The following is a 72,089-nucleotide window of genomic DNA, read 5'->3' on the forward strand; positions in this document are numbered from 1 at the left end:
GGGTCTCTAAATAGTGGTTATTTAATCATTCTCCTATTTGTTAAAAATGTAATTTGTACTGTGGTAAATATTAAAATAAAAGCTTTTTCCAAATAAAACTAACACCCCTAACTCTGTGTCATGGTTTAAACCATTTGTTTTCCATGTGGCTACACTTGTTATCCTGGAACAGTCCCATATCTCAGGCCCTTTTCCAGGGTCCCAACTTTTCTTTCTACAAAAAAGGTCAGCAATTACGCGTCAATTAATTTCGGCAACAAGAGTATACCCAATGGCAATCGCTGTATGTCATGTAACAGATGTCTCTTTCCGTTCATCAAATAGCGTGGATGCTGGAATAATTTTGAAGTGGACGAACACATAAAGTGATTTGTTTGACAATAAGAGCAAAACATATTGACTGGTTTGGTTCATGCCAAAGTAAAAGTTAATTAAAAAAAACAGTTAAATGGCTTGGCTTTACTATTATGCCCATAAACATTTTTTATGCACACATAAAACTAGAGGCCCCCTGATGTCACTGTGTAATCTGCACTCTGGTCCTAACTACGATTGTGTGTGTGCGTGTATGTGTCTCAGGTGTGTGGGTGCAGATAGGTAGTGTTCAGTCATTGATTTTCAATTACTAAACAGGAAGTGGCTAGTTATTGATTCTCTGGGACGATGATGCCACTCCAGATGTACGGTACACAGTGTTTGCGTAACCATGAGGTTCTCTCTCCCTCTTTAACCCCCTCTTCTCCCTCTCTTCTTCTTAGTCCCCTCCCTTCTGTCTCACGTCAATGTGGCGGAAAAACCCTTTTGTTCCTCCTGCTCTTCCATTCCTCTTCCTCCTCACTCTCCTCCTCTCTCCCTCCATCCTTGGCCTGTTAGTCTAGTGAGCCATATGGAAGATTTTCCCTTGGTTGGTTGGTTTGTTCTCCTCTCCTGCTTTAATGTTCCTGTTATTGATTAACCACATGGCAAACATCTCACCCGCAGCCATCAGAGGACTGCTCAACTAGCCACTCGCACACAGACACACACACACACACACCAAGATGGGCATAGTCAGACCTGGGCCGTGAAATCCAGAGAGGGTGAGACATTTCACCAACCAGTCTGTTATTCTATAAATATAATGTCCTAAGAGTCCAGGTATAACTGTTGTTCTTGTGAATTGAGTTAGACCTAGAAGACTCATAGACTCTGTCATCTTTGAGACAACATGCCAGTTGTACTAAACCTTACAACATGTTTGAAGATGTCTGTTTTTGAATTTATGGAAGTAAATGCGCAGGAGACTGCACGTGTGTACATGCGCTGTTTGTTTGTGTGTGTTCTGTTACTTTTACAGACTTATTTGATATTCTGCTGGATGAAGTGAGTCAGAACGTTCAGTGTACACTCTTTATAAATAGCACTGCTTAGTAAAGTCAACCACAACAGGACATTAAAATACTGATAGAGGGAGGGAAATGAAGCTAGTCATAGTGAGAGATAGAGAGCCAAAAGAGGGGAGGGAGTGAAAGATGAGGAGAGGAAAGAAGGCCTGAAAGATGGTATATAGATGGAGGTCCTCAGCTGTTACAGCCAGTACATTTCCCTCCCTCCATATTTCATGTGTGAAAATGTTTACGTAGTGGAAGTAGGGGATGAAGAGGGAAAGAGAGAGAGAGGGGGAAGACAGAACTACGTTGAATTTCTGCCCGACCAAATGGGCATTTCATAAACAATTAAATATTGACGGGACTGTTCGGGTCGCAGTGTGGCATTCAAACGAGGCTCTGCCGGTGGTTTTGTTCGGCCGGACGGTACCTATTTATGAGGTAATGGGACCTGGGGAAAATGGTAGCGCCACAAGGATTAGGGCATATCGCATCCTCTCTGCTTTATAGTGGAGCTGGATCATCATGACACCCATGAAACAAAATGGCAAAAATACCAAGGCTGTAACGTAACAAAATGTGGATAAAGTCAAGGGGTCTGAATACTTATCGAATGCACTGTAGAAAGATATAGTTATTGAGCAACAGTTATTGAGCAACAGAGAATGCAATTAAAATCAAATGACATTTTATTGGTCACATACATGGTTAGCAGATGTTATTGTGAGAGTAGCGAAATGCTTCTAGTTCTGACAGTGCAGTAATATCTAACAAGTAATCTAACAATTCCACAACAACTACCTAATACACACAAATCTCAGTAAAGGAATGGAATAAGAATATATACACATATGAATATATGGATGAACGATGACCTAGCGGCATAGGCATGATGTGATGCTGAGGAACTTAAAACGTTTCACCTTCTCCACCCCCCTATCTACATCCCGTCGATGTGGATGGGGTGTGCTCCCTCTGCTGTTTCCTGAAGTCCACGATCATCTCCTTTGTTTTACTGACGTTGAGTGAGAGGTTGTTTTCCTGACACCACACTTCCAGAGCCCTCACCTCCTCCCTGTAGGCTGTTTCGCCATTGTTGGTAATCATGCCCACTACTGTTGTCGTCTGCAAACTTGATGGTTGAGTTAGAGGCGTGCATGGCCACGCAGTCATGGGTGAACAGGGAGTACAGGAGGGTGCTGAGTACGCACACGTGTGGGGCCCTAGTGTTGAGGATCAGTGAAGTGGAGATGTTGTTTCCTAACTTCACCACCTGGGGGCAGCACGTCAGGAAGTCCAGGACCCAATTGCACAGGGCGGGGTTGAGACCCAGGTCCTTAAGCTTAATGATAAGCTTGGCGGGTACTATGGTGTTGAATGCTGAGCTGTAGTCAATGAACAGCATTCTTACATTGGTATTCCTCTTGTCCAAATGGGATAGGGCAGTGTGAGTGTGATGGCGATTACAACGTCAGTGGACCTATTGGGGCCGTATGCAAATTGAAGTGGGTCTATAGTGGCAGGTAAGGTGGAGGTGATATGATCCTTGACAAGTCTCTCAAAGTACTTCATGATGACAGAAGTGAGTGCTATGGGCGATAGTCATTCAGTTCAGTTATCTTTGCCTTCTTGGGTACAGGAACAATGGTGGCCATCTTGAAGCATGTGGGGACAACAGACTGGGATAGGGAGAGATTGAATATGTCCGTAAACACACCAGCCAGCTGGTCTGCCCATGCTCTGAGGACGCAGCAAGGGATGCTGTCTGGGCCGGCAACCTTGCGAGGGTTAACACGTTTGAATGTTTTACTCACGTCGGCCACGGAGAAGTAGAAGGGGGCCCACAGTCCTAGGTAGCGGGCCACGTTGGTGGCACTGTATTATCCTTGTTATATCTCGGACGTTTGCAATACGTTGCATCAGACTGTCTTCGGTTCTGTCTGTCTGTTTGTTCACTGCCCAGTATGTCAGTCATTCAGAATCAATGGTCAGGATTTGACCTGGGCGTACCTCTCATACCTGCACTCTTTTACACTTCCAAAAATGTGCTACAATAAAACCTGTCCAACAATCCAGCCTTGAGTTTTATCACCCCACGTCTGCTACTCTCCTAGTCTCGGTCTCTCATACAGAGTTCATTGACACGTTGTTGTTTTTCTTTCCTTTAACCGTATGAGCAATCAGATGAGACTGATAACACCCTAACTTTGTAATGTACCGGCTGGCTGAGCAGAGGTTCAGGTTCATGGAGTTTTATATTAGTTATGAGGTTTTATGACCTATGATTTAGTGGCAACATGGTGAGCTGTTTTTACTGTGGTGTGTCTTTCCTTGTTGTTTGTGGAGATGGAGAGGGTTAGGGGAGTGAATTATTGTCTCAGGTGAACGGTTGGATCTGTTATGAATGTTTATTATGGGTTATTTTAAACTGATTAGGGATGTGTTGGACGGGGTCCTGTGAGTGAGCTGACTCATTTGTGCCCAATCAAGTCTGGTTCTCACCAACCAAAAAAAACTGCTGGGACTTTCTGCCAAGGGAGCAGGGGTTTGGATAGTTAGGAGCTGCATGTTGCATCAAGGTTAGAGTTTTGGGATTGTTAACTGATCCCAGATCTTTGTTTATGATTTTTCTTTACAATGTGCACACTCTCCCTTTTTTAAACGTCTTTACTCCCTGAACTTTACCCTTTGAACGCTTCCTTGCACCCCTCTGTAGTGAAACAGTGGTATCTTCCACAGAACCCTATGATACACCAAACTCCAGGAGCTTATGGGGAATTAGAGCGGGGTTGGAGTTATGTTGGCATAAATCACACACAGGAGTGTTTTGGAGGGGTAACATTGTTGGAAGGGGGGGGCTCTATTCATTAATTTATTGCCAGTCTGTTATATATCATGCTAAAGATAGCTGGGCCTGAGCAGAGTTTGTATTTTCTGTTATTCTATGTGATATTTTTGTTTGGGGCCTGTATTGTAACAGCTGCGATCCCTCACTGTTAAAATAACATCCCTGGGAACACGGCCCTCCTAACGTGCACATAGGGTTGGCAGTGGTATACTGCTGACTGCTGACTGCTGGACTCTATACTGTGTATGTGTACAGTGGCTTGCGAAAGTATTCACCCCCTTGGCATTTTTCCTATTTCCCATTTTATTGCCTTTACAACCTGAGTGAAGGAAAAGCAACCAATGAGTTCTCAGCATATGTGGGAACTCCTTCAAGACTTTTGGAAAAGTATTCCAGGTGACTACCTCATGAAGCTGGTTGAGAGAATGCCAAGAATATGAAAAGCTGTCATCAAGGCAAAGGTTGGCTACTTTGAAGAATCTAAAATAGAAAATGTATTTTGATTTGTTTAACACTTTTTTGGTTACTACATGATTATTTCATAGCTTTGATGTCTTCACTATTGTTCTACAATGTAGAAAATGGCAAAAATACAGAAAAATCCTTGAATGAGTAGGTGTGTCCACACGAGGATTGCATATTTTGGGGAATATTCAAAGGTGGAAACTTTCCGTGGGAATTAGGGTAGTATATGGGTATTAATGGAAATACAGTGCCTTGCGAAAGTATTCGGTCCCCTTGGACTTTGCGACCTTTTGCCACATTTCAGGCTTCAAACATAAAGATATAAAACTGTATTTTTTTGTGAAGAATCAACAACAAGTGGGACACAATCATGAAGTGGAACGACATTTATTGGATATTTCAAACTTTTTTAACAAATCAAAAACTGAAAAATTGGGCGTGCAAAATTATTCAGCCCCTTTACTTTCAGTGCAGCAAACTCTCTCCAGAAGTTCAGTGAGGATCTCTGAATGATCCAATGTTGACCTAAATGACTAATGATTATAAATACAATCCACCTGTGTGTAATCAAGTCTCCGTATAAATGCACCTGCACTGTGATAGTCTCAGGGGTCCGTTAAAAGCGCAGAGAGCATCATGAAGAACAAGGAACACACCAGGCAGGTCCGAGATACTGTTGTGAAGAAGTTTAAAGCCGGATTTGGATACAAAAAGATTTCCCAAGCTTTAAACATCCCAAGGAACACTGTGCAAGCGATAATATTGAAATGGAAGGAGTATCAGACCACTGCAAATCTACCAAGACCTGGCCGTCCCTCTAAACTTTCAGCTCATACAAGGAGAAGACTGATCAGAGATGCAGCCAAGAGGCCCATGATCACTCTGGATGAACTGCAGAGATCTACAGCTGAGGTGGGAGACTCTGTCCATAGGACAACAATCAGTCGTATATTGCACAAATCTGGCCTTTATGGAAGAGTGGCAAGAAGAAAGCCATTTCTTAAAGATATCCATAAAAAGTGTTGTTTAAAGTTTGCCACAAGCCACCTGGGAGACACACCAAACATGTGGAAGAAGGTGCTCTGGTCAGCTGAAACCAAAATTGAACTTTTTGGCAACAATGCAAAACGTTATGTTTGGCGTAAAAGCAACACAGCTGAACACACCATCCCCACTGTCAAACATGGTGGTGGCAGCATCATGGTTTGGGCCTGCTTTTCTTCAGCAGGGACAGGGAAGATGGTTAAAATTGATGGGAAGATGGATGGAGCCAAATACAGGACCATTCTGGAAGAAAACCTGATGGAGTCTGCAAAAGACCTGAGACTGGGACGGAGATTTGTCTTCCAACAAGACAATGATCCAAAACATAAAGCAAAATCTACAATGGAATGGTTCAAAAATAAACATATCCAGGTGTTAGAATGGCCAAGTCAAAGTCCAGACCTGAATCCAATCGAGAATCTGTGGAAAGAACTGAAAACTGCTGTTCACAAATGCTCTCCATCCAACCTCACTGAGCTCGAGCTGTTTTGCAAGGAGGAATGGGAAAAAAATTCAGTCTCTCGATGTGCAAAACTGATAGAGACATACCCCAAGCGACTTACAGCTGTAATCGCAGCAAAAGGTGGCGCTACAAAGTATTAACTTAAGGGGGCTGAATAATTTTGCACGCCCAATTTTTCAGTTTTTGATTTGTTAAAAAAGTTTGAAATATCCAATAAATGTCGTTCCACTTCATGATTGTGTCCCACTTGTTGTTGATTCTTCACAAAAAAATACAGTTTTATATCTTTATGTTTGAAGCCTGAAATGTGGCAAAAGGTCGCAAAGTTCAAGGGGGCCGAATACTTTCGCAAGGCACTGTATATGCAAATTAATATTAATACAATTTAATTGTGCAGTGGTTTGCAAAAGTATTCACCCCCCTTAGCATTTTTCCTATTTTGTTGCCTTACAACGTGGAATTCAAATGGATTCTTGGGGTGTTTGTATCATTTGATTTACACAACATGCCTATCACTTTGAAAATACTTTTTATTGTGAAACAAACGAGAAATAAGACAAAAAAACTCAAACCTTGAGCGTGCGTAACTATTCACCCCCCCCCCCCCCCCCCCAGACTCTGGGGCCTTTCAGAACAGAAGTATAGATAGTGAGATCATGTGACAGATCATGTGACACTTAAATTGCACACATGCAGACTTTATTTAACAAATTATGTGACATTTGAAGGTAATTGGTTGCACCAGATCTTATTAAGGGGCTTCATAGCAAAGGGAGTGAGTAAAAGTTTTTTTTTTTTTCATTTCACTTCACCAATTTGGACTATTTTGTGTATGTCCATTACATGAAATCCAAATAAAAATCCATTTAAATTACAGGTTGTAATGCAACAAAATAGGAAAAACAATTAAAAGCCGATAAATAAACATTTTGCTGGAAAAAATGATGATGCGAAGGAAATCCTTTTTTTCTTTGATGAAATACCAGTCAACGTAAATACCTTCATGCTTCTCGGTTTCTACATTAATCTACATAGTTTAGTGGAATTAACTTGGCCTGTCACACGCACACAGCATACAGAGCATATTTTGAGTGGGATTTCTCCTGCAGCTCCCAGCTGGTCTAAATGCAATTGCATGTTAAAAATCGTGTTGGTGCACAATTGAAAATAGCTACAATTTTTATTTCTCAACCGGTAATTGAAGCACACCCCCCATTCACCATTCAAGTGCAGGCAACAGGCTATCAGCGTGTCACCCACCACTTTACAATGTGAGCTGGAGGAAGTGTGCATTTTGAAAACATACTTAATTTTTTAACATGAATGTTTTACCTTGCTTCAAAGTAGCCTATAGCCAAAATCTGCCCATGGATGTGGAGTCAATTCTTTCATAAAGACTTCATTGGGGGGCGCGGGCGTTTCAAGTTTGGGGACGCTTACGATTTATCCTATGATTTCTACCGGTCTGGGTGCAAGTTATGATTTCCCCCTGCGCATTTTAGTGGAACCATTTCATTTCAATAACGTTTTTGTTTCTCAAAATCATTATCACGTGGTTAAATCATAAAAATGGGAATTCAAATGATCATCTTAAAGTTAAAAGTCAAGTAATGTGAGATCACCAGCCTCTGCCATATGGACACATTGATACACCATGATCCTTTGGCGGCTAAAGTAATAAACATATGGAACTCATAGCCTGTCTGCCAATGCAGCAGTAGGCATATGTCTTCCATTGCTCTTTCACACTGAGGATTGATAATTATCGAGGGGGAGGTTGTTGTAAAGGAACTTACTGTGAGGAACTACAGTTTCAAAATACAGTATAATCATTCGCAATGGATGAAAAAAAATAATTTTAAAAATCCTACTATTCCACACAGCAGGCCAGGTACTTACTTATATGTGTGCTCAGGAACAAGAGCTCCCTCAACATTATCAGGACAGAGAAACTAGACACATACTCTTTGCTCACATTGAGCACTCCAAACAAAAGACAATGGAAAACGTGTTTCTTGTTTCTTACAGGTTAGCAGGTTGTGAACTCTGCAAACAATGTTTCTACTCTGAGAATGACTGAGTGACTGTAATTAATACACGCATTAACAGACATTCATGTAACCAAATGACAGGGATTAACGGTACATTTACTACTGCAGACATATGTAATGGTGAATTGATTCAAAAATTAAATAATCAAAGGGCAAACAATTCACAAGAGTTGGTAGGATACAGCTGAGCTGTTCTGGAGAGAGATTCATTTTCTTGTCTCAATGTTTTAAATTTAGCTCAAGACACGTTATCTTCACACATATTTTAGATGCTTTTTACTGACAGCCGCAACTCAATAACCATCTAGGCTTATTTCCATGCACCTTGCCCAAATTGTGGGCTTCCCAAATAGGCATAGACCTACAAGCTTGTGATTTGTAAAAATCCATGGCTAACTTTTTAAAGAATCTAATGATCTTTGATTCCTCTGTGGCTAAGTCATGCTTTCTGGTGAAGTATTTTGAATGATTTTATTTATTTCATATCAACTTTCTTTCATTGTCCAAAAGCCAAAGGCACAATGCTAGTCATATTAGCAACCCATCCTAGTTGTTGCATCTTTAGATTCTCCCTCTTTCTAAGTTTCTAACATGTTCATCTCTTCCACAGGAACTGCTATCAGGTGTGCTATTTAGAATGGTGTTTTCTCGCAAATTGCCTTTATAGCAAATGTTTGAAAATGACCTTTTATTGGCTGCTTCATAATCTACATGTGATTTCTGTCATTCTGAGCACCGTGGGTGGACGCCCTAATGGGTTATGCACCCAATGCATATGGGTCCGGTAAATTTTTTAAATGGCCGGTAAATGTAGTTGTCCGGTGCCACATTTTCCTAATGGAAACCCTGGTGGGTGGGTGAGTGGGTGGGTGGGTGTGTGTGTGTTTAGATGTGCGTGTGTATGTGTGGGAGATGCAGAAAGAGCAAGCCTGTATGTGTGCATCTGTGAGAGCTAGAGCTGTGTGTGTGTGTGTGTGTGTGTGTGTGTGTGTGTGTGTGTGTGTGTGTGTGTGTGTGTGTGTGTGTGTGTGTGTGTGTGTGTGTGTGTGTGTGTGTGTGTGTGTGTGTGTGTGTGTGTGTGTGTGTGTGTGTGTGCCAGAATACACACACATCAGAGAGGAGAGATAGAAAGGGAGTGGGGAGATTGACGAGACGGGAGTGGGAGGAATTGGAGTAGAGTGTAACGGTTTTCATCCTCCTCTTTTGAGTAGGAGTAGGAAAGATTGGACCAATACGCAGCGTGGTAAGTGTTCATCATATTTTTTATCAAAACTGAACACTACACAAACTGAAAACGAAACAGTTATGTGTGGAAGACAGAAAACAATCACCCACAACCAAAATGGGGAAAACAGGCTACCTAAGTATGATTCTCAATCAGAGGCAACGATCGACAGCTGCCTCTGATTGAGAACCATACCAGGCCAAACACAGAAATACAACATAGAAAAAAGAACATAGGCTACCCACCCCAACCCACGCCCTGACCAACCTAACACAAAGACATAAAAAAGGAACTAAGTTCAGAACGTGACATAGAGGATTCGGTGTTTCCTCTTGGATTCTTTTTAGCAGCAGTAGCAAATGTAAAGGGGGGAAATTATGTTGACACCATCTGAAATATAACTGATGCGTGCCACTGCATTGTAGGGAGATGATGAGGAGCAAAGGATTGCTGTACGCTCGTGGCTCTCAATTGCGTCACTGCTCGCTCTGTTTGCTACAAATGTACATGAAACATGTCACTGACTTTAAAGGAATAGTGTGAGATTTTGTCAATTAAGCCCTTTTTCTACTACACAGAGTCAGATCAACTCATGGAGACAATTTGTATGTCTTTGCATGCAGTTTGAATGAAGTTAAAGGTAACTAGCGTTAGCGCAATGACTGGTCTTCTAGTCATTGTGCTTAAGCTAGTTAGCAACTTCCTTCAAACTGCATGCATACAAATAAAAATGGTATCCATGAGTTGATCTGACTATGGGTATGTAGAAAATGTATTTATTGCCAAGAACTTGCACTATCCATTTAAATACTTGTCTCAGCAGAAATATATCAAAAATATAATAAAGAAAAACAAAATACATTTTGGGAAGTGGTGGAAACTATTTAGCAGAGGTGGGCCTCCACTAGGGCTGTTACGGTGACCATATTACTTCCACACTGGCGGTCACGAGTCATGACCACAGTCAAAATCCATGTGACCATTTAGTATTTAGTACACAGTATCTAGGCTTCTTCAAGCTCTGATGCTGATGGCCATTAGTAGCCTACCAGACTTGCTAACTACCTGGGACTCAGCACTCTATTGTCCTTCTAATCACTCTGACATAATGCAAAGGTTTTCGAAAATCGAATCAAACACTTCATGAGACCCATGAGCGGATGTTGCGCAACATTTCTATAGGCTATGCAATTGCATGAGAAAACAGAGTTTTGTTGTGTTTACATCCCTGTTAGTGAGCATTTCTCCTTTGCCAAGATAGTCCATCCACCTGACAGGTGTGGCATATCAAGAAGCTGCTAAAAATGGCTTTATTTCTATAGGCTATGCAATTGAATGAGAAAACAGAGTTTTGATTGCCTCTATTAGAAAGAGGATCCCATCAGTTTTCTATAGGCTAGGCCTAGCCTAGTTTTCTATAGGCTAGGCCTATTTATCAACTTTCCTAATATTAAGCACATGCTTTACAACAGGAATATAGCCTACCTGGCTGGCATGAAAATGAACCCCAGGGAAAAGCATCCTCCATTCGCTATTTATGTGCCCCAGTTTCCGAGACCGGTGCATGATAATGGTCCCAGACATGTCTGTCTTCACTTGTAGCCTACTTCTTAGCTGAGATGCCTGTGAGAAGGAACCGATCACGTTACGGGCATTTGCTAATAAGAATTGAAATATCTGAGAGAGCCATGTGAGTGAGAGGTGTTTTGGAGCATGGCAGCTGGGAGAAGTGAATTATAATTATTTTCAGTCCATGGGCACAACGGCCACTTTGGCCGCAAAAGGCATGGATTTTTTAGGGGCCATTACGGCCATACAAGGGGGTATGCCGCTGAGAATATTATGCCTGGTGAGAATAATATCAAGTGCTTATCAAATTGTGAATGAGTCACTGATGTAGTGTGTGGAGCCTGCACAAGAAAAAAATCAGAGCTCATGTCTTTCAAGCTACTTTTTTCAAATCATCATTAGAGTCGCATCATGCAGCCTTAGAATGTATTAAAAATCAAAACATATAGTCCAACGTTTGTATCACAACTAAAGTTGCATAAATAACTTTAAATTAAGCATATAGGAGGACCTGTTTCTTTGTTAACAGCTCAACACAGAATAGCCGCTTGTGCGCACTTCCTTAGAAATCATTTGGAGAAAATATCCTTTCTATTTTATTCAGCTTTGTTCAGTTGTATTCTTCATACTATACTATTTTTTTTTTAAATTCCACGGAATTCTAAGCAAATCTTGTCTGCTAAATGAGCTAGTGGAAACCACAACCAAATGACAGCCATGTCAGGGCCTAACATAAGGACAACTCAGAGTATGCCATTCTGTTCTTCTGAAATAGACTATATTTTCTACATATCATTTTTTTGTTTTTACCTGTCTAAAATAAATGATGGACTTATTGTGATGGTGTAGGTTATATTAAATGGATGTATTAGACTTTTTAAAATGTAGATGTTCCAAAGGTCTGCATCAGTGGCTTGTAGGCTATGTGTGGAAGCCAGGAGATACTAATTGTATTTATGTTAATTCATGGTCAATTACCGTGAGACCGGCAGTTATTTGCTTGACAACATTTCATGCAAGGGGAAACCGGGATACCTAGTCAGTTGTACAACTGAATGCCTTCCGCTGAAATGTGTCATGACCGCTACAGCCCTAGCCACCGCTGCTAATTTAATATAGGGGAAACACTGGGATTTAAATTCTGACCTATACAATGTAAGTGGTTCCCAGCTTAACTCAGCTGTTGCTTATTGATTTTATGACTTTTGGAAAAATGCATTCATTATTTACACTGATCAAAAATGTAAATGCAACATGTAAAGTGTTGGTCCCATGTTTCATGAGCTAAAATAAACTCTCCCAGAAATGTTCTATATGCACAAAAAGCTTATTCCTCACAAAAATCTGGTGACCAAATGTTAGTGAGCATTTCTCCTTTGACAAGATAATCCATCCACCTGACAGGTGTGGCATATCAAGAAGCTGATTAAACAGCATGATCATTAAACAGGTGCACCTTGTGCTGGGGACAATAAAAGGACACTAAAATGTGCAGTTTTGTCACACAACACAATGCTACAGATGTATCACAGTTTGAGTGAGGGTGCAATTGGCATGCTGACTGCAGGAATGCCCACCAAAGCTGTTGCCAGATCATTTAATGTAAATGTTTCTATAAAAAAATAATTTGGCGCTACGTCCAATTGGCCTCGCAAACACAGACCACACCAGCCCAGGACCTCCACATCCGGCTTCTTCATCTGCGGGATCGTCTGAGACCAGCCACCCTGGCAGCTGATGAAACTGTGGGTTTGCACAACTGAAGAATTTCTGCACAAACTGTCATAAACCGTCTCAGGGAAGCTCATCTGTGTGCTCGTCGTTCTTACCAGGATCTTGACCTGACTGTAGTTCAGCATTGTAACTGACTTCTAGTGGGCAAATGCTCACCTTCAATGGAGAAATGTGCTCTTCACAGATTAATCCCAGTTTCAACTGTACCGAGCAGATGGCAAATGCTGTGTATGGCGTTGTGTGGGCGAGCGATTTGCTGATGTCAACATTGGGAACAGAGTGCCCCATGGTGGCAGTGGGGTTATGGTATTGAGAGGCAGAAGCTACGGACAACGAACACAATTGCATTTTATCGATGGCAATTTGAATGCACAGCGATACTGTGACGGGATCCTGAGACCCATTGTTGTGCCATTTATCCACCGCCGTCACCTCATGTTTCAGCATGATAATGCACGGCCCCATATCGCAAGGATCTGTACACAATTCCTGGAAGCTGAAAATGTCCCAGTTCTTCCATGACCTGCATATTCACCAGACATGTCACCCATTGAACATGTTTGGGATGCTCTGGATCAACGTGTACAACAGCGTGTTCCAGTTCCTACCAATATTCAACAACTTTGCACAGCCATTGAAGAGGAGTTTGACAACATTCCACAGGCGACAATCAACAGCCTGATCAACTCTATGCAAAGGAGATGTGTTGCGCTTCATGAGGTAAATAGTGGCCACACCACATACTGACTGGTTTTCTGATCCACGCCCCTACCTTTTTATTAAAGTTATCTTTGACCAACAGAGGAATATCTGTATTCCCAGTCATGTGAAATCCATAGAATAGGGCCTAATGAATTGATTTCAGTTCACTGATTTCCTTATAAGAACTGTAACTCGGTAAAATCTTTGAAATTGTTGCATGTTGTGTTTATATTTTTGTTCTGTGTAATAGTTATTTCAGTTCTCACTGGTAAGGATTGTTGTTAGGCTACAAAGAGGACAACTGATCCACAGCAACATATAACTCAAGGCTCGTCATCCTTAGGTATAGAATATAGCTAAGCATCTGCACAAACGCAATTGCAATTTTGAACAATGTGAAAGTTTGACATTTTAAGGAAGCATAAAGTCCAACTGTCCTGCACTTCAAAGTGAACCTGGATGGGGACATAAGGGTAATGCCAAGTCATAGCCGTTATGCTAACTGCTTTGTGATCGAATGACTTGAACCAAGAGCCTTGTTTGAAGAATGGGAGAGAGACAGATTGAGGGAGAGTCAGAAGAAAAGGGGGAGAATACCTACATACTTAGTCTACAGTTTTCACTCTTTGCACATGAACAAGAGTAAAAAAATCAAAGTTCAACGTTTGTCTGTTGGATCAGAAGATGGCAACACTGCAAGGTTGGGGAGGAAAAAGGTTAGCGAGGAGCTTGACTGTGTACTCTGCATGACAGAAATAGACACCTGGCTCAAATAGAAGCCTGTCTCTAAGCGTCGGTTGTGTTCGGTGATTGAAGCAAATAAGCACTATTCATTTCAGTTTTACTTAGACGTTGTGTTCATTCATCTCCTTTCCATTAAGTTTAAACAGATGTTACCAACTACTAGAGAGCCTCAATTCTAAACAACATGCAAAGACTGAGAGAAACAAAATCACATAAGGAATATGCATGCTGCATACAGTAAGGGGAAGAGATATAGGTTGTTTTTGTGAAACTGCTCTGGGTCAAGCTGCAGCATATGGTTTCGTGTTCACAGTGAGAATAGAAATCTACTTGTTACTCACCTACGCACACACACCAACACACATTAATTTACATACACACTTGCACTCAAAACAGCTCTTAAAAACTTGATGGCACAATTTGTTTGTAAAGTGAAAAGTTAGTCAAACTCTATTATATAGACCAGATATGCTTGTGCACACAACTTCATGCTTGAGCAAAACCTTTAATTCTCTTCCCCCCCTGAGAAACAAGAGAGGGAGAGGGAGAAAAAAAGATTGGACCCTGTAACTGTTGTTCTAGCCTGTGATTGGTGGTAGCCTGTTGCTAGGCTTATGTCATTGTGAGGGTGGGAGGTTTTTGCTTCCTCTCTCTGCAAAGCGATAGGTCAGGTTTGAACTGGTTAGGAGGACTTCTACTGCTTGTTGAACATCCCCAAAGTTTTGTGGTTTTCTTTGGCTCTCTGTTCTCTTCTCTTCTAATTGCATGTGGAAAACACTGCAGCCACTTCTGGGACACATACTTTATGTGCACAGCATTAACTTTGGCTTCCTCTCTCTTTGACTTTTATCCTCCTTTTTACTGGTAACAGCAGCTGAAATGTTTGCGCAGTAAAACAATAAATACATTTCCTTAGCTTTAAAAAAATATATATTATAATTCTGGCCCACTCAAAAACCATTACTTTTATCCTGTCCATAAAAATACTAATCACAAACCAGTTGCATTGATGTGATAGAGATCTGTTAGTAAACTATTTATTAACATACTCCTCTCAAACCCAAATATCTAATTTGAATAAATAGTCTGTTGATTTCCGGTCCATACCTACCATTGTTTCAGTATTGTCTGTAGAATGTATTCCCAGTCAGTTGTAACAATAGGATATCATTGTGTGTGGGTGGTTTGTGCATCATCAGTTAGACTGGTCATTCAGACTCAATAAAGAGAGGACCACTGAGAACCAGGGTTCTCTGGAGACCCAAGTAATTTAACAAGGCCTCTATTTCTAATACCGCAGGACTAATGGCATGGCTCATATACCATGTCAATCCGGTTAGTTCAGAAGTCCAAAAGTCCTTCGAAAATAATGGCTAAATGAACGTGGTCAGTTCCAAACTGAGTCTGATCTGATGAAATTAAAGAAGAGTTAACTCCAACTCTACTGTCCAATCCCTCTATCCCTTCCTCTGATGCTCACCATCTGCACTGTGGGAACTGTCTTGAGAAGGATCCCTGCAGGATCTCCACTAGCCTCCCACTGCAGTGTAATTAATCATCATGATGTTATCATAACCCACTCTTACCCCTGCCCCACCCGCACTGGGCTTGGCTGGCATGTGTACAGCAAAGACCCAAGAGTGTCTGCTGGGTGGTGGTGATGTGTATGCCTGTGACAATAGTGTTTGGCCCTGTCCTCTGTCCGGGGTGCTGAGGGCCAGTCGGGTCCCTGACCTAGCCTAGCGCTTTTATGTGAAAAGATGATGTCGGAAACCAAACGCTGACCAGGCCTCTTCTGCTCTGCAACTTTGCTGAGCCATGGGGCTCACATACACACAGTGCTCACTGTGCTGCTCCGGCTATTGCGGCTGGGAAATGGCAGAGTGCTGACTCCAGACCCAGGGCATGTTTACCATGACTCCCACCCCTCTTTGGGGAGAACAGGGAGGGGGAGAGAGGGAGGGGGGCACTATCACACAATGAACCTGCTGAATGGTGTGCTATCTATCAGCCAGGGGACTGACTTGCAGCCACCCAATGCCAAATCAACCAGGAAGCCAGGCCCTTAAACAGAGTATTGAATTGGAGCTTGGATCGGCTCGGTCTAGTGATAACCGATAACAATCTGGGCTCCCTTACACCACCACCTCCTTGTTACCTAATAAAACTTGTTTGTCAGGTTTTATTTGGTTCTTTCAGCAACACAGGTGGCTGGTGACATCATTCAGGCTGTATCTATATTGACAGGCTCTATGATAGATGCCTGTCGTTTCTAGACTTCCTGTTAGGTTTGTTTGAGGTGCTATACCGCAAGTCTGATTGGTTTAGGCCTGGGCTGCTTTATCGGAGCTCTGATAGTCTAAAGGCCTCCGCATGCTTCCCATCCGAAACAGATCAGAAAAGTTTGTGCATATATTATGACTAGGTTTTTTGACGTTTTTATTTGTTTTGGGCTTCGGCAAGGGTTTTTTCAACTGTTCATGCACACAAATGTTTTTCTTTTTGCAAGCTCAATTTTGGTAGCCGAAGTCTATGCACCTTCATAGGTCATTGGTCAACAGTAGTGAACTCGTTTTAATGCACCTTTTTTCACTTGAGAAATACTCCACCAAACATCTTAGTTAGATGTAAAATTACGCGACTAAGATCTCGTTATTTTAGATTACACTTCCTCACAATAGCCTGATGCATAAAACTCTTTGTGTTCCGGCTAAAGTCATTCATTGCCAATGGAGCAGTCCACAACGCTACGTTGGGGGTGCCTCACTAAGCTGCGGTGCATTCTGTGTACTGTATGCATTGCTTACCGTGTGTCGGTACAAATGGAGTTACACACACACAGACTCCAACTAGCTAGCTTTTAGCTAGTTGAAAAGCAAAGTACATGTGCGTTAAGTACGGAACATGTGGGCTAGACATCCAGCAAAACAAAAGGCATATGCATCTGGTGGACATCAGGTATTAGAGCAGGTCCGCTGGAGCCATGGCCCAGTGAGACAGAGGCACCGGCCCGCATAGATGGAAACAAAAAAGTCTGAGCCTTTTGGGTAAAACACTGGGTTAAGTCTTCAGTTGAAATGCACCATAAGCAGGGATTCATTTCAGGTTGTTTGTGCACCTGCTGTGTCCTGTCCTGTCTTGCAGGACCAGATATCCTACTGTGCCATAATAATATACGCCACCGCAGAGCGTCGGTAGGCCACCTTGTTTACAGTGGTGATGCTGGCCAAGGAGACATGACCAGATTGGACTCACAGAGAAAAGAACTTGCTGCTGCTTGCTGAATAATCTTGTATCGGTAGTTGTTTTCAATGCACATGACTGAGATGAGGACATAGATAGCTGGTGCATGCAAACATTAGTGTAGTGGGTCATTGTGGTGGGAAAGAGTGAAAAATAAAAACGTGCAAAAAAAATTGCAAAGTGAATGACATAATTGATTTAGATAATTCACCTATGGATCATGTAATAAAGACATTAAGGCAGCTGGTCAAAGGGACCTCTTAAAAACTATGAAAGTGGGGTAACTAAGTTAACATATGGAATTGTTCTAAGGTGGTCATACCATTGATCAAATTTAGAATTTGGCCCTATTTCTAGGAGATGTAAGAAAGCTCAGGAAATATTTGTGGTTGTTTTGGACATGTATTTAATCCCTTATATTTGTTGGCACAAAACTACCTCCATACTTCCATTCGTTTGTATGGGTTACCTTCAAGTGTGGTGGATTGAGACGCAGACCATGCAATCTCTAGTTTAAATTTACGGATTTTCATTTGTTTATTAAGTTACTTAGATAGACTCTTAAGATGAATGCACACATTGTGCGCTGCAGAGTGATGGTGTCATTCAATATCCATTGCCATGATCAATGGCAGAAGCAAGGAACAAAATGAGATACTTGATTGATGATGTTTTCCTGGGGGCTGGCTCGCTCTGCGTTCACGTTTAGACCCTCTCTCCGCACGGTCCACTCCTATTTCTCCGTCCTCTTATACCTCATTGGATGAATGGAGGTTGTTTTCGCCTTTCGATTGGCTGAGGCGCACTTCACTCAACTAGGGCTCAGTTTATTTACAGTGTGTGCTGAGGTTGAACGGTATTCTGCTGTAGGGCTGCAACAACTGACAATTGAGCACTTTACCCTCATGAAACAAAGCGAGAACGGAAACCTCAATTTAAATATACCTGAAACACAGGATCGCAGGAAGACACATTATGAGGCACGCAACTGCAGCAACAGAAACCATGGACAATAATTCATTTACAGTAACATACTTATATAAAATATGCGCTCATTGTGAACGGCTAAGCAAAAAGGTAAGAGAAAAGGAAAATAAATGTCAAATGCTTTTGACAGTGAATGCATGTTTTTAAAACTCCGTGCACCGTAGTTGTGGAATTTTAGAGTGTTAATTTGTGACAAGTTCATGTCCCTTTGGACACTTTGTTTTGTGGCTGCGAGCGAAGGAACTGCAGTGCAGTCTTTTCTTTTGTGTCCGACCTTGTTTACGCGTTTGAAGAGTTAGCGTGTCTTGTCAATGCTGTACATTTCTTCTCTTGCTTTGTCGTCATATTGTCAACTCTTCTATTTCGTATATGCTCTTAGCAAAATTTTTTGCTTGGTGTCTTTGAATGCAAGACCGTCGCTATCGATTCATCTTTGGCCCCGAGTTCTTCTAAGACTAGGTCATTCATTCTACCACTTCATTGCTCTGCGCAGAGGGACAGGAGCTATCTATGGAGCCCACAGGGAACATATGACCAGCGACTTCTTAAGTTGGCTGTTTTTAATGTTTTAATGAAATGTCAATCGTGTCTTGAATGTGTTCCTTTTAATAACATTTGACTATGCAAACCTTTCCGAATAATTGTGTCAAATAACGTATCAATTAGGGTATTAAATGTGTTTCAACCTCAAGTGGTTAAATAGCAGCCGCACGCATGATACATTGTATCTATCAAGTGTTTGATTTGTGTGTTTTGACACTTGTCGCATTTCTAGAGACTACTGTTATGGCAGCTTGCTACAGCGAAATTGTGAACAAAATGAGTTGGATTTCTCTTTTGCACAGGCTGTGCATGCAATTCTCCAACCTGACTGTAGAGCGAATATGTGATCTAGTGGAGAGAGTGAGAGATGTCTTGCAGAAGGACGTACAATATTACAGTCAGGGCTCACAGTCAGGGCTCGCAGCCAAAATGGTACTAAAAACAGCATTTAGGGTTTTCGCATGATGTTTCATTTGGTTCTTGCAGAACAATGTGTTTCTGTACTCTAAACTTGCAGGACTTAGGAGTTCGGATCCCAGGACCACTGGGAAATGGACCAAGTAGATTTATCCCTGAAAAAGAGGTAAGGAGAACAACTTAATTTACACCACAGGATTTTCTATACTTGTGAAAATGATTACACCTTTTAACTTACCAATACAATATGGCAGTGCCATATTATATCAATATGTGATTGAGAGTAAAAATGTATTCACTGGCTCTGTGGCACCAGATACTTCAAGTCAGTAAAGTAGATCTGAGGGCGCAATCGATATTTGAGGACGCATTTGCTGCACTGGGTCGTCTTGACAACATCTCCTTGGTGATGGGCTTCCACCCACAGTACCTGGAGAGTTTCCTGAGAACACAGCACTACCTGCTGCAGATGGATGGGCCCTTATCCCTGCACTACCGCCACTACATAGGCATCATGGTGAGGCCCCTTAAGCCCTACTCTAAACTCTGCAGTGGCTTTACCATGGTAGTGTAGAGACACTTGGACAGTCTCGTAACTCTCTCCTTCCCTCCCAGGCTGCGGCCAGACACCAGTGCTCCTACCTGGTCAACCTCCACGTCAACGACTTCCTCCAGGTGGGAGGGGACCCCAAGTGGCTGAATGGCCTGGACGGAGCCCCACAGAAGCTGCAGGCTCTTGGGGAGCTCAACAAGATCCTGGCCCACCGGCCCTGGCTTCTTACCAAGGCACACATTGAGGTAGGAAGCTGGGGCTGGACCTGTGACACAAACACACACACACACACACACACACACACACACACACACAGGACTGGACAAAGGGACAGGTTAGGGTTATGTAACAGACTGAGATCATGGGTGGCGGCACACCAGAGTTATGCGGCTGTTACTTGGCAGGGTTAGTTATATGAAAGCGGGAGGAATGGGCAGAGATGAAATGGAAGGTATGGGAAGAAAACAAATGGAAGGGTTGAAAATGAGAGACAGGAAAATAAGATTCCATTCAAAGGAAACCACTAATTGACTGACACTTCAACTCTCTATTCTCCCCAGCACCTGCTGAAGGCTGAAGAACACAGCTGGTCCCTGGCTGAGCTGATCCATGCTGTGGTGCTCCTCACACACTACCACTCCCTGGCATCCTTTACCTTTGGCTGTGGCATCACCCCTGAGATCCACAGTGATGGTGGGCACACCTTGAGACCTCTCTCCCTCAGCCAGTACTGTGTCTGCGACATCGCCAATGGCAATGGGCACGGCAACAACCTGGAGGAAAGGAGAAGCAGCCATCAGGTGCGAGGAAGGAGGATGGTGTATTTGTGTTACTGGCTTTGACAAAGATGTGGTTGTGAGTTGAGTGGCTCTTGTGGTTGTGGTCACCCTATGTATGACCCATGCCCTGACCAGAACGTGTTTGTGTGCCTGTCTAGGTGTCTGGTGAGGTGGAGGTGCTGATGGAGAGAATGAAGCAGTTGCAGGAGTGTCGTGATGAAGAAGAAGCCAGTCAGGAGGAGATGGCCACACGCTTCGAGAGGGAGAAGACTGAGAGCATGCTGGTGGCCACGGCAGAGGAAGAGGAGTGTGTGCAGTCAAGAGACGTATCCAGGCACTTTGAAGACCCCAGCTACGGCTACAAGGACTTTTCCAGGAGAGGAGAACATGTACCCACCTTCAGAGTGCAGGTATATAACGCTCACACATACAACTACACTTACGGAGAAACAGGGAGGGATGGAGAGAAAGCGAAGCGTGTTTTCAATAGCTTCAAGTGCAACATTTTCTAAATGTAATCTATCTGATTGACCAATTGATATCCAGACATTGTGATTAGCACTTTGCCTTCCTCTTTTCTCCTCTCTCTTCTGCAGGACTACAGTTGGGAGGACCACGGCTACTCCCTGGTGAACCGTCTGTACCCTGATGTTGGTCAGCTGCTGGATGAGAAGTTCCAGATGGCCTACAACCTGACCTACAACACCATGGCCATGCACAAAGATGTGGACACCACCATGCTGCGCAGGGCTATCTGGAACTACATCCACTGCATGTTCGGCATCAGGTACGCCACTCACTGGCACAATACGAATACAAATTAATTTATTCCAAGATGACATATGCTAGATTCAATGAAAACATTAATATTAGCACGTTTTAATACATTGACAAAGTGCATTCATTTTGGACAGTAATATACTTTAGTAAAGAAATAACTGTATTCATCAGTAGCTGTAACAATCTCCCTCTGCGTGTCTCAGGTATGATGACTATGACTACGGGGAGATTAACCAGCTGTTGGACCGCAGCTTTAAGGTCTACATTAAGACCATGGTGTGCAGCCCGGAAAAAACCACCAAACGAATGTATGAGAGCTTCTGGAGGCAGTTCCAGCACTCCGAGAAGGTGAAGGAATAACTTATTTTACTTATTTGTCCGTGGGTTTGTTTCTGTTGGTAGCATTTAAAGTTTCTAGGTTTCTCATAGCGCTTGATCTGAGTGACTGGAGCAGTGTTGTAATGCTTCCTTTCCCTTTCCCAGGTCCACGTAAATCTGCTTCTTATGGAAGCGCGCATGCAGGCAGAACTGCTCTACGCTCTGAGAGCGATCACCTGCTACATGACATGAAGTGCTTTTGGCGTTTATCGTTGTATTTTACTGTCGTTGTTGCTCTCGTTGGACACCTTTTAAAATAAATTAAAAAACCAATGGGGGGGGGGCAGAAAGGAGCTCCGCTCGTCCTTGTAATGGATGGAACCAAATAGAGAATGGTGGGGGAGAGCAAAATAAATAACTGCAAAAAATAATAATCTGAACCCATTTGTGGAAAGATGAGCTTTGTTGGTCCTCTTTGCCAAAACTCACCATGAGGGGGCAGCCTAGAGCAGACTCCCTCTGGCATGAGTGTGTGGCCAACCTTCCAGTATTCCAATACATATCAGTGGATGATGTCACTGAAATCTCCTTAGTGTGAAAAACCCACAGCAATTCTCCAGAAAGAAGAGCAGTACACCAGTCTACACTCAATGTAATCATAGTTATTTTTTTGTGGGGGGTTTTATTAAGAGAAGTTATCATGGGGTTGATGTTATTGCTGTAACTGGAGGTTATGAAATCATAATTTGGGCTGGGTGGTAGTGTGCCCGATTTGTAATATCAGTGTTCAGAAGTGCTGCCTGATACTGCTGCTCATGTAAGCATGGGGTCATATTGACCCCCACACCCTAACCATCAAAAACTGTTTGTGTAAGCTAACCCAAGGAGTGTGTGTGAGAACGGAAAGGTGTTGGAAAAGCTTAAAAAAAATAAAAAAAAAACATTGTCTGAGACCTATTCAGTTTGACTGCAAGTATGAGAGGCTCTCTGTGACAAGTATTGTGTGTGTGTGTTTTATAAAAAAATGTTGGGATTTCAAGCGTTAAAAAAAAAGGGCAAGGCACTCTTGTGACTGTTAAATCGATCTGTTTTGTTTCTGGTAGAAGCTTTGTCCTGTAAGGAAAAAAGACAGGCTAAAAATAATATTTTTTTAAAAACAGGTCTTCTAGTGGATTGACTTCTGGTTGTCATAAAGATTACGTCACCTGTCTGTCTTCCACATTCACCCTTTGACCCTGGCCTGGTCATCCTAACACCTTCAAAGCTTTGGATTGTGAGTTTTACCAGTACATACCTCTTCTGTTTTCTCTAGCACATTAAGTGCTCTTTGGCAAGCAGAATGACTCTTCATTTCTCTGGGTCGCTTGGCTTCCATTCGTAAGGAGCCCGGTTGGTCCTAACTGGACCGACTGTGGTTGACGCAGTCGGTCATAGCGGAGCTTGTTTCCTCTGTGGAAGCCTAACCAGTGCAAAAGCAGCTCTTTTTTAAAAAAATTTTTTTTTTAAAAGACGATGGCAGACCCATCCACTGTTTTTATTTCTGTTGACTGAAAACAAGTAAAGTACTGCATTCTTCTGAGGGTGGGTTGAGACAGTTGATCGTTTTGATAAGATGATTATGGAATGGTACATTATTTGGAGGTGGTTGTGGTAGGAAGTCGAGGTTTCATACTTGACTGTCAGACACTTTTTATTAGAAATTAAATATAATTTTATTTTCTAGTTTTCTCCCTAAAACTGTTTTTGCTGCATCAAAATGTTCACTCATTACGTAACACAGGTACATTTGGACTCATTCATGCAACAAACCCACCAAATTGTAGTCACAGCACATGTCCATTGTTCAGCTTGCAGATAATGCATCTGCTCTCCCATCAATTAGTTTCCAATGATATAGGAAAACATTTGGCTATTAGATACATTTTGCACACTTTAATGCAATAGTGGCTCCCACACAATGAACTGTTTCGCACAACAGCGTAAGAATTAGGTGTATATGAGTCCAAATCCTAGCTGTGTTTGTTTCCTGTGTTGAGTCGGTCCTCCCATTCACACTACACTGAACTGTGGTTTGCTTGTGTTAATGTTACGACCCAAACAGAACCACAAATGGTCCTTCCTTGTCCATGTGTGGTCGAGTCAGAGTTGGAGTCCCACAACTGTTGTGCTAAAACATTTGAACTTGTCTGTAATGTGCAATGAGATGAGGGGACATTCCCTCTAGGATCACCCTTTGAGCTTTGTTCTGCTCATTTCTGTCCTCACTGGAAAAACTCCCTGGCATGACTGGCTATAGACTTAAATCTTTGGGATTTTTTTCCCCATTAAGGACAGAGGGTGACTTGGTCCATTCAATCACCAGCAGTATGTCTCTACTGAACTGTCTCTATTTTTGACTGACTCATTTCCCTATGACAATCTGAAAAAGGATGAGACTAAACAAATGATGCTCTTAACACCATGATCAGCCAGCTAGCTAGCTGTTTCATATCAACCCAGACAAACATCTATCATGTGGAGAACAATGTTTGTCATTGAATATGCCTGATGAAATGTTATTGGGTTGTCTTGTGTGATGTGACTGAACGCTTTAATTTTGTATAGTAGGACAAGGAAGTGGGGAACTGAGGTTTGTTTTTACAGAAGTGCTGTTTTTTTTCTTCCTTAATGTGATTTGAAAACGCTGTCACTTTGCAGCAGCACTGCCTGGTCCATATTTGTGTAACAATAAAGGCTTTGAGGAGCATGTTTACAATACTTTTCTGTTTTGTTGTTTGTGTACAGCGGTTCATAGATTTAGGGCTCTATTCGATCAGATCCACTTTAGCTGACATCCTCATTATTTTATTCAACTGAGAGCTGTTAATTTCAAAGTGCGGTAATGCAACATTTAAAAAAATGGGAGACACGAGAGCATAGCGGTTGTTTTGGCAGTGTCGGAGGTGAAACTGCGTTAGAGCTGTCAAATCCACAAGCGTCTCCTGGAATTATACCTGAAGTGGACTTTGCCATTAGCTACACGGAGTCGACTTAAGAGAAATCCCATGCAGCCTTGTAAATATAAAGTTCAAAAACTGGAATGTGGGATATAAATCCTCTTTTAATTTAATCAATTTATGCGTCATTAGTTCTATATAGCCTATACTTTCTTGTTCTGAACTTCTAACGGGTGTGGCTTCGCAACATTGATCAGGAGCAGCTGCTCACAGATTTGACAACTCCAACACAGTTTCACCTCCGACACCGCAAAAACATCAGCTACGTGGGTGTCGGATATGGCCGGTTAACGCTTGATCTGATTAAATCTAGGCCTAACAATGTCTTAACCAGCCATAAGGAGAAACATTTACTTTATCACCACAGAGACAAACTACAATTCTACTCGTATGTTAACAAAAGTAGCTTATGACAAAATCACAACCATTTTACAGTATACATAAGACAACCTAAAAAATGATAATTTCTGTTATTTAAAGTGTAAACAGTTTGTCATATGTCAGGTAGACATTCAGTAGGTCATAGGTATGGGCCTGGAGTTTTTCATGATTATGTGACTTAACCAGGAAAAAATCTAGACCTATAGCCTATAACTAAATACTTATTCATAGAATTAGTGAGAGGGGTAGTAGCTGAAGAGTGGTAGTAGCATAGAGTGACTTTAGAGAGGTGTCAGTATAGCAAGGCACAACAAGGAGAAAGAGGACATTGCAAAGAGGTCACACTAGGGAGTGAGACATGGTGCATCTCAAATGGCACCTTATTCGTTATATAGTGTACTACTTTAGACCAGAGTATGGACCCTGGTCAAAATCAGTGCACTATATAGGTAACAGGGCGCCATTCGTGACAACCAGAGTAAGAAGATAGTCATGTTAGTCAGTCTGAGTCTGGATCCTGTCCCTCAGCCTCTTAGCCACAGGCAGGAACTCCAACTCCCAGCATAATCGGTGGAAGTCCCTCATGTCGTCACCAGAGGTCCACTGCAGCGCGTCCTCCTCGTCTGAGAGATAGAAAGAGCTTAATCAAAATGCTTCAACATAAAAAAAAAAAAAACTGAACAAAGTATCTGTTTACAGAAGCATAGAAACACTAAAGATGGTTATTCAAGACACTTTCGGTAAATCATTACAGTAGTAGTGTGGTATCCTTACTTAGGTATGGTGTTAGGACCTCTAGCAGTGCCTCTCTTTCCTGGTTGTTCATTGTGGATGGGGCGCCTGTCTCCATCCCCCCCTCCTCAGTGAGGTTCCACAGGGTCTGACACACCAGGCCAGCCAGCTGCCAGTCCACTGGCCCAAAGTCCCTCAGACAGTCTGCCAGCCTGCACACACGCACATATACGTGACTGGGTGAGACTTAAGTCACATGATCCTTAAGTGCAGCTGGTCCTAAAGGTTGGCCCCTGCTACTGTAGTAAGGCTCTTCGGCTAAAGATGACTGAGTCTTGAGCTTAGCACTCTACAACTGATATACAGTACCAGTCAAAAGTTTAGATACACCCACTCGTTTTTTCTTTATTTTTACTATTCTCTACATTGTAGAATAATAGTGAAGACATCAAAACTATGAAATCATGTAGTAACCAAAAAAAAGTGTTAAACAAATCAAAATATATTTTATATTTGAGATTCTTCAAAGTAGACACCCTTTGCCTTGATGACAGCTTTGCACACTCTTGGCATTCTCAACCAGCTTCATGAGGTCCGTGAGTCACCTGGAATGTATTTAAATTAACAGGTGTGTCTTAAAAGTTAATTTGTAGAATTTCTTTCCTTCTTGATGCATTTGAGCAAATTAGTTGTGTTGTGACAAGGTAGTATACAGAAGATGGTCTTTTACCAAATATGGCTAAGTCCATATTATGGCAAGAACAGCTCAAATAAGCAAAGAGAAATGACAGTCCATTACTTAAGACATGAAGGTCAGTCAATCAGGAACATTTCAGTTTAAAGTTTCCTCAAGCGCAGTCACAAAAACCATCAAGCGCTATGATGAAACTGACTCTCATGAGGACCGCCACAGGAAAGGAAAACCTAAAGTTACCTCTACTGCAGAGGATAAGTTCATTAGAGTTACCATCCTCAGAAATCGGCAATTAACTACATCTCAGATTGCAGTCCAAATAAATGCTTCAGAGTTGAAGTAACAGACACATCTCAACATCAACTGTTCAGAGGAGACTGCGTGAATCAGGCCTTCATGGTTGAATTGCTGCAAAGAAACCACTACTAAAGGACACCAATAAGATAGAGAGTCTTGCTTGGGCCAAGACACACAAGCAGTGGACTTTAGATCAGTGGAAATTTGTCCTTTGGTCTGAGTCCAAATTTGAGATTTTTGGTTCCAACCAAGTCTTTGTGAAATGCAGAGTAGGTGAACGGATGATCTCCCCATGTGTGGTTCCCACCGTGAAGCAGGTGGTGTGATGGTGTGGGGATGCTTTGCTGGTGACACTGTCTTGTAATTTATTTAGAATTCAATGCACACTTAACCAGCATGGCTTCCACAGCAATCTGCAGCGATACGCCATCCCATCTGGTTTGCATTTAGTGGAACTATCATTTGTTTTTCAACAGGACCCAAAACATACCTCCAGGCTATATAAGGGCTATTTGACCAAGAAGGGGAGTGATGGAATGTTGCATCAGATGACCTGGCCTCCACAATCACCTGACCTCAACCCAATTGAGATGATTTGGGATGAGTTGGATCACATAGTGAAGGAAAAGCAGCCAACGGGTTCTCAGCATATGTGGGAACGAACTCCTTCAAGACTGTTGGAAAAACATTCCAGGTGACTACCTCATGAAGCTGGTTGAGAGAATGCCAAGAATGTGAAAAGCTGTCATCAAGGCAAAGGTTGGCTACTTTGAAGAATCTCATATAAAATACATTTTGATTTGTTTAACACTTATTTGGTTACTACATGATTATTTCATGGTTTTGCTGTCTTTCACTATTATTATACAACGTAGAAAATAGCAAAAATAAAGAAAAACCCTTGAATGAATAGGTGTGTCCACACTAGGGTTGCACATGTTGGGGAATATTCAGAGGTGGAAACTTTCCGTGGGAATTAACAGGAATATATGGTAATTAACGGAAATACAGTTGAAGTCGGAAGTTAACATGAATTAGTTTTAATGACTCCAAACTAAGTGTTTCAACCACTCCACAAATGTCTTGTTAACAAACTATAGTTTTGGCAAGTTGGTTAGGACATCTACTTTGTGCATGACACAAGTCATTTTCCCAACAATTGTTTACAGACAGGTTATTTCACTGTATAATTCCAGTGGGTCAGAAGTTTAGATACAGTAAATTGACAGTGCCTTTAAACAGATTGGAAAATTCCAGAATATGATGTCATGGATTTAGAAGCTTCTGATAGATGATTTCAATTAGACTGAGGCAATTGGAGGTGTACCTGTGGATGTATTCCAAGGCCTACCTTCAAACTCAGTGACTCTTTGCTTGACATCATGGGAAAATCAAAAGAAATCAGCAAAGACCTCAGGAAAAAAAATGTAGACCTCCACAAGTCTGGTTCATCCTTGGGAGCAATTTCCCGAACATCTGAAGGTACCACGTTCATCTGTACAAACAATAGTACACAAGTATAAACACCAAGGGACCACGCAGCCATCATACCGCTCAGGAAGGAGACCGTCTTTGGTGCGAAAAGTGTAATCAATCCCAGAACAACAGCAAAGGACCTTGTGAAGATGCTGGAGGAAACAGGTACAAAAGCATCTATACAGTATCCACAGTAAAACAAGTCCTATACCGACATAACCTGAAAGGCCGCTCAGCAAGGAAGAAGCCACTGCTCCAAAACCGCCATAAAAAAGCCAGACTACGGTTTGCAACTGCACATGGGGACAAAGATTGTACTTTTTGGAGAAATGTCCTCTGGTCTGGTGAAACAAAAATAGAACTGTTAGGCCATAATTACTTTTTTTATGTTTGGAGGAAAAAGAGGTAGGCTTGCAAGCCAAAGAACACCATCCCTACCGTGAAGCACGGGGTGCCAGCATCATGTTGTGGGGGTGCTTTGCTGCAGGAGGGACTGGTGCACTTCACAAAATAGATGGCATCATGAGGAGGTAAAATTACATGGATATATTGAAGCAACAACTCAAGACATCAGTCAGGAAGTTAACTTGTCTGGTACAAGTGGGACGCTACCTCCACAACAGCCAGTGAAATTGCAGAGCGCCAAATTCAAAACAGAAATCCCATAATTAAAATTCCTCAAACATACAAGTATTATCCACCATTTTAAAGATAAACTTCTTGTTAATCCAACCACAGTGTCCGATTTCAAAAGGCTTTACTGCGAAAGCACACCATGCGATTATGTTAGGTCAGCACCTAAAAAAAAGCACCTCAAAAAAGCAGAAAGAGATGAAATGAATCACTAACCTTTGATGATCTTCATCAGATGGCACTCATAGGACTTCATGTTACACAATACGTATGTTTTGTTCGATAAAGTTCATTTTATATCCAAAAATCTGTTTACAATGGGGAGTTATGGTCAGAAATGCATTGGCTCAAACAAACATCCGGTGAAAGTGCAGAGAGCGACATCAAATTACAGAAATACTCATCATAAACATTGATAAACAATACAAGTGTTAAACATCTGAATAAACATAAACTTCTCCTTAATGCAACCGCTGTGTCAGATTTCAAAAAGGCTTTACGGAGAAAGCACACTTTGCGATTATGTTAGGTCTGCACCTAGCCACAGAAACCCACACAGCCATTTTCCAGCCAAGGAGAGTGTCACAAAAGTCATAAATAGCATTACAATTAATCACTTACCTTTGATGATCTTCATCTGGTGGCACTCCCAGGTCTTCATGTTAGACAATAAATGTTTGTTATGTTCTATAATGTCCCTCTTTATGACCAAATACCTCCTTTTTGGTTGCGCATTTTGTCCAGTAATCCGAATGCTTAAGGCGCGTGTACTAAGTCCAGACAAAACGTTTTTAAAAAGTACAATGTTTAAAATCAATCCTACGGTTGTTTTTGTCATAAAAAATCAATAATATTTTAACCGGACAAAAGCTTCGTCAATAGGAAAGGAGAAACAAGAAAGGCGTGTTCCCGATCAGGCATTTGGCTGATGAATGGAAATTTCCACTGGCCACTGATTGAAAGTGCTGTATCTCCCTCATTTCTCAGAGTAAAAGCCTGAAACAATGCCTAAAGACTGGCCACATGTAGAGGAAGCCACTGGGTCCTAAGTCTTTGTATGGTGGATAGGCTTTCAATGGAAAAACAGCCTTTCAAAATAATAGTACTTCCTGGTTGGATTTTCCTCGGGTTTTCGCCTGCCATATCGGTTCTGTTATACTCAGACATTATTTTAACAGTTTTGGAAACTTTAGTGTGTTTTCTATCGACTAATTATATGCATATCCTATCTTCTGGGCCTGAGTAGCAGGCAGTTTAATTTGGGCACGCTTTTCATCCAAAATTCCGAATGCTGCCCCCTACCCTAGTGAAGTTAAAGCTTGGTCGCAAATGGGTCTTCCAAATGGACAATGACCCCAAGCATACTTCCAAAGTTGTGGCAAAATGGCTTAAGGACAACAAAGGTATTGGAGTGGCCATCACAAAGCCCTGACCTCAATCCCATAGAAAATGTCTGGGCAGAACTGAATAAAACGTGTGCGAGCAAGGAGGCCAACAAACCTGACTCAATTACACCAGCTCTGTCAGGAGGAATGGGCCAAAATTCACCCAACTTATTGTGGAAAGCTTGTGGAAGGCTACCCAAAACGTTTGACCCAAGTTAAACAATTTAAAGGCAATGCTACCAAATACAAATTGAGCGTATGTAAACTTCGTACCCACTGGGAAAGTGATGAAAGAAAAAAGCTGAAATAAATCACTCTACTATTATTCTGACATTTCACATTCCTAAAATATAGTGGTGATCTTAACTGACCTAAGAAAGGGAAGTTTTACTAGGATTAAAAGTCCGGAATTGTGAAAAACTGAGTTTAAATGTATTTGGCTAAGGTGTATGTACACTTCCGACTTCAACTGTAAATGCAAATTAATATTAACCATTTAAATGTACAGTGGCTTGCAAAAGTATTCACCCCTTTGGCATTTTTCCTATTTTGTTGCCTTACAACGTTGATACAGCGTTTGTATCATTTGATTTACACAACATGGTCGCAAATGGGTCTTCCAAATGGACAATGACCCCAAGCATACTTCCAAAATTGTGGCATCACAAAGCCCTGACATTTGATTTACCACTTTGAAGATGTAAAATATTTATTAAATTGTGAAACAAAGAAGAAATAACACAAAAAAAACTGAAAATTTGAGAGTGCATAACTATTCATAACCCCCCGCCCCAAAGTCAATACTGTGTAGAACCACCTTTTGCAGCAATTACAGATGCAAGTCTCTTGGGGTGTGTCTCTATAAGCTTGGCACATCTAGCCACTGGGAGTTTTGCCCATTCTTCAAGGCAAAACTGCTCCAGCTCCTTCAAGTTGGATGGGTTCCACTGGTGTACAGCAATCTTTAAGTCATACCACTTATTTTTTTCTTTAAGCAATGGCTTTTTTCTGGCCACTCTTATGTAAAGCCCAGCTCTGTAGAGTGTATGGCTTAAAGTGGACCTATGGACAGATACTCCAATCTCCGCTGTGGAGATTTGCAGCTCCTTCAGGGTTATCTTTGGTCTCTTTGTTGCCTCTCTGATTAATGCCCCCCTCCCCTGCCTGGTCCGTGAGTTTTGGTGGGTGGCCCTCTCATGGCAGGTTTGTTGTGGTGCCATATTCTTTATATTTTTTAATCATGGATTTAATGGTACTCCATGGGATGTTCAAAGTTTCTGATATTTTTTTTTATATCCCAAAATATGCCACAAGACCTAGAATTGATTTACGTGTAATCCCACAAAAAAAGGTTCACTGTCATAAGCTAACTTTTTTGATGAATTTTAGCAAAATTCCAGGGCTTAACTTCCCATGGAAAATTAACTGGAAAGTTTCCAGCCCTTTGCAACCCTAGTCCACACTTGACTGGTACTATATTATTTATTTTTTCTCCCCAATTTCGTGATTATGATCTTATCTCGTCGCTGCAACTCCCCAACAGTGTTTCTGTCGAGAGAGCGAGAGGCGAAGGTCAACTGACGACCAAAGTCAGCCTGCAGGCGCCCGGCCCGCTGCAAGGAGTCGCTAGAGCGCAATGAGCCCCCTGGCCAAACCCTCCCCTAACCCAGACGACGACGCTGGGCCAATTGTACACAGCCCTATGGGACTCCCGATCACGGCCGGTAATGACCGAATCGAACCCCAGGCTGGAGTGAAGTCAAAACACCACGATGCAATGCCTGCGCCACTCGGGAGGCTCTTACAACAGATATTCTATCAAATGTTTGCATGTATAAAAATCTCAATAAGCTCAATTAACATAATAATAACAAAAAAAGAGGTTAGTAGATCAAGTAAAGTAGCCTAGCTTATTGAGATTTTTATACATGCAAACATTTGATAGAATATCTGTTGTAAGAGTCTTAAAAGCACCAGGTCTTAATTAACATGTTTTAGCACCATAAAGGTGGTACTGGGGTTAAGACCTAGTAAAATGACCACATACAGTACTCTAATATCATTCCTAGTTCCTGTGTGTGCTCCTTACTTGGTGTGTGCTCCCTCCTGTGTGAGGGTGGTTCTGCTGGGGGGGTTCAGGGCCAGGTTAGTGAGGACCCCACAGGCTGAGAAACATACCTCTGGGCTCTTAGAGTCCAACAGAGTCACCATAAACTGGTGCACTGGGGGAGACAGGGAGAGAAGAGGTTAAGAGGGGTTGGGGTACAACACAGGTGAGGCTTTTGAGTCAGTGTTTATCTGGGAAAAAAAGGTTTCTATTTAATGCGTGTGCATTCACAGAATACAATACCTAAAGCACAACCTTTATTTTGTCTAACAGGCGTCAATAGAGCATGACACATATCCCCATTTCACTCCACTGTGTGTGTGTGTACGCATATACACACCGTTGTTTTGTATGATGAAGTCACAAACCTCCCTGGACTGGGTGAGGTTGCCAAACACACGCGTGGCCTCCAGCATCCCATCAATACTGGAGCTGAGGAGCAGCTTCAACAACACTAGAGAGAGAGAGGAATGGAGAAAGAGCGGGGGGGATGGAGAGGAATGGAGAAAGAGAGGGGGGGAGGGAGAGAGAAAGGGAGTGAGACAGCAAATATAAAAGAGACACCACAGCCACACAAACACTTAGGCCTAGCATACACAAAAACAGCCTCACACACACACACAGTGGGGCAAAAAAAGCATTTAGTCAGCCACCAATTGTGCAAGTTCTCCCACTTAAAAAGATGAGAGAGGCCTGTAATTTTCATCATAGGTACACTTCAACTTTGACGGACAAAATGAGAAAAAAAATCCAGAAAATCACATTGTAGGATTTATTATGAATTTATTTGCAAATTATGGTGGAAAATAAGTATTTGGTCAATAACAAAAGTTTCTCAATACTTTGTCATTGCCAACAAAGGGTATATAACAGAGGTCAAACGTTTTCTGTAAGTCTTTACAAGGTTTTCACACACTGTTGCTGGTATTTTGGCCCATTCCTCCATGCAGATATCCTCTAGAGCAGTGATGTTTTGGGGCTGTTGCTGGGCAACACGGACTTTCAGCTCCCTCCAAAAGATTTTCTATGGGGTTGAGATCTGGAGACTGGCTAGGCCACTCCAGGACCTTGAAATGCTTCTTACGAAGCCACTCCTTCGTTGCCCGGGCGGTGTGTTTGGGATCATTGTCATGATGAAAGACCCAGCCACGTTTCATCTCCAATGCCCTTGCTGATGGAAGGAGGTTTTCACTCAAAATCTCACGATACATGGCCCCATTCATTCTTTCCTTTACACGGATCAGTCGTCCTGGTCCCTTTGCAGAAAAACAGCCCCAAAGCATGATGTTTCCACCCCCATGCTTCACAGTTTTTTACCAAAAAGTTATATTTTGGTTTCATCGAACCATATGACATTCTCCCAATCTTCTTCTGGATCATCCAAATGCTCTCTAGCAAACTTCAGACGGGCCTGGACATGTACTGGCTTAAGCAGGGGGACACGTCTGGCACTGCAAGATTCGAGTCCCTGGCGGCGTAGTGTGTTACTGATGGTAGGCTTTGTTACTTTGGTCCCAGCTCTCTGCAGGTCATTCACTAGGTCCCCCCCGTGTGGTTCTGGGATTTTTGCTCACCGTTCTTGTGATCATTTTGACCCCACGGGGTGAGATCTTGCGTGGAGCCCCAGATCGAGGGAGATTATAAGTGGTCTTGTATGTCTTCAATTTCCTAATAATTGCTCCCACAGTTGATTTATTCAAACCAAGCTGCTTACCTATTGCAGATTCAGTCTTCCCAGCCTGGTGCAGGTCTACAATTTTATTTCTGGTGTCCTTTGACAGCTCTTTGGTCTTGGCCATAGTGGAGTTTGGAGTGTGACTGTTTGAGGTTGTGGACAGGTGTCTTTTATACTGATAACAAGTTCAAACAGGTGCCATTAATACAGGTAACGAGTGGAGGACAGAGGAGCCTCTTAAAGAAGAAGTTACAGGTCTGTGAGAGCCAGAAATCTTGCTTTTTTGTAGGTGACCAAATACTTATTTTCCTCCATAATTTGCAAATAAATTCATTAACAATCCTTCAATGTGATTTTCTGGAATTTTTTTTCTCATTTTGTCTGTCATAGTTGAAGTGTACCTATGATGAAAATGACAGGCCTCTCTCATCTTTTTAAGTGGAGAACTTGCACAATTGGTGGCTGACTAAATACTTTTTTGCCCCACTGTATATACAGTTGAAGTCAGAAGTTCACTTAGGTTGGAGTCATTAAAACTCATTTTTTCAACCACTCAACAAACTATAGTTTTGGCAAGTAGGTTATGACATCTACTTTGTGCATGACACAAGTAATTTTTCCAACAACTGTTTACAGACAGATTATTTCACTGTATCACAATTCCAGTGGGTAAGAAAGAAGTTTACATACACTAAGTTGACTGTGCCTTTAAACAGCTTGGACAATTTCAGAAAAGATGTCATGGCTTTAGAAGCTTCTGTTAGGCTAATTGACATCATTTGATTCAATTGGAGATGTATTTCAAGGTCTACCTTCAAAACTCAGTGCCTCTTTGCTTGACATCATGGGAAAATCAAAAGGAATAAGCCAAGTTCTCAGAAAATAAATGTAGACCTCCAGAAGTCTAGTTCATCCTTGGGAGCAATTTCCAAACGCCTGAAGGTACCATGTTCATCTGTACAAACAATAGTACACATGTATGAACACCAAGGGACCACGCAGCCATCATACCGCTCAGGAAGGACACTGTCTTTGGTGCGAAAAGTGCAATCAATCCCAGAACAGCAGCAAAGGACCTTGTGAAGATGCTGGAGGAAACGTGTACAAAAGCATCTATATCCACAGTAAAACGAGTCCTATATCGACATAACCTGAAAGGCCGCTCAACAAGGAAGAAGCCACTGCTCCAAAACCGCCATAAAAAAGCCAGACTACGGTTTGCAACTGCACATGGGGACAAAGATCGTACTTTTTGGAGAAATGTCCTCTGGTCTGGTGAAACAAAAATAGAACTGTTAGGCGATAATGACTTTCGTTATGTTTGGAGGAAAAAGGGGTAGGCTTGCAAGCCAAAGAACACCATCCCAACCATGAAGCACAGGGGGGCAGCATCATATTGTGGGGGTGCTTTGCTGCAGAAAGGACTGGTGCACTTCACAAAATAGATGGCATCACGAGGAAGGGAAATTATGTGGATATATTGAAGCAACATCTCAAGACATCAGTCAGGAAGTTAAAGTTTGGTCGCTAATGGGTCTTCCAAATGGACACCGACCCCAAGCATACTTCCAAAGTTGTGGCAAAACGGCTTAAGGACAACAAAGTTCAGGTATTGGAGTGGCCATCACAAAGCCCTGACCTCATCCTATAGAACATTTGTGGGCAGAACTGAAAAAGCGTGTGCGAGCAAGGAGGCCTACAAACCTGACTCAGTTACACCAGCTCTGTCAGGAGGAATGGGCCAAAATTCAACTTATTGTGGGAAGCTTGTGGAAGGCTGCCCGAAATGTTTGACCCAAGTTAAACATTTTAAAGGCAATGCTACCAAAAACTAAATGAGTGTATATAAACTTCTGACTCACTGGGAATGTGATGAAAGAAATAAAAGCTGAAATAAATCATTCTCTCTACTACTATTCTGACATTTCACAGTCCTAAAATAAAGTGGTGATCCTAACTGACCTAAGAAAGGGAATTTTTACTATAATTAAATGTCAGGAATTGTGAAAAACTGAGTTTAAATATATTTGCCTAAGGTGTATGTAAACTTCCAACTTCAACTGTACACGCACGCACGCAAGCACGCACAAACACACTCTCACTCTCTTACACTTGGCGACAGTGAGTCCTCTGTCTCTGACCACTGAGCTGTCTTCCTGGTAAAAGGACAGGTTGTTGATGGTGGCAGCCACGTTCACCAGAAGCTCCTCACTTTCCTGCATGGACCTGAGCTCTGACACACACACACACACACACTTTACAGCAGGGAGAATTAAAACATTGGATGCATTTACTGTTGAAAAAATATCTCTGTTGAGGCTCTCTGCAGCACAGCAAGAACAGAATATATAGGTCAAATGAAGGCAGTTATAGTAAAAAGTGTGAAAATAGTATCTATGGAATATGAAACATTCACTTCACATGTTATCTGCAGGAAATGTACCCAATAAATGTGGGTATCATTTCCAACGAACTTGTGCAGAACATTTGAAAAAGATGCAAGCGGTTAAAAACAGAATGTGCTCTGGATTTTGAAGCAGATGTTGCTTATTCGGTCATACTGTATATCACAGATATTGCGGTCGTACTGAGTGTCAACCGGTGCCTGCATCATAGTGCGTGTTTCGTTTCTGGGTCTGACTGGAAAGGCCCTTTAGTGTGGTGGAGAATTTCTCCTCCTCTCTCTAAAATGTAAAGCAGCATGCATCATAAACTGTGATCAAAACAGGATATTATTGAAATGCCTGATTTATGTCCACAGCCAGTGCGGATCAGAAAGGGAAAAACTACATATCTTCGGTCTGTCTGGCTCTCACAATCTACTTTCTGTTTTGCTATTTTTCCCATTCTTTCTTTACTTTGTTTCACACTCACCCTCTCTTTCTTCAAATGTCCATACCTTTGTCTTTACCACCATCTGCATATGGCCCTCTATTTCTCTCTGTCATTCTCTCTCCATCTCCCCATACCCAGTCACGTACAGTACAGTGTGTGGGAGGGAGGCGGAAGATAAGAGCTCACAGTTGAGAAACTAAAAATTTCACACCCACCTGAACATGGCCTATACCAGTCAGTCAGTCCTGAAACCATTCTAACCACCTAGGAGTTTCACAAGAACCAACCCCAGGCTCTCAAGAGAACAGAACATTCTGCTCTCTCTGGCTCTTTTCTGCAAAAAGGACCCAAACTGAAAAAGGATGTGCACAAAAAAAATCGAAAGAAAGAAGGCGAGAAATGGAAAAATGAAATAGATGTTAGATATTTGTCACTTGTTCCCAGCACACAGGAAGCTGTGGTACCAAACAAGGACTGACTGTACAGAGTTTTACATTATAAAGGGTTTGTACATTTTTATTAATCTGGTGACGGAGCACCTCAGGGCTAAACAAATAAAGTACTACTGTCTTGAGCGCTAGCTAGCTAGTTAGCTAACTTACTGACCCTAGTGAATAGAAAGATTCAGTACAACCAGGGACCATATGGAGATGGGATCATTATGGTAATGTTATGGAGACATTATGAGAACATTATGGGGATGTTATGAGAAGATTATGGGGTCATATTTCAGCCTTACATTACCCTCAAAGTGCTGAAACTCACCCAGTGTGTTCAGCAGGTAGTGTATTAGGTCTGTGTTAGCTGCCAGGGTCGGTCCCACTGCAGGGTGGATGGACATATTAGCCAGTACCCTGACCAGCTTCACCAGCACATCCTTGTTCTCCCACCATCCCAAGAAAGGGGTGCAGGGGTTACAGGTGTCCCTGGCTGGAGGTGTGCGGGGTGTGTGTGCGGGCGGTGGGTCCCACCTCCCGTGGTAGGTGTGGTAGAGCCCCAGGAGCACGGACATACATCCCTCAGCCGTGAAGAGGTGCTTTCTGGCCTCACTGCTCCGAGACGTTAGGTTACCTAGAGTGAAGAGCAGACGCACCACCAGGTCCTGTGTGGAGGGGAGACAGAGGGAGGGGGCTTGAATGTGTTTCAGTGTAGTGTGTGTTCGCGTGTGTTATCCACATAAACACATACCTTGGTTACAGAGAATAACACAGTCATTTCTCACATCAGATATGGCATTACATTCATTTACAATATCTCTCCTACCACAGCGACAAGGACCGACAAATTACCTCAAAAGCAGAAGAAAATGTATACCACCACGTTTGTTTCTCAATCGCATACCGCCCCTCCCCTAAAGTGGGTGTCACAAACATCCTTCCCATTGCCCTAGAGTTACCCTAGTCCTGGCTGGGCTGACTGGCTAGTCTGGCTGGGATGGACTGGGCTGTACTGTACTGTACAGGCTCTCCTGTCAAAGGGCTATTTAGGACACAACGTGATCAACCCTGTGTCTATGTGTATTAATGGGGGATATCTACTGTGTCTAGCATGTGTGTGCCCACTGTGTGTGTGTGTGTGTGTGTGTGTGTGTGTGTTAGTTCCCCTGCTGTGTGTTGTTTATTCCCTGGGTGATTTAGATCCTCCCCACCCCGTCTCCCTCAGGAAGGGCAGGATGACTTCCTCAATTTCTCCTGGGACGCTAATTAAAGTCAAAGCACACACACACACACTGCTGTAAATGTACTGGGACTTGGAGTACATAAACAACTTGCTCAAGGTAAACAGGCTTAGTCGATGAACAGTATAAACACTGGGAGTAAATAGGCTAATCTGCTTCCTATACCACAGTACACAGACAGGGCTCACCTGTTTCCACTGGTGTTTGCTCAACAGTTCTATAAATAGTGTGTAGCAGCCCGGGGTCTGGGCCAGAACCAGGCAGCACTCAGAGTAGGAGGACAGTTTACTGGAGGACAGACAGAGGGACAATAAATAACACTGACCAGATAGACTCTCACTGGACTGTTTTACTAGAGGGATTGGTTTTATTGGCATTAGATGTGGAAAAAGGGAGTGCTACATGGTTTTATAATCATTCACTGAGATAGTGAACTGTTCATTCATATTATAACTGTAAATGTGTTTTTTTAATGAGGAATAACAGTTCAGAGTGGCTGATGAAGTTGGGAAAAGTCTTTGAGACATATTTAACCATCACTTCATGTTTACAGACTAAAAAGAAATGCACAACATGCACCATGTCCAATGGCATGAGGACTGTACTGTCCCACCCACAATGAAACAGTTGAATGTAAGTTTTGAGAGGTTTTAGATGTACAGTGTGTGTGTGTTACCTGAACACCCTGGCAATGTTGGTGCAGATGTCCTGGTCTCCGTGGTGATGGCGCAGCACCAGGCACAGTTCTGCCAGGGTGCCGTGGGAGACGAAAAGGGGGCGGGACTCGGGGAGGTCAGCCAGGTTCCTCAGGGTTGCTGTCAACTGCAAGGGTCAGAAGTGGAGAGAGAAAGAGCGAGAGAGCATGTGAGGCAATGGCGATGTGATGAGAGCGGAACCAAGAGAACTGATGATTTATTGTAGATGGTCTTTGCCAGTTGCACCTGATGTAACAATATCTCCAGTAATCTTCAGCCTTTTTGACAGAAGGAGCGGAAGTTATTCAAAGACCCTATAAATCACTCTATCGTGAAGGAAACTGATTTCCAACACTACACAGAGCGTTGCCAGCAGTAGCGCTGAAATGACAACACTCTCAGTTCCCTCTGACTACCAACAGCATAACAAGCAGCCAGACAGGCCGCCGCGTATCATTTCATATCAAATCATCTGCTAAACTCTAACTGAGGATGTTATCTTAATCAGTTAATCAGATTGAAGACGTTAAGTGGTGATTTTCTATAGAATGAAACATACTGTACTGTGGAGCAGAGCTGTGTGTGTTATGGCCCGAACAAATCAGAATATTATGGCGCAGCAGACAGGAACAAAAGCATAATTCCTAATAGCAGGAATAGGACAATTAAAAAGTTACCCTCACCAGAAATGAGAAGTTCCTTAAAACTGAATATTTCACATTTTGTTCCTTTTAATGTTTTGCTTTGTTAAATTTTTTTTAAACTTAAACTGAAAAGTTAACTGTCCAGTTGTTCTTCAAATGTCGAGGAACTTAGCTAAAAAAAACTGCCTTTGACTGATTTGGAGTCAGCTCTACCGGGCCTTTACCATAGTGTTTATGTAACTGGTTCGGGGTATCTTCTACAATCTCACCTGTACATGGATGTGTCCTCCGATGGTGAACTGAGTGTGGTCAGGTTGGGACAGTGGGTGGAGCTTCTGTATGAGCAAGGTGGCCACACCCACACAGTCCTTGGCCAACAGGAGCCTGAGGAGGGCAGAGTTCCCTGAGAGGAACTTCAGAGTGCCCACACAGTACAACACAGCCTCCCCAGACACACACACATCCTCACAGCGCAGCACACACAGCAGCGAATCTGGACATAATACAAAGTCACACACACTTGTTAACACACATCACTCCAACCTCACAACACAAGCTGCTTTTAATACAACCATACACAGATAAAAACAACATTCAAACATACAGTACCAACCAAAAGTTTGGACATACCTACTCATTCCAGGGTTTTTCTTAATTTTTACTATTTTCTACATTGTAGAATAATAGTGAAGACATCAAAACTATGAAATAACACATTGAATCAGGCAGTAACCCCAAAAAATTGTTAAACAAATCAAAATATATTTTATATTTGAGATTCTTCAAAGTAGCAACCCTTTACCTTGATCACAGCTTGGCATTCTCTCAATCAGTTTCATGAGGTAGTCACCTGGAATGCATTTAAATTAACAAGTGTGCCTTTTTAAAAGTTACTTTGTGGAATTTCTTTCCTTCTTAATCCGTTTGAGCCAATCAGTTGTGTTGTGACAAGGTAGGGGTGGTATACAGAAGATGGTCTTTTACCAAACAGGGCTAAATCCATATTATGGCAAGAACAGCTCAAATAAGCAAATAAACGACAGTCCATCATTATTTAATAAGACATGAAGGTCAGTCAATCTGGAAACGTTCGAGAACTTTGAACATGCAGTCGCAAAAACCATCAAGCACTATGATGAAACTGGCTCTCATGAGGACTGCCACAGGAAAGGAAGACTTGAGTAGGTGAACGGATTATCTCTGCCTGTGGGGTTCCCACAGTGAAGTATGGAGGAGGAGGTATGATGGTGCTTTGCTGGTGACACTGTCTGTGATTTTTTCAGAATTAAAAAGGCACACTTAACCAGCATGGCTACCACAGCATTTTTCAGCAATACGCCATACCATCTGGTTTGCGCTTAGTGGGACTATAATTTGTTTTTCAACAGGACAATGACCCAACATACCTCCAGGCTGTGTAAGGGCTATTTATCCAAGAAGGAGAGTGATGGAGTGCTGTATCAGATGACCTGGCCTCCACAAATCACCTGACCTCAACCCATTTGAGATGGTTTGGGATGAGTTGGACCGCAGAGTAAAGGAAAAGCAGCCAACAAGTGATCAGCATTGGTGGGAACTCCTTCAAGACTTGGAGAAGCATTCCAGGTGAAGCTAGTTGAGAGAATGCCAAGAGTGTGCAAAGCTGTCAAAGGTTTGATTTGTTTAACACTTTTTTGTTTACTACATGATATTTCATAGTTTTGATGTCTTCACTACTATTCTACAATGTAGAAAATAATAAAATTAGTAGGTGTCCAAACTTTTGACTGGCACTGTATATAATTAACATTATACACACATACTGTTAAGTGTGTCAATGTGTTACCTATGATGGAGTTGTTCTGGAAGAGGATATCGTTGCTCTCACTGCGGCTGATCTTGAAGATGAGTTTACAGATGTTCAGCAGGTTTTTTCCACTGACGTTCAGCTGAACAACAAGTTATAAGACAAAAATAATTCTAACATAAAAGCCAGGAACTTTACGCTGTTGCTTTGTACTAAGGATATCACCCAACAAAGCTAACTAAGGGCAGGTCTGTTTAAACTACTGTTGAGTATTAGGGCAAGGAAGAGATGGGAGAAATATAATCATCATGATGACATTGATTGTACTCACCTCAAGGGTGAGTTTGGCGAGCTGCAGGTTGAGTTGGGCGGAATTGAGGTCGATGAGGCAGAACAGCGCCCTAAGAAGCCACGCTCTCTTCCTGCAACGCCGGCCCAGCATGCCTTGTTCTGCCAGGGCGCCATGGAGACAGTCACAAGCGTCACACAGCCGCTCCACGGCATCCTCGGATCCACCTGAGGAGAGGCACATGATTAAGAAAAATATGTAAACTTAGACATACAGTGGGGCAAAAAAAGTATTTACGTCAGCCACCAATTGTGCAAGTTCTCCCACTTAAAAAGATGAGAGGCCTGTAATTTTCATCATAGGTACACTTCAACTCTGACAGACAAAATTAGACAAAAAATCCAGAAAATCACATTGTAGGAATTTTAATTAATTTATTTGCAAATTATGGTGGAAAATAAGTATTTGGTCACCTACAAACAAGCAAGATTTCTGGCTCTCACAGACCTGTAACTTCTTCTTTAAGAGGCTCCTCTGTCCTCCACTCGTTACCTGTATTAATGGCACCTGTTTGAACTTGTTATCAGTATAAAAGACACCTGTCCACAACCTCAAACAGTCACACTCCATACGCCTCTATGGCCAAGACCAAAGAGCTGTCAAAGGACACCAGAAACAAAATTTTAGACCTGCACCAGGCTGGGAAGACTGAATCTGCAATAGGTAAGCAGCTTGGTTTGAATAAATCAACTGTGGGAGCAATTATTAGGAAATTGAAGACATACAAGACCACTTATAATCTCCCTCGATCTGGGGCTCCACGCAAGATCTCACCCCGTGGGGTCAAAATGATCACAAGAACGGTGAGCAAAAATCCCAGAACGACACGGGGGGACCTAGTGAATGAACTGCAGAGAGCTGGGACCAAAGTAACAAAGCCTACCATCAGTAACACACTACGCCGCCAGGGACTCAAATCCTGCAGTGCCAGACGTGTCCCCCTGCTTAAGCCAGTACATGTCCAGGCCCATCTGAAATTTGCTAGAGAGCATTTGGATGATCCAGAAGAAGATTGGGAGAATGTCATATGGTCAGATGAAACCAAAATAGAACCTTTTGGTAAAAACTCAACTCGTCGTGTTTGGAGGACAAAGAATGCTGAGTTGCATCCAAAGAACACCATACCTACTGTGAAGCATGGGGGTGGAAACATCATGCTTTGGGGCTGTTTTTCTGCAAAGGGACCAGGACGACTGATCCGTGTAAAGGAAAGAATGAATGGGGCCATGTATCGTGAGATTTTGAGTGAAAACCTCCTTCCATCAGCAAGGGCATTGAAGATGAAACGTGGCTGGGTCTTTCAGTATGACAATAATCCCAAACACACCGCCCAGGCAATGAATTAGTGGCTTCGTAAGAAGCATTTCAAGGTCCTGGAGTGGCCTAGCCAGTCTCCAGATCTCAACCCCATAGAAAATCTTTGGAGGGAGTTGAAAGTCCATGTTGCCCAGCAACAGCCCCAAAACATCACTGCTCTAGAGGAGATCTGCATGGAGGAATGGGCCAAAATACCAGCAACAATGTGTGAAAACCTTGTGAAGACTTACAGAAAAAATTGACCTCTGTTATTGCCAACAAAAGGTATATAACAAAGTATTGAGATAAACTTTAGTTATTGACTAAATACTTATTTTCCACCATAATTTGCAAATAAATTCATTAAAAATCCTACAATGTGATTTCTGGATTTTTTTTCTCATTTTGTCTGTCATAGTTGAAGTGTACCTATGATGAAAATCACAGCCCTCTCTTCTTTTTTAAGTGGGAGAACTTGCACAGTTGGTGGCTGACTATATACTTTTAGGCCCCACTGTATTTGGGCAAATATACCACTGACATGCATCATTTATTCACATGCACACAGAGTTATGAGTTATGCACACATATCTTATGTTAGGATTTGGCCCCCAGTGAATATGCATGATTAACATCCTGTACATTACTGAGAGGAAAAGAGAGGGTGGGGTGCTTTTCCAGGTAAAATATATATGTTTTCCTTCTGTCTAAAAAATATGGCCAATTTCCTCTTTCCAGAAAGGTTGGCCACACACTCGACTCAACATATTGCAATATCACAGGCAATCTGAAATGCATGAGCCAGGAGGTACTTGGTACAATAAATATTTCAAAAGTGTTAAAATATTTACAGACCTAGAATTCATTTTGCGGTAGTCAGACTGCAAAGTCAAACTAGGAGAATTCTGAAGGGATGCCAAACACAACACTAGTTTGTTTTGCTTTCTTCAACCGTTAAAATGGCTCCGTGTTAACTTTTTTCATGTGTGTGTTTTTCTACCAACACTGATCTATTTTTATTAACTTACATATTAGCATGAAAAGGAAATCAGCTGAATAGCACATAAGAAACTTCCGTATATTCAAATCACAGGATAAACTTAATTTCAGTCCTGTTTTCACAATATCTGCCCAGTTCGCAAAAAGTCTAAATTATTTGTGCATTTACGAAAGAGGTGCTTTTTGTACAGGACAACATAGATGCATTAGGGAAAGAATTGCAATCCAACACTGTCCAATTATCATTGTCTTATATTGAGAAGAATGTTATGTGACTAACATCTGTTTGTACTTTTGTTTGGGGTTCATTCATAGCAAACAGAACACTACCTGCAACGATGGACTCCAGCTCTTGCAACAGAGGGAAAATCTTAACATTCCACACCACTGATTCGTCCTCAGCCTCCTGGCTGGCTGGTCTGTCTCCGTTGCCTAACTCTGTTCCTAACTCTGACACAGAAACAAGGAGACGAAAAGGGAAGACAGAAAAACAGACAATTAATGCCTCAAAGCTCAACTTGGTGCAAGAGGGCTGAGTATAGTTCACAAGTTCAGCTTCTTAAAATAAATCGCTCTCCAGGAAGTTTAATGCCGGTAATGAAAGGTCACCGTTCGCATCTATAGTTCCTCTGATTTATGTGTGTACTTGCGTGCGTGTGAACATTTGCATATCTGTATGCCTGGCTGCCTGGTGCAGTGGTGGTTCAGGAAGTGGTGGCTACAGACCAACAGCCATTAGTTGCTGCTTACAGAAAGTGTGTGAGTGATGCCTTTCAGCAACAACACCATGCATGATCAAAGTGTGACACACTGTTAAGCTCTCACAGTTGAGAGGAAAGAAAGGTGGTTATGCTGGAGATGAGATTAACATTACATTCTTGGTTCTTTTCATTTAGCAGCTTAATATATCCTCAACCAGTATGTAGACATCAAACCAACTATGACTTTGATTTAAGCTCAAATAAAATAAAACATCCTTCAAAGTCAGGGTGACACACACATCTACAGCCAACCAACCTGGATGGTAGATTTAACAATAGGTTTAACAATTGGCCTGGTGTAGGCTACCTTCGCAGGCTCTGTTGGTTCGCTGCTGGACATATAAGCCCTTAGTTGATCCTAACGTACAGTTAGAACTGTATGGTTCAGTAAACTATTGAACTAAGCTAGTATTCACTTAGTGAATCAGGACTAACCTGTTCCGGCCCCAGCTCCTGCTCCTGTTCCTTTGCCTGGTCTAATAGATGAGTCAACACCACCATGGAACCTGAGTCCACTGCAATTTGACATAAACACACACAAGATGTCTTTACCAAAATGGTGGCTCAGAACCTATTAGGTCTTGGCTGATTAACTATTGTTAACTGAGATGTAAGACATTCTCAAAGATGGGTCACTCACAGTGCATAATACTGTAGTTTGGAAACAACTGGTTGTATTGCTAGATACATGGGGCGGTAGGTTAGAGCGTGGGACTAATAACCGGAAGGTTGCAAGTTCAAATCCCCGAGCTGTCGTTCTGCCCCTGAACAGGCAGTTAACCCACTGTTCCTAGGCCGTCATTGAAAATAAGAATTTGTTCTTAACTGACTTGCCTAGTTAAATAAAGGTCAAATAAAATATGTGACCAGTTCCTTCAGCCACCACTTGGTGTCCCCATTGCAACAAGAACTCAGACCACAGCTTTGTGGTTAAAGCCATTCATGTGACTTTACTCACCAGTCAGTTTCAGTTAGAGAACAGACAGTAACAACCATAACATGCTGTTTTAATCTGCACTGTTCCCGTTCACTGTCTGTTTGTTGTCATTGATGTTCAAATTGATCCTGACAATGCTATAATGTCCCTACTATAAGTAAAATTGGGCATGGAACTTAAAACTCCCTCAAGGGCTAAAGCATCTATTGGATGACTTACGGACAGTACTGAGGCTGGTTCACAGGGCATAGACTAGATCAGGAAACACAAGCCCCGAGAGCAGAGGTGAATGTTATTCTACATTTCAGAGAGAGAGAAAAAGAGGGAGATGCACAAATACACATGGAGAGAGAGACAGAGTGAGGGAGCAAGAGAGAGTGGGAGAGAGGGGTCATGGGGTCTGTGTGATAGGATTAGGGCCTGATAATAGGGCCTCTGTGTGTGATAGTGCATTCTCAGAGACATGATCTCATCTGTGTCTTGGGCCTGGGCAGGGTCTAGCCAATGGACAGCAGACAGTCAGTCAGTCCCAGCAGAGACACTGCTATGCTGCTGCCAGCCATGCCCAGATGGGCACCCAAATCTAATAGACATCCATTTGGAGCTATAAAGCCCAGGCTTATTGGAGAAAAAGAAGCAGCCAATGTCTAATCTCTCACTCTTCATCTCACTCACTTTTCTTTCCATTTCTTCAGCATGCACTACACACTCCAACTTTAAATCTTTCACTCTGTAGATCAATTTGTTATATCAATCTCCTTCGCTCTCACCCCTGGCTCAAACCCTCACTCTCCCTTTTCTTTCGCTTTCTATCCCCCTCTCTCTAAGATGGGTTGGTCTACGTTCTGAAAAGGATTCCTGGCTTGGATTTTTGGTTCTCAGTAAACCTGTGGAGATCTTGGTTTCTAAGTAAAAGTTTCAATGGTTGTTCGCCAGCAGCTATAGCTAATCGATGGAAAGGATGGATTTTAATGACAGGCCCGTTCTCACGCCTGGAGTTATGCCTACGTAACTGACATTCTCCTGATGAGGTCGGTAGAAAGAAACAGTGTTCTAGCCTCTACTGACTGTGGAGGTATAAGGCTGACCAGTCAGTGATGGTGATAACAGATAGATATACCTATTTTATTAGGAAGGGCTTTAGCTGAGAAGGTAGTTTGGGTCAGGAAACTAGGATCCCTTTAAACCAGGGATTCCCAAACTCGGTCCTGGTGCCTCCCATGGGTGCACGTTTTGGTTTTTGCCCTAGCACTACACAACTGATTCACAACTGATTCAAATCAACCCAATATCCAGCTAAGATTATTTGAATCAGCTGTCTAGTGCTTGGGCAAAAACCAAAATGTGCACCCATGGGAGGCCCCAAGTCAGAGTTTGGGAAATCCTGCTTAAAGACAGATACCTGACCTGAATAATGAGGTTGACTTATTAGGCCTAGATGGGGGTAGCTAAAAGGTTATATAATATTTTATAACACTTAGGAGAAATTCATGAAATACCTTGAATAAACATGAAGGCATTCTGAGAACCAAAATGAGTGAGAAAGCAGAGGATGTGGGGTGCGTAGTTAAAGTCCAGGCCAAGGGCCGGGGATGTGAAATGTAAGAATAGGAGGTATAATTCACCACTATGCAGTACTGGTGACATGGAATCCATTGTGTGCCAATAAATCTACACTTATTCGCTTACTTTCACCTAGGTCAAAAAAGAGGCAAGGTGAGGAATGGAGGGAGGGGAGAGAGAAAGGGGGAGAGAGAGAGAGGGAGGAGAGAGAAATGGGAGGAGTAAAACAGTAAGAAAAATTCAAGAAGAAAAATATGGAAAAAAGAGAGACGAGAATAGAGAGGATATGAGGAGAGAACAAGGAGTGAAATGTAGAGAAATGTACAGGCATACAGTACCTTACACTGTTGGTCCTGGGTGGGGCAGGTTTCGAGGGTCCTCCACTATCCTTGTCTCTCCTCTCTCGATCAGTAGGCTCAACATAAAGGGCTCTCCTGCCTCTTCCCTTAGCTGACAGCTCTCTCTGCTCTGGGCTGGAGACTGAATTTACACTCTCCCTTACTACAAACACAGTACAATTAAGAGCTATTATAGTTACTGGATACTAGTGTTAATTCTGAACACCCCTTAACGTTTTCATCTTCTTTTCAGATATTGTGTTTTGATTTGGTGAAAGATTAGAAAATTGATGTTTAGAAAATGTACAAATAACCCAATTTTACAGTCATTTTAGCTTTTCCCAAAAGCGTTATAATACAGTAAGTAAGGAATGACAGCAAGCAAATGTGCAAAAAAAGAAGACTAAACCCCAAGGCAACCAGCTACAGTGAATTATGCTTTCCACCTCAACCACCCCAGTGGTAATGTAAAGCAGGTATAATGTCCTCCTGTGAATAGCTCCATTCATTTCCCTTTGGGAGAAGCGCTGTTCCAGCCTTCTGCCTGTAAACATGGTTTAATAAAAAAAAAGACTAGCAGGCCACGCGCTGAGATATTTACTTACAATAATAGTGTTAATGGTTTGCTTATTGCAACCATCCCTCTATCTCCCCCTCGCTTTAAAAAACCCTAACATGCAACTCTCTCTATATACAGTTGAAGTGGGAAGTTTACATACGCTAAGGTTGGAGTCATTAAAAAATCATTTTTCAACCACTCCACAAATTTCTTGTCAACAAACTATAGTTTTGGCAAGTCAGTTAGGACATCTACTTTGTGCATGAAACAAGACATTTTTCCAACAATTGTTTACAGATAGATTATTTCACTGTATCACAATTCCGGTGGGTCAGAAGTTTACATACAGTAAGTTGACTGTGCCTTTAAACAGCTTGGAAAATTCCAGGAAATTATGTCATGGCTTTAGAAGCTTCTGATATGTTAATTGACATCATTTGAGTCAATTTGAGGTGTACCTGTGGATGTATTTCAAGGCCTACCTTCAAACTCAGTGCCTCTTTGTTTGACATCATGGGAAAATCAAAAGAAATCAGCCAAGAAATTTTAGAATTCCACAAGTTTGGGTCATCCTTGGGAGCAATTTCCAAACGCCTGAAGGTACCGCATCTGTACAAACAATAGTACGCAGGTATAAACACCATGGGACCACATAGCCGTCATGCCGCTCAGGAAGGGGACGCGTTCTGTCTCCTAGAGATGAACATACTTTGGTGCGAAAAGTACAAATCAATCCCAGAACAACAGCAAAGGACCTTGTGAAGATGCTGGAGGATTTGGGTACAAAAGCATCTATATCCACAGTCAAACGAGTCCTATATCGACATAACCTGAAAAGGCAGCTCAGCAAGGAAGAAGCCACTGCTCCAAATCCGCCATAAAAAAAGCCAGACTACAGATTGCAACTGCACATGGGGACAAAGATCATACTTTTTGGAGAAATAATTAAACAAACATAGAACTTTTTGGCCATAAAGACCATCGTTATGTTTGGAGGAAAAAGGGGGAGGCTTACAAGCCGAACAACAACATCCCAACCGTGAAGCATGGGGGTGGCAGCATCATGTTGTCGGGGTGCTTTGCTACAGGAGGGACTGGTGCACTTCACAAAATAGATGGCATCACGAGGAAGGAGAATTTGGTGGATATATTGAAGCAACATCTCAAGACATCAGTCAGGAAGTTAAAGCTTGGTCGCAAAATGAGTCTTCCAAATGGACAATGAGTTGTGGCAAAATGGCTTAAATACAGCAAAGTCAAGGTATTGGAGTGGCCATGACAAAGCCCTGACCTCAAGCCTACAGAACATTTGTGGGAAGAACTGAAAAATAATGTGAAAGGAAGGAGGTATACAAACACGACTCAGTTACACCAGCTCTGTCAGGAGGAATGTGCCAAAATTTACCCAATTTATTGTGGGAAGCTTGTGGAAGACTTCCCGAAACGTTTGGCAATGCTACCAAATACTAATTGAGTGTATGTATACTTCTGACCTGCTGGGAATGTGATGAAAGAAATAAAAGCTGAAATAAATCATTCTTTCCACTATTATTCTGACATTTCACATTCTTAATAAAGTAGTGATCCTAACTGACCTAAGACAGGGAATTTCTACTTGGATTAAATGTCAGGAATTGTAAAAAAAAAAAAAAACGGAGTTTAAACGTATTTGGCTATGGTGTAGGTAAACTTCCGACTTCAACTGTATGTGTGTGTGTTTATATCACCTCCAATCTCTCCATCGCTTTTGCAATTTTGTCTCTCCCTTCTTAGACTTCCTAATAAAATACAAAAAACTACATCTCAGCCCTCTTTTTCCTCGCTCTTCATCTCTTTCCTTTCTCTCCATCTCTCCTTACCTTCTGTTGGCCGTGCCACAGGTGGGAGTGCTGTCAGAGAGCCAGCTCTAAAAAGGCGTGCCCTCGCCCCCACCGCCCCCCTCTTCAGCTCCAGGGGGTCAGAGGGGGGTTTGGGGAGGGCCATGGGGCTGACGGGATCTGGGTCCTCATCCTGGGCCACTGGCAACCTGGGCTTCTGGTAGGCCATAAACATTACTTCATCATTAAAGGGACCAAACACTGAATTAGTGTGTGTTGTCTTCAGCTGATCAGAACGATACACTAAGGCTTTCCAAGACCCCCAAGTTCACAAGGATACACAAAGATGAATGTACTGTACAAGAGTGAGGATATGAAATGTACAGTGAGGAGAACCCACATGTTCCAGAGGTGACAGGCGAGTTCCAGAACCCGGTCTGGAGTCTGGCGCTTCAAAGTTCCGAGCGTAGAGGCTGAAAGAAGAAAAAAAGACCATGTTCATTCAGTACACTGTATGGATGTGACACTAGACTACTGCTAGGGGGGTTATAATATAGGGTGTTTAACCAGATCCTTAACCTGAATGTAGAGGGAGGTCGACTGTCTTGGGTTCGAGAGGTCTCTCCAAACAGCTGTCTGTGGTTGTCTCGAGGGGTAAAAGGTCGCTGGGTGCGCAGGGTCCTCAGAGAGTGCCTAGCCTCGGTGACGATCTCTGCGCTGGTCTTCCTCCGAGGGTCAGGGTTCAGGGTGAAAGGGCTGTGTTTCTCACGCTTCCTCTCCAAAGAAGACATTTTGTGATGGTTGTTGCCAGCAGGACCAGGGATGAGGTCAGGAGAATTACTTTATGAGAATGATTTCATCACTGAAGTGGGTTTTGCCTGGGTGTATTACTGAAGAGGAAGAGGCGGTGAAATGATGAGGAAACCTATTCATTATTCACAAAAGCTATTTACTATATATATATATATATATATATATATATATATATGATATAACCAGATTATATATATATATATATATATATATATATATATATATATATATATATGATATATATATATATACAGTGCCTTGCGAAAGTATTCGGCCCCCTTGAACTTTGCGACCTTTTGCCACATTTCAGGCTTCAAACATAAAGATATAAAACTGTATTTTTTTGTGAAGAATCAACAAGTGGGACACAATCATGAAATGGAACGACATTTATTGGATATTTCAAACTTTTTTAACAAATCAAAAACTGAAAAATTGGGCGTGCAAAATTATTCAGCCCCTTTACTTTCAGTGCAGCAAACTCTCTCCAGAAGTCCAGTGAGGATCTCTGAATGATCCAATGTTGACCTAAATGACTAATGATGATAAATACAATCCACCTGTGTGTAATCAAGTCTCCGTATAAATGCACCTGCACTGTGATAGTCTCAGAGGTCCGTTAAAAGCGCAGAGAGCATCATGAAGAACAAGGAACACACCAGGCAGGTCCGAGATACTGTTGTGAAGAAGTTTAAAGCCGGATTTGGATACAAAAAGATTTCCCAAGCTTTAAACATCCCAAGGAGCACTGTGCAAGCGATAATATTGAAATGGAAGGAGTATCAGACCACTCCAAATCTACCAAGACCTGGCCGTCCCTCTAAACTTTCAGCTCATACAAGGAGAAGACTGATCAGAGATGCAGCCAAGAGGCCCATGATCACTCTGGATGAACTGCAGAGATCTACAGCTGAGGTGGGAGACTCTGTCCATAGGACAACAATCAGTCGTATATTGCACAAATCTGGCCTTTATGGAAGAGTGGCAAGAAGAAAGCCATTTCTTAAAGATATCCATAAAAAGTGTCATTTAAAGTTTGCCACAAGCCACCTGGGAGACACACCAAACATGTGGAAGAAGGTGCTCTGGTCAGATGAAACCAAAATGGAACTTTTTGGCAACAATGCAAAAATGTTATGTTTGGCGTAAAAGCAACACAGCTGAACACACCATCCCCACTGTCAAACATGGTGGTGGCAGCATCATGGTTTGGGCCTGCTTTTCTTCAGCAGGGACAGGGAAGATGGTTAAAATTGATGGGAAGATGGATGGAGCCAAATACAGGACCATTCTGGAAGAAAACCTGATGGAGTCTGCAAAAGACCTGAGACTGGGACGGAGATTTGTCTTCCAACAAGACAATGATCCAAAACATAAAGCAAAATCTACAATGGAATGGTTCAAAAATAAACATATCCAGGTGTTAGAATGGCCAAGTCAAAGTCCAGACCTGAATCCAATCGAGAATCTGTGGAAAGAACTGAAAACTGCTGTTCACAAATGCTCTCCATCCAACCTCACTGAGCTTGAGCTGTTTTGCAAGGAGGAATGAGAACAAATTTCAGTCTCTCGATGTGCAAAACTGATAGAGACATACCCCAAGCGACTTACAGCTGTAATCGCAGCAAAAGGTGGCGCTACAAAGTATTTAACTTAAGGGGGCTGAATAATTTTGCACGCCCAATTTTTCAGTTTTTGATTTGTTAAAAAAGTTTGAAATATCCAATAAATGTCGTTCCACTTCATGATTGTGTCCCACTTGTTGTTGATTCTTCACAAAAAAATACAATTTTATATCTTTATGTTTGAAGCCTGAAATGTGGCAAAAGGTCGCAAAGTTCAAGGGGGCCGAATACTTTCGCAAGGCACTGTATATATATGATATATATATGATATGATATATGAGATATATATATGATATATGATATATATCTATAATATATATATATGGGTGAATAATAAACACAGTATGTTAAGCCATTGCAGAAACAGGCACCAAAAATGCATCTGAGTAAAGCAAGCAAAACGGCATAAAAAAACTGTACTGACATGAAGAGTTACAGTGGCTTGTTGTAAATGAGAAAGCCTGCGCGTCCTCGCTAAGTAACCATGGTAACCGAGAACAGCGGAGGTAGCAAGCGTTTGACTAGTGACAACAAACCGGAGTGGCTAAAAAGTAACAGAAATTGTGTACAGAAACGAACAAATGAAATGTTAATCTATGATACACTCTGAATTTTTCAACCGATAACACTACCAGGAATACTCACCGTGAATTGGTATCATAAACTAAATACCTCGGGAGAGGTGTCAAAAACCAAGCGTGCTAGCATGCTAGCCAGTTCAAATGCTTTGGATAACGTTAGCATCAGCTGGCAGATTTTGGAAATTAAAATAAGTTGAATTCTTATTACTAAAATAAACTTACCGTCTACTGGTGATCACCTTTAAAATGAATGTCCGATTTAGAGACGACACTTATAGCTACAGCCAAACAGGGAAATGCATTGCTTTTCAAGTTTGATGCAAGTGAGTTTGTAGAGGTTGCAGGCAAACGACTGCCTGACGTCGTCGAGTCTCGGGCACGAGCCTTACCGTCAGTTTGTGTCCAGCATTAGTCGAGGTGAGTCCCTCAACATCTCCACCGTTTTTTCGGTACAACATTTGCATTTTTCACTAAACTGACAAAAAAAAGCATGACATTTTAACAAGTCAGTTGCATCACACCATCACATAGGCTATCATGTCATACATCACTGAATAATCATTTTTACCTGTAACCAGGGATGATAACCAATTTTGTGTGTTGAATTGGTTTCTAGATTAGAGAACTTTTGCCGAAATGTCAGTTTTCCTCATCTGTCATTAAATGAAACGGTGCTCTGTATTTAAGCTATCTTTAAAATGGACATTGTGTTTGTCACATTGTTATCTTTTTTATATGTCCTTCCCATTGCTTTAAATGCTTTAAACCCAGATGTAAACTGTTTAAACCAATAGCCAACTACATTTTCCACATCCCACCGACATTACATTCTGGTTAGTATTCAGAATGAGGAATTGATTTATAACAATAACCATCCATTGAGTTGTTGTTAAGAGAATGAGCAGGCTTTCAACTGAACAGGCTGCCCTGATTCCTGATTAAACTGCCTTAATTTTGCTGGACCCCAGGAAGAGTAGGTGCTGCTTTGGCAGGGATCCATAAATTATACAAATACACCCTCTGGCTAAATAAAAAATCAGTATTAATGTGTCGGCCGCTATGAATCAACCATCTCCTCTTTCTCACTGGCACATTAAACTGACGCTTATGCGCATAATTAAGTATAGAAAACTGGTAAAGCTTGACTTAGAGTACAGATACAGTATTTAAAGACTTAGACTGTCTCAGTCTGCCACAGACATTTAAGTTTGGCCATTATGTAAACGTGTATTAACTCTTTTTGACATTTATACCTTTTATTTCCAGTCAAGGTTTATAGAAATACAAATAATAAAATAAGGCTGTAGAAATCCATTCAAATTGCTAAAAATATGTGGATAAAATCTGATTTAAAGGTGTTTCCATAGTCCATATAAAAATGTTGGTCACCATTACGGCATATGTTGCAGGTGATATTGTTGGATTCAATTCAATGAAAACAAATCTCGAAATGATCGTAATGGCTGATCTGGCAGGAGAACATTTGGACACAATTTTGTGGTGCGTGAAAATGTGATGTTAAAATAACAAAAGAGCGAACACAAAATGGCCACGGATTAGGTCGACTTTTTCATCCGGTGCTTTGCTTTCGAACGCTGCTCCTCTGCAAGATGTAAAGTATTTTCGTACAACATTCTTGTGGCATGAACAACCAATAGCCCTGACACTGGAGAAAAGACCTCCAGCTTTAGTTCATTCTGTCCACCCAATTTCACCGTTCAGTCTCTGTTCACTGCCACAGCTTCATTTAGGGCAAAGGAGGCATGAGTGCAAGTGAGGGATAGAGTTCTATCAATATTCATAAACAAACTTAGGGTAGAGGGATAGAAGAGTAAAACATGCATTGGTACGCTGCTTTCATTCATTCAACTCACGCTTCACCCTGGATCAGTTTAACCCCGAAGATGGGTCGATCACTTTGCAGCAATCAGGTCTGTCTAGATTTGCAACGTTCGTCCACTCGCAAACCTTTCCCCCCTGCTTTTTCCCAAAGTAGAAATGTACATCTGAGCAATTTTGTGTCTCTCTTGTTGGATTTAAATAGCCCTACATGCTTCATTCTCATGGATACAGTGAGCCTGATTGGATGAGAGTGCATGGTGGGTATGCCCAATCAGAGGGCATCACCATGGCGCTTCCCAGCCAATGGGAGGTGGAGGATGGTCTCTGTAATTTTATTGTCACTAAGGGAGGGGGAAACATACTAATAGGACAGTTGGCACTAACATGGTGAGCAGTGGAGGAGGCCGTTACAGTCAAAGTGTATATCACTGATATGGCCTGGGAGCAGTAGCAGTAATCATTAATAGAAAGAAGAGAACAGCTCGAAAAGTCAGTAAACACACACTCCCACCACAGACACATCACAGTTTTAACTTGTCCACGTCACAGTGATGAAGAAATGGCTTGATTTGCGAGTACTTTCGTCCTCCTTGAAGGTGGTGCATCTCCTTGGCAACCGGCTCAGGGCCAGGAGCTCAGTATAATAGAGGAAACACACAGCTGACATGGAGGTTAGATGAGAGGAGCTTCTCTCTCCTCAATCACTATTCAGTCCAGGACCCCAATGTAAGTTCTCGCTCTCTCGCGCTCTCCCATTACTCTCCTTCCTTTCCCTGTTCTGATATGTTTGTCTCTCCCCTAATTTTTCTTACCCCATCCCCATGCCTTCTTCTTTCTCACTCTCTCATTGTCTCGCTCTCTCTCACTCTAATGTACTCTCATAGCAAAACCTGTTTTACAGAATTGCCAAAATGGTACTGACAGTGCAACCTGCAGGCATCATGTGATGAATACAATAGAAAACTGCTGATATCTTGTCTGTCTGAACTATAGGGGCCTCCCCATCCCGCCGATGTGCAGCTACAGCAGTCTTTTTTTATCAATGGGTTTTTATTTGGCATTTTAAAGACCCCACCCCAACCTTCCATACTCCATTGGAGCCCCTCCCCAATACCAGACTTTAAATGAACAGGCATGACATAAAATTACAGTTTTGAAACACACAGATATTCGGAAAGTATTCACATTAGACTTATTCTAAAATGGATTCAATAAAACATTTCCTATCAATCTACACACAATACCCCATAATGACAAAATGAAAACCAAAGCATTCTTATAAAAAAATACCTTATTTACATAAGTATTCAAACCCTTTGCTATGACATTCGAAATTGAGCTCAGTTGTATCCTGTTTCCATTGATCATCCTTGAGATGTTTCTACAACTTGATTTGAGTCCACCTGTGGTAGATTCAACTGATTGGACATGATTTGGAAAGGCACACTCTTGTCTATATAAGGTCCCACAGTTGACAGTGCATGTCAGTACAAAAAAAACAAGCCATGAGGTCGAAATGAATTGTCCATAGAGGTCAGAGACATTGTGTTGAGGCACAGATCTGAAGAAGGGTACCAACAAATTTCTGCAGCATTGAAGGTCCCCAAGAACACAGTGGCCTCCATCATTCATAAATGGAGAACCTTTCAGAAGGACAACCATCTATGCAGCACTCCACAAATCAAGCCTTTATGGTAGAGTGGCCAGATGGAAGCCAATCCTCAGTAAAAGGCACTTGACAGCCCGCTTGCCAAAAAGCACCTAAAGGACACTCAGACCATGAGAAACAAGATTCTCTGGTCTGATGAAACCAAGTTTGAACTCTTTGGCCTGAATGCCAAGCAAAACCAGGCACCGCTCATCACCAGATCAATACCATCCCTACAGTGAAGCATGGTAGTGGCAGCATCATGCTGTGGGGATGTTTTTCAGTAGCAAGGATTGGGAAACGAGTAAGGATCGAGGGAAAGCTGAACGGAGCAAAATACAGAGAGATCCTGGTTGAAAAGCTCTTCAGGACTTCAGACTGGGGCGAAGGTTCACCTTCCAACAGGACAACGACCTTAAGCACACAGCCAAGACAACGCAGGAGTGGCTTTTGGGACAAGTCTCTGAATGTACTTGGAACTTGATCGAACATCTCTGGAGAGACCAGAAAATGCTGTGCAGCGACGTTCCCTATCCAACCTGACAGAGCTTGAGAGAATCTGCAGAGAAGAATGGGAGAAACTCCCCAAATATAGGTGTTCCAAGCTTGTAGCGTCATACCCAAGAAGTATCGAGGCTGTAATCGCTGCCAACGGTGCTTCAACAAAGTACTGAGTAAAGGGTCTGAATACTTATTTAAATGTGATATTTCCATTTTTATATATTTTTTATATTTGCCAAAATTTGTAAAAAATTGTTTTTTCTTTGTCATTATGGGATATTGTTTGTAGATTGAGGTAAAAATATATTTGATCAGTTTTAGAATAAGGATGAGTGTAACAAAATGTGGAAAAAGTCAAGGGGTTTGAATACTTTCCTAATGCATTGTAAACAAACAAAAATGGAAAGGAATTAAAAAATAGTGATACACATTCATATTTGGGTTACTTTATGGAGTTATGAAATTAGCTACAAAAGATAAGAAAGGTTGCCAGATATGATACCATTTTATTGCTGATCCTCTAACTGAAAAGCCCATGTTCTCTAGTTTGTGATGCTGGAAGACTTCCTTTATCCATAGCTAAAAGTAGGAGGAAATGTATCTTTCCACGTCTAGCAATAAGAGTAATAAATGCTAGCATATTGCCGATATAACTGTTCAGAATGGTATCCAGGGTCCCACTCCGAATAATGCAACAAAGGCATAAGGTTCTATAGGCCTCTCCAGTACCTTGGAAAAAAAAAAAAAAAAAATGGCTTCCAGAAATCAATCAATTTCAGGCATGTCCAGAACATGTGCAATAAAGTAGAAGGAGCCTGTCTACATCGGTCACAAGTGGAATATATTTCTGGTCTAATTTTGCATTTGATCAATGTAGCCAATGGACTATTTTAAAATGTGTTACAGCATGTTTTAGAATGTATTCTCTGAAGCGTACTCTTCACCTAAATCCTCTTAATTGGTTCTTAAGAGAATCCAGTGATTCCAGATTGTGCAAGTTTTTAATAACATACACTGAATGTACAAAACATTAGGAACACCTGCAGTTTCCATGACATAGACTATCCAGGTGAAAGCTATGATCCCTTATGGATGTCAATTGTTAAATCCATTTCAATCAATGTAGATGAAGGGGAGAAGACAGGTCAAATAAGGATTTTTAAGCCTTGAGAGAATTGAGACATGGATTGTGTATGTGTGCCATTCAGAGGGTGAATTGGCAAGACAAAATATTTAAGTGCCTTTGAATGGGTTTTGGTAGTAGGTGCCAGGCGCACCGGTTTGAGTGTGTCAAGAACTGCAGCGCTGCTGAGGTTTTCACGGTCAATGTTTCCTGTGTGTATTAAGAATGGTCACCCAAAGGACATCCAGACAACTTAATTCTTGCGACTCTCAAACCCGGATCCGGGAGCGTAATCATCGCCTCAAACTAATTAGCATAGTGCAGCGGACATAAATATCCCTAGAAAATCTTCCTATTAATGAAAATCACAAATGAAATATATTGAGGCACAGCTTAGCCTTTTGTTAATCACACTGTCATCTCAGATTTTCAAAATATGCTTTACAGCCAACGCTAGACAAGCATTTGTGTAAGTTTATCATAGCCTAGCATGGCATTATGCCCTCCTAGCAGCAGGCAACATTTTCACGAAAATAAGAAAAGCAATACAATTAAATAATGTACCTTTGAAGAACTTTGGATGTTTTCACCCAGTTAGATAGCAAATGTTCCTTTTTTCCAAAAATATTATTTTTGTAGGCGAAATAGCTTGACTGAGAAAATGCGGTCACTACAACGCCAAATTGTTTTCCAAATTAGCTCCATAATATCGACAGAAACATGGCAAATGTCGTTTAGAATCAATCCTCAAGGTGTTTTTCACATATCTATTCGATAATATATCCGTCGGGACAATTGGTTTCTCATTTGAAGCGATTGGAAAAATGGCTACTTCTGTACTTTACGCAAGATTTTCTGCGGGAGCCATCATGTGACCACTTGCTCAATGTGGTCCCTTACGGCTATTCTTCAACATAAATGCGTAAAAAGACATCACAATGCTGTAGACACCTTGGGAAATACGTAGAAAGCGTAAGCTCATTTGTAGCCCATTCACAGCCATATAAAGGAGTCATTGGCATGCAGCGCTTTCAAAAAATGGGGCACTTCCTGATTGGATTTTTATCTGGGTTTCGCCTGTAACATCAGTTCTGTTGCACTCACAGACAATATCTTTGCAGTTTTGGAAACGTCAGAGTGTTTTCTATCCAAAGCTGTCAATTATATGCATAGTCGAGCATCTTGTCGTGACAAAATATCCCGTTTAAAACGGGAACGTTTTTTATCCAAAAATGAAAATAGTCACAAAAGGGTATTAACACAACTGTGGGAAGCATTGGAGTCAACATGGGCCAGCATCCCTGTGGAATGCTTTCAACACCTTGTAGAGTCCATGTCCCGACGAATTGAGGCTGTTCTGAGGGCAAAAGGAGGTGCGACTCAACATTAGGAAGATGTTCCTAATGTTTTGTGCACTCAGTGTATAGACCAAGCCTATACCCCCTGTGACATAAGGATTAACTTTACAAACAGAGACTAGAGGAGAGGTACGTGGGTGTGATGAGAAGTGATTAGAGTTTGAAGATACAAAACTACAAAGTTATAGATACCTAAAGAAATGTTGATCTATGAATATTTAACTTTTGTACAAACTGTTCGAAAGATACAAAATCATTTATCAATGTACAAGTCATTCAGTGAGGAGCTAAGGCAGCTAAGGAGGTGGGCCCACGGGATGAAGTCTCTAGGGTCAACCATTTCGGGCCTGCAACATCAGTGTTTTCTGTCATCCAATATATAATTATTATTCTTATTATTGCTGCCCAATAATAATATTTAATGTTTTTAAGTGTGTTAGACCACCCTGCAGGCGTGCAAAACACTTTTACGTATCCAATGGTTTTTCTTGTTCCAGATAAAAGCAGATATCAATTCACATATGGAATAAATAAAACAAAATGTAAGAAATATAGGAATAGATTATGATTAAGTATAAAAACAATGGTAACACATTCATTTTAATTGTGTTAATTATTCTGCCCAAATTCCAGCATTCAAAATTCTGCTTCAGGCGGAGTTTGAATGGAGGAAAATTGGCCTTATATAGAGATATTTCAATTCGTGTGCAACCCAGACTCCCAAGTATTAACATTCCTTTTCTTTCTCTTTACTATTGTTTATTTTATTCTGTCTCTCTTACTCTTTCTTTTTTCTATGTACAACTTCCTCAGGAGGGCTGTCACCATCAGACCGATAAGAATGCTCTGAGTAAGGTGAAGGTTGTCATGTGTCAGCGTGCCATGGCCATGTTGTGACGCGAGAGAGATTTGCATTGAGGGTGTTTCTGTGTTATGGCAGAAAACCACAACTGGCTATTGAAGGATGTATCTAGGCCTCCACTCCTGTTCAACACAAGCTGTGTGATCTCCCTCTAACACACTGACACAGGCTTGCTTGAGTTTGCAGTTTTATCAGGGATTTCAAGTTCAAATGTGCCTTCAGGAGAATTTCCTCATACAGGTACGACCGAACACAACAGTGTGTACGCTGCATATTTCTGATGATAAAAAAGAAGCCAACTTTGCTTACTCCAGACTGTGTTTGACAGCAGAAGCACTTTAAAAAAAAACTTTGTCAACCTTGGCTCTCTCAACTTTTTAGAGAGAGAGAGAGCGAGAATAACAATAGGACTCATAAACCAACTCTAATGCTTGATTTGTTGGCAGGTTAGAGTTTTTCATTATGTATCTTGCACAGCCACAAAGTCATAAAATCTCATTTTAAACCTTACCCTAACCTTAACCACACTCGTTACTCTAATGCCTAACCCTAACCTTAAATGAAGATCAAAAAGGAAAAATGTTTTACTTTGCAGCTGGCCTATCTAAGGGGAAATCGCTCAGTTCTGCCTCCAAGACAAGACAATAAATGTCAACCTGCGACTTGTTGAGGCCTTTAACCACCAACAATATGTTGTGAGTCACACAAGCAGATATAAAACTTGCACACACACTGTCTGCAGCCCGTCTGTAGGGGTGAATAGCAGCCACTGACACGGTCTGCCATTCAAATAGAGCAGACACGCTCGACAGACAGTCACCCTCTTATCTCTGTCTGTCTGCACGGAAAATAACCCTGACACGCACACACTCATATTACACACAGATATTTTTTGGGTGACACACTTGGAGACATGAACATTGGTCGCGCACACGCACATTATGGAGAGGCATCCCTCTGTTTTATATTCCTTTGACCCCTATCATCCACAGACTCCAATAAAGGGAGTTTAATATTTAAAATTATAATCAAAAGGAGAGAGCCTTTATCTAATCTTGATGGAACTGATTAATGTTTCCATAAATAGCTCCATGGGTGTTGATGATGCTGTGGTCTGTCTGTCTGCCTCTTTCTTTGTCTCCACAGTCCCTGCCTGTCTGCCTGTCTCCCTGTCTGCCTGTCTGTCTGTCTAACAGTATGGCTGTGCACTGTGTTCCTGCTCTATGACAGTCTGTATGGGCTTCTCACGTCAAGGGCCAATGACGACAGACACTCTCTGACTCACTCCTCCACAATGTAGCCTGAATGCACTCCCAACCTGTTACCCTGGCTTGAATAAACAGGCATGCACAGATACACACTCATACAGTACATAAACTCTCTGACACACACAGACAGACACTAGTGGGAATGTCATTTTGGTTCCACATTTTGTACGCTTGAGCACATGTCCTAGACCTAGAGACTACTGAAAAATAAATATTAAAAAACAGGTAGTTAAATCCTAGGTCTGTTCATAATGCTGCTATTTCAATCGAAAATGCTTGTTCTATAGCGAATTGTAATGCACCTGTATACAATGACTGGTTTGAAATGACAGGGCTATAAACTGTTGAATGAACTGCCCTCTCCTGACCGCTGCTTGATGACGTCATAATAGGTTCTGTCGGTCAAGTACACACATGGACCAATGCCTTGGTGTGGTTGAGTGATATGAATGCAGTCTGTTTGGAACACAACAAGATTCACATTTAGGGGACAAATCCCCTTCATCTCTTCGTTTTTTAATTTGTGTGTGTCACAAAGTCTATAGTAGGTCACTGTGTTCAAGTGTGTACTATCGTGTATAGATGTTTGAGAGTGACTAACCCCTCCACCCTTCTCATTTTTGCACATCACTAACTGTTGTGCAACCAATGGTGAGACTACAAGAACTTTCACAATATAGTTTACTGTTCTCTCCCTCATCCTCTCTCTGTAGTTTTCTATTGTAAGAAAATAAATAAGAAATAGTACACCCTTTGTGTGGTTTCAGATACTCCCTCCCTACCTCCCCCATCTGTGTAAACAAACACTTCAAGTCGACTCAATGGGAGATATGGTTTTATGACACATTTGGATTTTCTTTCTATTATGTAATAAAAATAAGCAATCAAGGTGAAAAGTATCCTTGTTTGTCCCTCTCTGCGCACCGGCGCAAAGGAAGGCTCTGGCCTTGGAGCTGGACTGGACGCCGTGCCTGGACTGGGCACCGACACAGAGAAGGACTCCTGCCATGGAGTGGGACTGGATGCCGTGCCCGGATTGGGCACCGGTGCAGAGGAAGGCTCCGGCCATGGAGCGGGACTGGATGCCATGCCCGGACTGGGCATCAGCGCAGAGGAAGGCTCCGGCCATGGAGCAGGACTGGATGCCGTGCCCGGACTGGACACCGGCGCAGAGGAAGGCAACGGCCATGGAGCGGGACTGGACTGGGCATCGGCGCAGAGTAAGGCTCCGGCCATGGAGCGAGACTGGACACCGTGCCTAGACTGGGCACCGGCGCAGGAAGCTCCGGGCTGTGGACCGACACTGGAAGCTTCGGACCGTTGACTGTCACTTGAAGCTTCGTACCATTGACCGTCACCTGAAGCTCCGGACTGTTGACCATCACTGGAAGCTCCGGACTGTGAACCGTCGCTGGAGGTTCCGGGCCGTAGACCGTCACTGGAATCTCCGGACCGTGGACCGTCGCTGGAGGCTCTGGACCGTGAACCGTCGTTGGAAGCTCTAGACCGTGAACCGTCGCTGGAAGCTCTGGACCGTGAACCGTCGCTGGAAGCTCTGGACCGTGAACCATCGATGGAAGCTCTGGACCGTGAACCATCGCTGGAAGCTCTGGACCGTGAACCGTCGCTGGAGACTCCGGACTGTACACACTCACTGGTGGAAGAGTGTGGGGAGCCGGCACAGGACGTACCTGGCTGGGGAGGCGCACTGGAGCCCTGGTGCGTGGAGCCGGCACAGGTGGCACTGAACTGATGACACGCTCTTCAGGGCGAGTGCAGGGAGCTGACACAGGACGTACCGGGCTGATAAACCGTTCTTCAGCACGCCTGCGCTGCAGCATACTCCTCACCAACACCTCTCTCCGGTATCCCTCATTAACTTCTTGGTGACAGGGGGGCAGTATTGAGTAGCTTGGATGAATAATGTGACCAGAGTAAACTGCATGCTACTCTGTCCCAGATGCTAATATATGCATAATATTAGTAGTATTGGATAGAAAACACTCTGAAGTTTCTAAAACTGTTTGAATGATGTCTGTGAGTATAGGAGAACTCATATGGCAGGCAAAAACCTGAGAAAAATCTAACCAGGAAGTCTGAGGTTTGTAGTTTTTCAACTCTTTGCCATTCCGATATACAGTGTACATGGGGTCATATTGTACCTCCTAAGGCTTCCACTAGATGTCAACAGTCTTTAGAACTTTGTTTCAGGCTTCTACTATGAAGGGGGAGAGAATGCGAGGGGATTGAGCCAGGTGTCTGGCAGAGTGCCACAGGCTATTGACGTGCGGTCACGAGAGAGTTAGCTCTCGTTCCATTGCTTTTCTACAGACAATGGAATTCTCCGGTTGGAACATTATTGAAGATTTATGATAAAAACATCCTAAAGATTGATTCTATACTTAGTTTGACAAGTTTCTACGACCTGTAATATAACTTTTTGAAGTTTTCGTCCGACGTTCGGCTGGACCTGAACGCACGTTTAACAAAAGCTATTTGGACATAAATGATTAACTTTATCGAACAAATCAAACATTTATTGTGGAACTGGGATTCCTGGGAATACATTCTGATGAAGATCATCAAAGGTAAGTGAATATTTATAATACTTTTTCTGACTAATGTTGACTACACAATATGGCGGATATCTTTTTGGCTGCTTTGTTGTCTGAACGCTGAACTCAGATTATTGCATGGTTTGCTTTTTCCGCAACGTTTAAAAAAAAAATCTGACACAGCGGTTGCATTAAGGAGAAGTATATATCGAATTCCATGTATAACACTTGTATTTTCATCAACATTTATGATGAGTATTTCTGTAAATTGATGTGGCTAGCTGCACAATCACCGCATGTTTTAGAACTACTGAACGTAGTAATGTGCCAATGTGAAATGAGATTTTCTTAATATAAATATGGACTTCAGCGAACAAAACACACATGTATTGTGTAACATGAAGTCCTATGAGTTTCATCTGATGAAGATCATCAAAGGTTAGTGATACATTTTATCTCTATTTGTGCTTTTTGTGACTCCTCTCTTTGGCTGTTTTTCTGTGACTTGGTGGTGACCCTACCGTTGCAGCCTGCGCGAGGATGCCCGTCGGGAGTTGGCCTGCAGCGATACCACTCTTGCCTTTGACCAGTTGGTGGACATGATAACCTGCTGGTCACCCGTGGCTTTCACGTGTACCAGCAGGTTATCTGTGGCCGCAGAGGTCACACTACTGGTCGGTGCCGTGTTGGTTCCTCTAGGGGTCAAGGCAACAGGCAGAGTACTCTGGTGTCGCCCCAGGTGAGCATGCACCACTCTCATCCAGAGCCCTCTGTTGACCACCTGTTTTTGCATGTTTATTTTCCTGAGTTTTACCCACATTCCCAGCATAAGACGCTCGTCGATTCAGGCGTCGATTCAGGCGCGGCGACAGAGCATTCGCCCAGAGGTTAGGAATCCCTATTGTTCCAGTGGCTAGGCCTTTCCCAGTTCACGCTCTGGATAGTCAACCATTAGGGTCCAGGTTAATTAGGGAGGCTACCATTCCCCTGGGCATAGTGACGCAGGGGGTCATGAGGAGAGAATCAGTCTCTTCCTCATTGACTCTCCTGAATTTCCCGTGGTACTAGGCCTTCCCTGGTTAGCTCGTCGTGACCCCACCATTTCATGGCAACAGAGGGCTCTCACAGGGTGGTCGCCTAAGTGCTCAGGGAGGTGTTTAGGGGTTTCCATTGGTGCTACTATGGTGGAAAGTCCAGACCAGGTCTCCACCGTGTACATTCCCCCCGATTATGCCGATTTGGCTCTCGCCTTCTCCAAAAAGAAGGCGACTGAATTACCACCCCATCGACGGGGGGATTGTGCGATAAATCTCCTGGGAGACGCTGCACTTCCCAGGAGTCACGTGTATCCCCTGTCACAGGCGGAGACGGTGGCTATGGAAACATATGTCTCCGAATCCCTGCGTCAGGGGTACATTCGGTCCTCCACTTCACCCACGTCCTCAAGTTTCTTTTTTGTGAAGAAGAAGGAGGGAGATCTGTGCCACGGTCACGGTGAGGTACAGTTACCCGCTGCTGCTCATCTCTTGTGAAACACCCATTGTAAATGCATTTGTAAATAACACCCTTGGAAGAGGGTGAAATTGCAGTTCCAGCTGTCAGTAAAGGGAGGGTAGGTAGGTAGGCTACTGCATAGGGCAGGTCATTTTGTGGGAGGACATTATGAAAATATTCTCCAGTTCCAGTCCCCAGAGGGGAAAACTAAGGACAGAGATATAATAGCAACATAATGTTCAGTGCTGTCTTATTTTAGTATAATGAATCTTGTTTCTTTGTGATGTTTTCTGTTCTCAGATATGGAAAGCTGTGAAAGCCTGTTTGCAGACGAAAAGAGAGGTCCCAATATTTGTCCCAAGAGACTAGGGGTATTTCCTATATGCCATGGGTTATTCTGCATGTGTAGGCCTAGCTATGTTAGCAAATTTTGTATACAAAAATACAGTTAAACATCACACACAATGTATAATGTCACGCCCTGATCTGTTTCATCTGTCTTTGTGCTTGTCTCCACCCCCCTCCAGGTGTCGCCCATCTTCCCCATTATCCCCTGTGTACTTAGACCTGTGTTTTCTGTTTGTCTGTTGCCAGTTTGTCTTGTTTATCAAGCTTACCAGTGTTTGCTCCTGTCTTTTCCTAGCCTCTCTTTTTCTCACCCTCCTGGTTTTTGACCCCTGCCTGTCCTGACCCTGAACTCGCCCGCCTATCCACTCTGCCTGACCCTGAGCTTGCCTGCTGTCCTGTACCTTTGCCTCTGTTGCTGTAATAAACATTGTTACTTCGACACGGTCTGTATCTGGGTCTTAGCTTATCCTGATGTATAAACCTATTACAGTTGGAGAAGGCCAACCCTGCTGGAGGTCTGCTGGGTGTGCAGGGTTCTATTTCAGCCCAGCAATACTAGTTGAATCTAATGATTTGATAATCTAGTATACTATTGATTGGCTGGAATAGAAGTCAGACTTGCAGCCACCGCTGGCATGGAGTTTTTTTTTGTTAACCTGAAATGATGCTTTAGTGATAATGGTCTACTTGTACTACTCAATCGATTGTTGTAGACTAAGAAGCTTAATCTTTACGAGTTAGCTTATTTGTACATTTTTAAGTAATTAAGTGTTGATTATTTGAAGTGAAGTGTTTAAACTTGTTTTAATTCTTAAACTGTTATTCAAAATGAACTAGTATGAATGTTGATTAATCACATATCACAATCCTGCAATAAAGAGGGGAAGGGTTTTGTTCTCTGTGTTGTATTCCCAAATGAACATGTCCTTTTTGTCTAATCTTAAAATCTCCAATCTGTTTAATTTAGTCACTCTCTCAGTATCAGCTATGTGAATCCATTTTGCAGCATATCATATAGCATGTGTCACTGGTGTAAAGAGGAGTAGGCAGAAGGCAGTCTCAGGTTTAGAACTACTGAGTTTTTTGAAGCACCGTAGATCAAAGCGGGACAAAACCCACATGCTGTTTTGCTCAAAATGTATCTTCATGAACAAAAACGCACAGGATGAACCCAAAGTGCAAAATATAAAGTACTCAGGAAATAGTAGGAGAGATTCCTCTCAGGAAAACAAGTAACATTTACAATGACCAACAAAGACAAATGCCAGAGGGAGTATATATACAGTGATAGAGTGGGGATTGGAACCAGGTGTGTGTAATGATGACGAGACAAGTCCAGGGTTGACGAGTGAAGATTCGGCAGCAGCTAGAAGGCTGGCGATACCGAACGCCTGAGCTGGACAGGAGGGGGAGCCAAAGCGAAGGCTGGTGTGTAGGCCATAGGCCTACAGTGTGATGGCATTACTGGCCTTATGGGCATCTGTCATCCGAAGCAGAGAATAGCTAAACTCACACATTGTTTACATGTTGAGCTATAGGTTCTCAATTTAAAATGACACCAGAAGACAATATATATGAGGCAAACCATATACTAGATGTCTTTTAAGTGCTGCATTACAGATAACATTTTACAAGGTTAATTTATTTTAGCAATGTTGCTTGCACAATGATTGCAGTTGGTCCCACAGATAGACAGTACATGGTTGCTCTATGTATCCCTGACCCTAGATAAGCTAAAGACTGGGCTAACACAGCTAACCCTTTAGGTCAATAATATAATGTTTTTATCAACATTTTGTCGGCTTATAATCGTGAGAGAAATGTTACTAGCTAGTAACTAGCTAGTGAGTTATACCTAGGTAGTTTACAATGTTAGCTGACTTTTCTCAAATCAAACGTCATTGAGGCTAGCTACTTTTTTGCCCCTCTACTAGCCTTTACAGCCAAATATCACTTCAGAAACGTTAAAATAAAAAGATACTGATATGGTCAGCATTGTAGGCCATTTCTCCCCTCTTGCTGCAGCTTTAGCTCACCTTGAAATAACAGAAATGCTGTGAAAACCAGAATGCTGAAAAGTTTCTCAAATGTTTTATCACCAGCTCCTTGTTGCTGGCCAGTGTTTCCAACTATTTTTCAGCAGTGGTGTAAAGTACTTAAGTAAAAATACTTGAAAGTACTACTTAAGCAGTTTTTGGGGTTATGTGTACTTTACTTTACTATTCATATTTTTGACTACTTTTACTTTTCACTACATTCCTAAAGAAAATGATGTACTTTTTACTACATACATTTTCCCTGACACCCAAAAGTACTCGTTACATTTTCAATTATTAGCAGGACAGAAAAAAAGTTCAAAAAAAATGTTCAAGAGAATAAATAAAATATTTATATTTTTACTTTTATATTTTAGCAATTACATTTACTTTTGATAATTAAGTATATTTTACTGCGTGACTTTCACTTTTCCTTGAGTCATTTTCTATTAAAGTATATTTACTTTTACTCAAGTATCGACAATTGTGTACTCTCCCCACTGTTTTTCAGTGAGATCTGTTATTGGCTCCTTGATTTGTTGCTAGTTGACGTTTTACGGCAACAGCACAGCTGTGGTCCCTAACATAGTGCTTTCGCCCCCTCTCCCGCTGCAAACCCTCTCCCATTGTGCTTCTCTGCCTGTGTGTGCACCATTGCTGTGACTTCTGTTGCACATACAGATTCTCCCACTCATTTGCGGCAGAATTTAGTAGTAAAAGTTGCTAAATGCTTTCAAAACCATAGAAACCCTCATTGTCAAAACTCCCCAAAGGCAACCTGAAAAGTATCTCAATTTGTTGCTAATATCTCTTACCAATGGAGGGGTCTGAACTCACTAAATATAGCAACAAAGTCACAAAGAATTGGCAACACTGGTTGCATTTTTCTTTCTCACGCTGTTGCTCCTACCGCACTAATCTGGTGAACACAGTTGGAGCTCTGCCCAAGCAAGGCATTTGATTGTTTCCGATCGTGTTCCGATCCCTCTTTAGCTGATTTCTGCCATGGCACTTCCCCAGGCTTCCTGTTTTAGGGAAGGACATGACCCCCCCACTTTCTGAAATTGTATATTTGTGTCCCCCCCCACCAGTTTTATCATTCCACTGTGATACAAAATGTTGCGCCAGTGTGCTTTAGGACCATGCAGATGCCTCAGGGTGGTCGGGTAGGCTGTTTTCTGGTTTCAGCCAAGTGGATTTAGGACCACACAGATCATGCTGACAGGCTGGCTATGTGAAGGCAAAGCCTCTGAAAGGCTGGCAAATAGGACAAGCACAGGATAGATGAACAGAAGCTGCTGCTGTCTGTGTTGTGCTTTTTCTCAGAGTTGTAAAAGCAAGCTAAGCAGAAACTGGCTACTCTTTAGTTGACTGATCTAGCTGGCAAAGTAACTGCTGTTTGACTGAAAAAAAAGTATGTATTCCCAGTGCTAAGCCAGTACTAACTGACATGTTACGTGAACTACTAGCAGCTAGTTAGCTAGTAGCTACCACACCATTTCAGCTCTAGCTAGCCTCTAGCTATCTGTCAGGTAGCATTATCTAACAGCTGTTGTATGTATGGGAATGACTTGTAGCATTAAATGTATTTTTTTTAAATCCCTTATCAATCTACACACAATAGCCCATAATGACAAAGCAAAAACAGGTTTTTAGAATACATTTTTTTTACAAAAATAACTTATTGAGCTCAGGTGCATCCTGTTTCCATTGATCATCCTTGAGAAGTATCTACAACCATCTCTGCAGCACTCCACCAATCAGGCCTTTATGGTAGAGTGACGGGACGGAAGCCGCCACACAGTAAAAGGCCGATAGCCGACTTGGAGTTTGCCAAAAGGCAAAAAAAAAAGGCAAAGGACTCTCAGACCATTGTTTTATTTATAGGGGACAATGCACATTAATCAACATCAATATTACAATAATGCCACATCCATGTACAGTAAATGTGCCAGGGTTAGCCAAAAGCTCATTTGCACCCGTAGTCCCAGGGCATGTAAGGGCAATTACACAGCCACAAGACAAATACTTACTAAAACAATACAAAATACAAATACATTACATCCAATAATATATAATTCTAACTTATTCATAATAGAACACTTATCAACTGTTGTCTTACATATGAGGAACCACAGATAGAGTTGAGCTATGTTTTCAATTATAATTTCTATGATCAGTGCAGCTTCTCAATGTAATGAACACAATGGGAGACAGGGAGCTGGTTTCAAGCGCAGGGCGCAACAGGTGTTTATTGTAAAGGACCACAGGAGGAGGCAGGTAGCTGGATCCAGGGGCAGGCATAAGGTCATACACAAGGGGTCCAAAAAGGCAACAGTACAGGCAAGGAAAAGTCTGGTAACGTCATCCAGGAGACCAGGAAATACGTTTATAACAGGCAATCCGCTAAAGTACAGGCAGGGAATAGGCAAAAACTATCATACACAGGAGGAGTAAATTACAGGGCAACCCCAGCGCTCCGACTAGCCATGTTTCACAAAACAAACAATACCTCACAATGATGGGGTGCGAAGAACTGAACTAAATAGTATGTGATAATGACATACAGGTGTGTGAACAGGTGATCAGAATTCAGGTGATTGGGATCTGGAAAGTGGGCTGCGTTCAGGGTATCTATGTGTTTGAAAGTGAGCTGCGTTCAGGGGATCTAAGTGTTTGAGAGTGTGAGTTGGAAGCAGACGTTACACTCACATCCATGGGTATTGCATTCCAGTATATTGTAGCTCTAACAGAGAAGGCCGATTGACCGAATTTACTGTGTCGAAAAGGGGCAAGGCAATCCCCTCTAGTTACTGGCCTTGTTATCCTGGAGGTGCTTTCCTTGAGCATGATATTCCGGCATAGGGGTGGAGGTGCAAGACCATGCAGGACCTTAAAGACAAGGCTTTCATTTACATACTGCTTAAAGCTATCCAGACTGAATAAATTATGTTTGTGAATGATGTGACAATGGTGTAAACGGTTTGGTTTTTTATCAAAAATCTTAAGTGTTTGTTTGTAGAGTGATTCAATTGGTTTCAGACTAGTAGCTCCCGCTTGTGACCAGCATGTCAGACAATATCTCAGATGTGAGAAGATAATAGCATGCATATATAGTTTGGCGGCCTCCAGAGGAAGGTAAGGTCTTATAAACCTCAAGTTGGATAATCCAAACTTGACCGTGTTAACCACCTTCTTCACATCTTTCTTAAATGTCAAGTTGGAATCCAAAATGCAGAGATGCATGAAATTAGACACAAAGTTTTAGGTTCTCCCCATTAACAAGAACAGCTTGTTGGGAAGAATCGATGGATTTCTTAGAGAAGTACATACAAACAGTCTTGTTGATAATTAAATGCAGGAAAGAATCAGTCATCCATCCCTCGACTAGTCTCCCAGTCCCTGCCTAGTCTCCCTGCCGCTGAAAAACATCCCCACAGCATGATGTTGCTACCACCATGCTTCACCGTAGGGATGGTGCCAGATTTCCCCCAGACATGACGCTTGGCCTTCAGGCCAAATAGTTCAATCTTGGTTTCATCAGACCAGAGAATATTGTTTCTCATGGTC

At 42.2% G+C, this 72,089-nt stretch overlaps 2 protein-coding genes across 5 annotated transcripts; one reads left to right on the forward strand and one right to left on the reverse strand.

Annotated features, from left to right (window-relative positions):
- The first annotated feature begins 18,294 nt into the window (after window positions 1-18,294).
- On the forward strand, window positions 18,295-24,587 carry LOC110529910 (sestrin-1). Of its 2 annotated transcripts, none has more exons than XM_021612564.2 (9): window positions 18,295-18,532; window positions 19,503-19,568; window positions 19,719-19,919; window positions 20,018-20,200; window positions 20,516-20,755; window positions 20,893-21,144; window positions 21,331-21,521; window positions 21,718-21,862; window positions 21,998-24,587. In XM_021612564.2, the coding sequence occupies exons 1-9, from the start codon at window positions 18,431-18,433 to the stop codon at window positions 22,082-22,084; spliced, it is 1,467 nt and encodes a 488-aa protein (XP_021468239.1). In that variant the 5' UTR covers window positions 18,295-18,430; the 3' UTR covers window positions 22,085-24,587. The 2 variants fall into 2 exon arrangements, with proteins under 2 accessions (XP_021468239.1, XP_021468240.1); XM_021612565.2 differs by having other exon boundaries at window positions 18,302-18,532; window positions 19,830-19,919.
- armc2 (armadillo repeat containing 2) lies at window positions 23,338-54,568 on the reverse strand. Of its 3 annotated transcripts, none has more exons than XM_036985471.1 (18): window positions 53,874-54,568; window positions 51,045-51,355; window positions 50,866-50,938; window positions 50,508-50,682; window positions 48,090-48,252; window positions 45,687-45,766; window positions 44,821-44,940; window positions 42,178-42,362; window positions 41,886-41,988; window positions 40,330-40,553; window positions 39,398-39,543; window positions 38,910-39,009; window positions 37,809-38,145; window positions 36,319-36,441; window positions 32,874-32,987; window positions 32,516-32,648; window positions 25,984-26,153; window positions 23,338-25,832 (listed from the first exon to the last, which is right to left on the reverse strand). In XM_036985471.1, the coding sequence occupies exons 2-18, from the start codon at window positions 51,254-51,256 to the stop codon at window positions 25,705-25,707; spliced, it is 2,586 nt and encodes an 861-aa protein (XP_036841366.1). In that variant the 5' UTR covers window positions 51,257-51,355; window positions 53,874-54,568; the 3' UTR covers window positions 23,338-25,704. The 3 variants fall into 3 exon arrangements, with proteins under 3 accessions (XP_036841366.1, XP_036841367.1, XP_021468237.1); XM_036985472.1 differs by lacking the exon at window positions 53,874-54,568 and adding an exon at window positions 53,707-53,866 and having other exon boundaries at window positions 48,090-48,231; XM_021612562.2 differs by lacking the exon at window positions 53,874-54,568 and adding an exon at window positions 53,707-53,866.
- Between the last annotated feature and the right edge of the window lie 17,521 nt (window positions 54,569-72,089).

The sequence above is a fragment of the Oncorhynchus mykiss genome, chromosome 8 (assembly GCF_013265735.2).
Source record: "Oncorhynchus mykiss isolate Arlee chromosome 8, USDA_OmykA_1.1, whole genome shotgun sequence".
Taxonomy (NCBI): Eukaryota; Metazoa; Chordata; class Actinopteri; order Salmoniformes; family Salmonidae; genus Oncorhynchus; species Oncorhynchus mykiss.

Coding starts and splice junctions, on each gene's coding strand:
- LOC110529910 (XM_021612564.2), top strand. CDS start 18,431: ATGAGGCACGCAACTGCAGCAACAGAAACCATGGACAATAATTCATTT. Junction 19,920..20,017: donor GCCACTACATAGGCATCATG/GTGAGGCCCCTT, acceptor CTTCCCTCCCAG/GCTGCGGCCAGACACCAGTG. Junction 20,756..20,892: donor AAAGGAGAAGCAGCCATCAG/GTGCGAGGAAGG, acceptor GTGCCTGTCTAG/GTGTCTGGTGAGGTGGAGGT.
- armc2 (XM_036985471.1), bottom strand. CDS start 51,256: ATGTCTTCTTTGGAGAGGAAGCGTGAGAAACACAGCCCTTTCACCCTG. Junction 50,683..50,865: donor GCCTGTCACCTCTGGAACAT/GTGGGTTCTCCT, acceptor ATGGCCTACCAG/AAGCCCAGGTTGCCAGTGGC. Junction 25,833..25,983: donor GGTCCTAACACCATACCTAA/GTAAGGATACCA, acceptor TCTATCTCTCAG/ACGAGGAGGACGCGCTGCAG.